Raw genomic sequence first — 70,000 nt, 5'->3', positions numbered from 1 at the left:
TGTCTGAGACATCTACAGACACATCATGACACAGCAGGTTACATAATGTGCTGCTGTCGGCTTTAAGAAGCTCTGCTGCCCTTTCTCAGACATAAAGACGATTATATCACATGTTATGTTGATATAAACTTCAGCTACATACAGAGACCGTCTTCTTACCTTCTTATATTAAGATCTTACCTTTATAAACACACGTGGTGGCTCTGATGGAGCTGAAGTTGCTGTGGCCGATCACCTGAACGACAAAAGTTACAAGTAAAATTAAAAATCACGTCCAAGCAGGAGAGAGGACGTCTGTTATTGCAGCGGTTACCGATGCGAGTTTTAAGCAACTATGCAAGAACTAGCAACTATTTTGCTGATCGCTTCACCAATTTCTGTCATTTTTTAAGTAAAATAAAGTCAAAATTCTGTTTCCAGCCTCTCAAATATAAAGAATATTTGAATCCTCTACGTCAGTTTGGGAAACTGCAGCTCTCGTTTTATTATTCAGATGAATTCAGGTTGTTGTTGGAAGTTAAAAAGAAAGGAAATGAAATGAAAGGATCAACGGACTGCTGCTGACAGGATTCTTGTCTTTCTTGCTGAAACCAGGTTTATAGGCCGTATGAATCATCTCACCCCCAGTAGATCGTCGTCTACAAACAGAAGTCCTTCGAAGCCGCTGGTGTGATCCAGGACGACGGGCTGAGGGCCCAGACGACCTTCAACGGGCTGATCTGGAGTCAGACGGAGAAGCATCACGACACTCAGAACATCTGTCACACATTAACAGGAAGCTACAACACGCTAACACGCTAACATGCTAACTGCACACAGAACATCAACATAGTTAACAGTTTTATACACACAGGAAAACGTCTGATATCAAACTGCAACCTCAGAGAGCTGCCAGTAGAATGTTTTTCCAAACGCTGACGTATTACTGGATGTTTTCCATTTCCTGTAACGCTTTATTAGGGACCGAGCCCAAAAGGCAGATGACTCCTGTAAAACAATAGTCATCTTCTAAGGGTGAGGACCCTATTGTTTTTCATGTGTTTGTTTGTTTCTTTCTTTATTATTTCGGGATTTAAACCCTTAATTTGACCCCGTAAACATGCTCAAAAATTCACCAAATGCGGCACGCACATCAGGTCTGGTGAAAAATTTGATAAAATGTAAAAATTAACCCCTAAAGTGCCAAAATGTGCTCTCTAGCGCCACCTATGTAACTAAAATGGCCGCCACGGCCCGTAGGAATGTCGTAGAGAGATCAAACCATAACACAATTATTCGTCTCATCAAGACCTACAAATCATACACTGACACCCCTGACCTAAATCCAACAGGAAGTCCGCAATCAGCCTTTCAAAATAAGACTTTGCCCCAATTTTGGCCCCCGAACAAACGCTGTCTCCTCCACCTTATAATGTAAACCAATGGGGAGGCAATCTATAGGCATGAACTTTGTGTCAAACAGAGGCTTCTGACGTCTAAACTATAAGTCTGACCACTTTCAAACCTGTATCAATGGAATCACAATGAAATTTCCTACTAAAATATGATTTTTAATGTAAGCTTTGGCCAAAGTCATGGGATTTATGAGGAGATTTCACAAGAAGCGTACTCTAAAATCCTCCTCTCCAACTGCTCCTGGTGATGTCACTCCCTCAGTGCTGTGAAACATTCCGCAATACACACTCATTATAAAATCACAGGAGGAGCAAGAAAAGACTTTAAAACTCACACTCTAATATCTCAAAAACAATAAAAGATAGAAAAAACATGTAAATTCAAGATTTGTAGGTCAAAGTCTCGTGACTCATTTAAAGTTCAAATGAAGTTCGTATCTAAAACTATGTGGAAGCAGTAAATGGCCAACGACAGGCCAGAGTGCGAGGTCCCGACCAACGCTGCTTGCAGCTTTAATTTTGTCTGTTTTCCAGACTCTAAATGAAGATTTCAGATGAAAACTTTCTGATACGATGAAGTAAAAATCAAATGTTTCTCTCCTTGTGAAGAAAGTCAGACTGTCTGTTGAGGACTCGTACGACTAGTTTATACTTTAAAGAAGATTATCGGACAGTTGATTAAAGCCGTAAATGCTCTTAAATCACTCGTATGTGAAACTTAAAGGTTCCCTCTGACATGATGCATGTTACTCACACTGGTGTCACACACTATTACATTATATTATATTAAACACACTCCAAAAACTGGAGGTACGACATATTTCTGACGTCTCAGTTTGATCACCTTTGCGAGCTGCACATGTTGCATCATTTTCTGTGTGTATAAAACTGTTCAATATGTTGATTAGTGCATTTAGGACACGGCTTGTACGTTCACCTCGACTCTCCTCAGCAGGTTCTCCCTCAGACAACAATCTTTCCAGGTGAGCACCGAGATCCTGGAAACCCAGAGGCTTCCTGCAAGAGGAGAAGGAGAAGAAGAAGAGAGAGGAAGAGAACAAAGAGAAAGGAGCCAACAAATGATCAATACTTATTTAAATGTTTCCACTGAGCAGATCTAAGATTCAACAACATTTATGTTTTTCTCTCAAAAACTCACAATGATCAGGTTTGTTCATGCAGATTGTCCACAGCTGCGACAATTAATCAATCAACAGGATAATAATCAGCAACTATTTTGATAATTGATTAATTGTTCAAGTCATTTTTCAAGTAAGAAAGCAGAACTCTCTGGTGAGGATTTAATGTTTTTTCTCTTGTATGTTATATAATAAACTGAACATTTTGGGGTTTTTGACTGTTGTGAAAAAGGACAATCTGCAGATTAATCAATGCTAAAAAATAAAGATCATTAGTTGCAGCCTTAATTCTTAAAAAAAGGAACAGAAAGAGTCCAGAATGTTGTTTCACTATAAAACAACTGAATTTCCCACAGAGACAGTACAACACTGATAAACCAGCAGCAAAGACATGTGTGACTGCAGACCCTCTCTGATCATCACCGCTCACTTTTATTGATCAGGAAGTCACATCTAACTGACGCATGTGAAGTCCTACTTTAAAGACGACGTGTAAAAGCATCATAACAACTTTCTGAACTCTCTGCTGATATCTGGGAGCTGCAGACGAGGAATTTTACTTTTATCTTTCAACATTTGACTTTTAGCAGTTTGATAAATGTGAGTGCTGTTTTTTTTTTCCCAACAACAGGAACTGAGCTGCTTTATTTTTACACACATATGAAACTCAACCTGCTGCTTGTTCCTGCTCATAATCCCTGATAGAGACACGTTCAGCTGGTGGAGAGAGAGCGAAGGGTTAACGTGTGTCTATGTATAGAGCTGTGGAGGTAACATGAATCTGCTGGACTGAAGGAAAGAGGCCAGAGGCTCGAGGGCAGTGTAACACTAGTCCACGTCTGCGCACACACACACACACACACACACACGAACAGTGACAGAGGTCTTCCTCACTGCGATCCTTCCTCCTGTTCATACTGGATGTTAAAAGATCCTCTTCAAGGATGATTTATTGGCCAAGTATAGAAGTAATATATGAAACACAGACACTGTTATGATGACACTGTTACTGGGTGGGGGGCGGGGGGGGGGGGCAGGGTGGGGGGGGGGGGGGGGGGGTGTTAAAGTGGCAGACAGCAGCAGGTCCGTAGGCTGAGGGGGGGGGAGTTCGGTTTAGGAGTTAATGAGTTTATGGAGCAGGGGAGGAAAGTGTTCTTGTGTCTGGCTGTGTTGGTTTTAATTGTCCAGTATCTCCTCCCAGTAGGGAGGAGGGGGAGGGAGGGGGGGGGCTGGAATATGTGGTGGCCAGGGTGTGAGGGGTCAGCCAGGATGCCCCTGGCCTGCTTCATGGCCTCTGGAGGTGTGGATGTCATGGAGGGAGGGAGGCGAAGATTCAAATGTGCTTTCAACATAAGTGATGGAGGCCAAAATCCACAGTGAGTCCACACAGTCATTTAAATATATATGTTATATATATTATTATTATATGAGGCTTCAGCAGTCTGAGGTCTGTTCACACCTGGTATCAACACACACCTGGCGCCTCGAGTGACCACTTGTGATCAGATCTCACTTTCCTGCTCTATACGCAAATAGACACTGACATCACTGGGTCTTTGTACCTTCCAGTGTTTCCCCAAGAGACAGAACACACCGTCGTCTGTAATTAACGCTCTGCCCTATTCCTTTAAAAGGAGATACGCTACCTGCAGTTTCCCAGGCAACGACACAGGCGTTAATCTACTGACGCTATTGATTTGCGAATGAACGGATATTTTTGACATTTAAAAAGTTATTTTTTTGGCCTGGCGGGGGTTCTGGTTGTACTATTAAAGGGGAAACACTTCCCTCCATCCAAAGTTGTCATCAATTTGTTTCATATCAGGATAAACAAATATACAATGCATCATGCCCCCTCATGAACATCAAATACCCGTCCTACTGATTTACTCTAGCGCCAGGTCTGAACACACACACATATATATATATATATATACACAAATATAGAGTTATATGCGGTGATCTTCCTGCAGCTGCGTTCCTCTATTGTGAGACGCTGTGTGCATTTACACATGAGGCACAGCAGCGTAACTTCATTGATTATTTAAATCTCCAACAAGCCGACAGGATCAATCAGGATCTAATGATAATTAATGATCTGAGTTCTTCTGCACATCTGATAGGTCAGACAAGTGAAAAACAAGTTATTTTCTGGTTTTGGTTTAATTTCTATTCAAACTGTGGATGTGAAGAAGAAGGAAAAACTGGAGAGTGGATTACGGTTTTGTTTTTTTTTAATTGGGTGTGGTTCACACCTGTACTTACAACGGTCCACTTGTGATCAGATCACCCAAGATGTATGTTAGTGGCAGGTGTAAACAGGGTCTGAGTTAGTCATATCAAGTGGATATCTGACACATTTACAGTCATTTTAGCATCAGATTCCCTCTTTGTGTTTCCTCGGACAGTGTTTCCCTGTTGAGCTGCAGTGGAAGTATACAATACCATACGATCAATACCATCAATACGATACCATACCATACAAAACGATCAATATGATACAATACGATACGTTGCTTAAGTTTTCTTAGAAATCCCTGACAGACATCATCCAGGTATCATCTTTGTTTTTTAATCCTTTTTATTTCACAATTTATTATCATTATTATACATTTTTACTATCTATTCTACTTTATTACATTTTCACAATTTTTATTTCTTGTATCTGAAACTGTTTTATTGTCTATATTTGTTGTCTGATCAGCTCGTCAGTCATCTGTGAAGCACTTTGAATTGAACTAACCTGTATTAAGAAAGAGGTGCTATACAAATAAAGTTTGATTGATTGAAATATGATATAAAATATGATGAAAACGATGAATTTTCTGTGACAGAGCTGGTGGATACCTGAGGGAGGCCAGCGCAGGTCCCTGCTTGGTGGAAGGAAACACATGATGCAGGTAGTCGCTCAGCAGCTTCTCATTCACGATACCTGACAGAGACAAACACAGGGATCAATTATAATGATCAGTTATCACTGCCCACACGTACAAACGTCTATCAACTCACCACATCAGATCAAAACAGGAAATGATCAGAAACGTGTTCATTTTTTGTGTTTGATTGTGTCTCCGGTTGTTTGTTGTTTGTGCAGTTTTATGTCATAAATAAAAAGTTTTGACTGTCTGACAATATAAAACTAATCAGATCATAATCAATCTGATTAATAGTGAATAATTAGCTATTATTTCATCAGGACATGAAGTTACTTTCTGACTTGTACTCTGGAACATCTCCCGCTATAATACACACCAACATCTGGAAAGTAAACAAGTACATTTACTAGAGTACTGCCCTCAGGACCAGTTTGGAGGTACTTCAGTATTCATATTTTATATTTCTCCTGCTCCACAGTTCATCCCACAACTATCTGCCAGCAGATACCAGATAGTTTAACCCACATCTTCTGTGCAGAGAGATGTTAACTTGGAATGTTTTGACCCGGTTGATGCTGAAACTCTCAGAAAATAGTAACAGAACTGCAGCCGTCCACACGCTCCCTTGACCTACTTCCTATTTCCCTTTTTAAAACTATTTTTAATCTTTATCTGAAGACATCCTTGTCATAGTAAATCACTCCCTACAGAGAAAGCCCTGCTGAAAGCAGAGAACAATATCAGAACAAATGTTGACAGCAACAAGCCTTCAGTTGTGATGCTGCCTGACCTGAGAGCTGCCTCTGATACTGTAACCATCAGATCGTTTAGATGGATTAACTGTTGGCCTGCCTGCCACATCTTTGTCTCTATAGACGACCACTCCTCCACACTATGAGGTTACCTGTGGGGGTACCACAAGGATCAATTTTAGGACCATTAGTCTTTAGTCTGTACATGGTGCCCCTGGGCCGAGTCATCAGGAGGAACAGCATCTCTCTCCGCAGCTATGCTGATGACACTCAGCTCTATGTGGCCCGCTGACTCACTTTCCACTGTGTTTTAGGTATAAAGGCCTATATGTCACAGATTTTTTACAGCTTAATTTTTGACTGTATTTTTTACAGTCTGTCAAAGAATTGACTTTAAGATAATGCTGTTGGTTTATAAAGCATCTGACAGCAGTAAAAACACCCTGAACACCGACTTCTCCACCCAGAATATACAAACATGGAAATATTAAAAACATTTGTGTGCAGCTGATTCACATTTTCTGTGTTTGATCCATATTTATTCAAAAAAAATCAAAAATACTGTTGCATTCCTCACAGTGAAATTATGATCTCCTGTTTTATGAGACATAAGACTGTAAATTTAAAGATACTACTAATTATACTAAAGAATTAACTCTATCTGCTCTCTGAAAGCTTCATTAAGGATTAATCACATGTTAATATGTGACTGATGAGTATAAATGAATGATTTGTGGTGATTTAGTATAGAGACTAATACAGGTAATTACACACCTGAGGGGACAAAAATGACATGTGGAGCTCCCCAAGGCTCCATTCTGGAGCCTCTTCTGTTCAACATCTACATGCTCCCACTGGCTCAGATTATGGAAAACAACAAAATATGTTACCACAGTTATATGCAGACGACACACAAATTTACATAACCGCATCACCAGAGGACTGTGGTTCAATACAAGCACTGAATAAGAGCACTGAACAAATCAATGATTGGATGTGTCAGAATATTCTTCAGTTAAACAAAGACAAAACTGAAGTCATTGTTTTTGGAGTCAAGGAAGAACGATTAAAAGTCAGCACTCAGCTTCAATCGATAATGTTAAAAACTACAAACCGAGCCAGAAATCTGAACTTCAACATCCACATTAAGACAATTACAAAGTTACAGCCTACTATCACCTGAAGAATATATCAAGAGTTAAAGGACTTCTGTCTCAGCAGGATTTGGAAAAACTTGTCCTGCATTTATCTTCAGTAGACTCGACTACTGTAACGCCGTCTTCACAGGTCTCCCTAAAACATCCATCAGACAGCTGCAGCTGATCCAGACGCTGCTGCTCGAGTTCTCACTAAGACCAAGGAAGTGGATCATATCAGTCCAGTGCTCAGATCTTTACACTGACTTCCTGTCTGTCAGAGAACTGATTTTAAAATACTACTGTTGGTTTATAAAGCACTGAATGGTTTCTGATCTGCTGCTATGTTATGAACCATCCAGACCTCTCAGGTGGTCTGGATCAGGTCTGGATCAGGTCTGCTTTCTGTCCCCAAAATAAAAACTAAACATGGAGAGGCAGTGTTCAGTTTTTATGCTTCACATATCAGGAACAAACTCCCAGAAAACTGTAGATCTGCTGCAACTCTCAGTTCTTTTAAATCACAGCTGAAGACTTTTCTGTTTGCCGCCTTTCATTAAACCACATTAAGGGTTAATATTTTATACTGCACCGTAACTTTTATTCTCTTGTTTTATCTGTCTTATTCCCTTTTTAGCTTCTTTTTATTTCTAAATTCAACACTTTTTAATTGCTTTTATATGTCTTTTTACTTGTGTTGGTTTTATATTCTGTTTTAATGCCTTTTATGCTCTATGTAAAGCACTTTGAATTGCCTTGTTGTTGAAATGTGCTGTAAACTTGCCTTTCCTTAACCGGGATAAAACAGGTTCAAACGTTCAGAGAGAGAAACTAAACATGCTGAGAATCAACTCAAACCAAGAGGAAAGACAAGGACTGATTCTGATTCTGAGCATTTTATGATCTGAAGAACATCTCCAAAGTGCAGGCTGGACTGTAACGCTCTCCTTTCTGGTCTACAGCAGGATCCTGACACCAGGAGGACAGCACACATTACACCTATTTTAAAGTCTTTACACTGGTTACCTGTTAGTTTCCATATTGATTTTAAAACTCTTTCTTTAGTTTATAAGGGACTTCATGGCCTTGCGCCAGACCACCTCTCAGATGGACCAGGAAGTGCTTGGAGCCGCTTCAGTGATCAACATTTTACTATTTCACTATAATGTATTTATTTTGTCAAGTATTTCACAATTTTATTTTTTATTGTTATTTGTATTATCCTTTATTATTTAATTGCTTTGGTGTGCATTGCTCTATAAATCCATTTATAACATGCTACATTTCGTCAGTCACTTTGAATCGCATTTTATTTGTTTGAAAGGTTCTGTATAAATAAAGTTTGTTTGATTGATTCAGATTAAAGATTTCACATGAATAAACATAATAAATGTATAAAATCCAACAGATAGTTGAGGCTTGTTGGAGGATATGTATTGCTCACTCATGATATTATCGGTTACTTGATATGGAAGAACAAGACAGATATTGATCCGGGATAAAGTCATCATTGGTTCTCGGTGTCACATTGTTCTGCAGCTCTGCGTTTGGAGACTTTTTAATAACGAAAAGATCAACATGTGTTTGTTGAGAGGGTCTGTTTGGTCGCAGCAGAAACCTGATGATATAAAATATACATCTGTGTATATTTAGGATGAAAGAAAGTGAGTAAAGTACTGAGACACACGAGATCAGCTGTAGATATGTAACACATTTGTTTTATTTTACATTACGTTAAATGAAGTTATTTTATGTTATGTTACTTTGCGTTACTTTACAGTACATTGTGTCAGTTACTTTACATACAGTGTCTTGTAATGTGGGATGAGCCAGATGTTTGGCTAAAAATTATATTAATAATAAAAGCATTTAATAAAAAAATGTAGCAGTAGTAAAAAAAAAAAAAAAAAAAAGATGGGAGCTGGAACTAAACACTAATTTCTGAAAATGAATGTGATAATAATACTTTATGTTTGTTATCGAGGTCATAGTGAGTGGTGTACTGGAGTGCGTTATATTGAAAAGTGTTCCTAATATACTGCCCTCCTCATGTATGTTAATGGAGCGGACAAAATATTAGGAACACTCATGTGTATTTTTATTTTTTTCTTAAATAATTGTTTGGTATTTTCTTCAGTTCTACCATGTTTGTTGTTGTCTTCTACATTTGATGTCTCTATTCCATGAAGGTTATATGATATATAAGTGAAGGTGGAGATGTTTATGTATTAATTGATGAGATGTTTGAATCGTATCGCATGAATAAAAAGTTCAAATTTAAAAATCTCATCAAACAAGCATGATAGTAAATAATTAAAATAGTGTTCATGAAACAGAAATAAAGAGTTCAACAAACCAACTCTGAAACAATAAAAGTTAAATAACTCAAATCTCAGATGAGAGTGCAGTATCTGCAGTATCTGTAGTATCTGTATCTGTAGTATCTGTATCTGTAGTATCTGTATCTGTAGTATCTCTAGTATCTGTAGTATCTGTATCTGTAGTATCTCTAGTATCTGTAGTATCTCTAGTATCTGTAGTATCTGTATCTGTAGTATCTCTAGTATCTGTAGTATCTCTAATATCTGTAGTATCTGTATCTGTAGTATCTAGTATCTGTAGTATCTCTAGTATCTGTAGTATCTGTATCTGTAGTATCTCTAGTATCTGTATCTGTAGTATCTGTATTTGTAGTATCTCTAGTATCTGTAGTATGTGTAGTATCTGTATCTGTAGTATGTGTAGTATGTGTAGTATGTGTAGTATCTGTATCTGTAGTATGTGTAGTATGTGTAGTATCTGTATCTGTAGTATGTGTAGTATGTGTAGTATCTGTATCTATAGTATGTGTAGTATGTGTAGTATGTGTAGTATCTGTATCTGTAGTATGTGTAGTATGTGTAGTATGTGTAGTATCTGTATCTGTAGTATGTGTAGTATGTGTAGTACGTGTAGTATGTGTAGTATCTGTATCTCTAGTATCTGTAGTATGTGTAGTATCTGTATCTGTAGTATGTGTAGTATGTGTAGTATGTGTATTTGTAGTATCTGTATCTGTAGTATGTGTAGTATGTGTAGTATGTGTAGTATCTGTATCTGTAGTATGTGTAGTATGTGTAGTATCTGTATCTGTAGTATGTGTAGTATGTGTAGTATGTGTAGTATGTGTAGTATCTGTATCTGTAGTATGTGTAGTATGTGTAGTATGTGTAGTATCTGTATCTGTAGTATGTGTAGTATGTGTAGTACGTGTAGTATGTGTAGTATCTGTATCTGTAGTATGTGTAGTATGTGTAGTATGTGTAGTATCTGTAGTAACTGTATGTGTAGTATGTGTAGTATGTGTAGTATGTGTAGTATCTGTATCTGTAGTATGTGTAGTATGTGTAGTATGTGTAGTATGTGTATCTGTAGTATGGTAGTATGTGTAGTATCTGTAGTATCTGTATGTGTAGTATGTGTAGTATGTGTAGTATCTGTAGTATCTGTATGTGTAGTATCTGTATCTGTAGTATGTGTAGTATGTGTAGTATGTGTAGTATGTGTAGTATCTGTAGTATCTGTAGTACATGTCTGTGTAGTATCTGTATCTGTAGTATGTGTAGTATGTGTAGTATCTGTATCTGTAGTATGTGTAGTATGTGTAGTATGTGTAGTATCTGTATCCGTAGTATGTGTAGTATGTGTAGTATGTGTAGTATGTGTAGTATGTGTAGTATGTGTATCTGTAGTATGTGTAGTATGTGTAGTATCTGTAGTATCTGTATCTGTAGTATCTGTAGTATGTGTAGTATGTGTAGTATGTGTAGTATCTGTAGTATCTGTAGTATCTGTAGTATCTGTAGTATGTGTACTACGTGTAGTATCTGTGGTATCTGTACCTGTAGATCTGGGTTTGTCGGTGTCTGATGACAGTCTGTAGTTGCGGCGGGTCAGAGCTGTGCCGCCTCCTTTAGAGCTCATGCTGCCTGACCGCAGTCACCTGCTAAAACCAGGACAGAAATATATTTAATCATTTATGGATTTCCACATCATCCCGGAGAACGATGACGAGTCAGATTTGTGAATGAAGGCTGAAGGCTTTTAAAACTGACTCCTCAGTGTTTCAGCTCCAATGAACAGTTTTGAGGTACTTGTACTTTACTTGAGTATTTCCATGTGATGCTACTTTCTACATTTCTACATTTATTTGACAGCTTTAGTTACTTTTCAGATGAAGATTTGACACAATGGATAATATAACAAGCTTTTAAAATACAACACATTGTTAAAGATGAAACCAGTGGTTTCCAACCTTTTTGGCTTTTGACGTCTTACAAAAAGCAGTGTGTAGTCGGGGTCACATTTCACATGTCTATGAGTTGTTAACAGCTCCACCAAATAGTGATTTTTCCCTCTAAACTTCTCACATGCTTTCATTTCAATAAATGTTCAAATGATCCAATATTTCAGCAAAAATCAAAGATTAGAGAAAAAGTCCAAAAACTGAAAACAGATTTGTGTATCAGAACTTTGTTTTTTCTTCTTTCCTCTCCCATTAATCATCTCACCACCCTTCAGATTTATCTGCTGACCCTTTGGAGGGGCCCCGACCCCTAGGTTGGGAACCACTGGACTAAACTAGCTAACTGTATATAAAGTAGTGTAAACTAGCTCCACCTCCAGCAGCTACAACAGTAACATGCTGCTCTAACACTGATGCTTCACTATTAATAATCTAATGATGTCATATATAATAATATATCAGTCAGAGGGACCAAACCACTACTTTTACTGCAATACTTTAACTACATCAAGCTCATAATACTTATGTACTTTTACTGCAATACTTTAACTACATCAAGCTCATAATACTTATGTACTTTCACTGCAATACTTTAACTACATCAAGCTCATAATACTTATGTACTTTTACTGCAATACTTTAACTGCATCAAGCTCATAATACTTATGTACTTTTACTGCAATACTTTAACTACATCAGGCTCATAATACTTATGTACTTTTACTGCAATACTTTAACTACATCAAGCTCATAATACTTATGTACTTTTACTGCAATACTTTAACTACATCAAGCTCATAATACTTATGTACTTTTACTGCAATACTTTAACTACATCAAGCTCATAATACTTATGTACTTTTACTGCAATACTTTAACTGCATCAAGCTCATGTACTCATGTATGTACTTTTACTGTAGGAGGATTTTTCATGCAGGACTTTTACTTGTAACGGAGTATTTTTACAGTGCTGTATTGGTACTTTTACTGAAGCAAAGTATGTGAGTACGTTACTGCTTTTATGTTGATATTAAGCAGTTTAAGTAACATTATGATGCTAACTCCCGTTAGCTCACCTGGACACTGAATCACAGCTAAGTTACCTGTCAGCTCACCTGGCCTCAGTGTGGGCTCAGGGTCAGACACATGACAGCACACATCGTTCACAGTTTACATATGACATGAATATCTACATACATGTCCTCCTAAACATGCTAACGGCTCCCTGACACAGACAGGCAGCAGCTAACAGCTAGCAGCTAACCGGAGCTAACCGGTGAGACTCACCGCTTGTGTCCGTCTGAAGGCGCCTCTCCTCCGGCTGCAGCCCGTCACTGTGTCCCTTACTCTCCCTGAGAAACACAAGATGTGTGATAAAAGCTGCTGTCGGGAGGTAAAACGCTGATTTCTACCAAAACAATCTGCTGTCAACGCCTCTCAGGCTACGGAGCGCCAGGTGGAACGAAAATAAAGTCAGCAAAACGCGATTTAAAAACGAGGCTTTTAAAGGACAAGTTCAACATTATTTTAAGTCTGTCAGAATTTCTGTATGTTAGATAGATATATTACAGTATATCAGTGCTGAAATAAACAGTCAGTTAATCCATTTTCATTTAATCAAAAAAAGACAAAAAAGACAAAAGATTCCAACCTTCCACATAGTTAAATCTGCTGCTTTCCTTTGTCTCATGTGACAGGCTAACTAAATAACATTTATATATACATACATGCACACATGTACAGTATATATACACATGCACACATATATAGTATATATACACATGCACACATATACAGTATATATACACACGTGAACACATATACAGTATATATACACACATGCACACATATACAGTATATATACACATGCACACATATATAGCATATATACACACATGCACACATATACAGTATATATACACATGCACACATATACAGTATATATACACATGCACACATATACAGTATATATACACATGCACACATATACAGTATATATACACATGCACACATATACAGTATATATACACACATGCACACATATACAGTATATATACACATGCACACATGTACAGTATATATACACATGCATACATATATAGCATATATACACACATGCACACATATACAGTATATATACACATGCACACATATACAGTATATATACACATGCACACATATACAGTATATATACACATGCACACATATACAGTATATATACACACATGCACACATATACAGTATATATACACACATGCACACATATACAGTATATATATACATGCACACATATACAGTATATATACACATGCACACATGTACAGTATATATACACATGCATACATATATAGTATATGTACACACATGCACACATATATAGTATATATACACATGCATACATATATAGTATATGTACACACATGCACAAATATATAGTATATATACACATGCACACATATATAGTATATGTACACACATGCACACATATATAGTATATATACACATGCATACATATATAGTATATGTACACACATGCACACATATATAGTATATATACACATGCACACATATTGGTATATGTACACACATGCACACATATATAGTATATATACACATGCACACATATTGGTATATGTACACACATGCACACATATATAGTATATATACACATGCACACATATTGGTATATGTACACACATGCACACATATATAGTATATATACACATGCACACATATTGGTATATGTACACACATGCACACATATATAGTATATATACACATGCACACATATTGGTATATGTACACACATGCACACATATATAGTATATATACACATGCATACATATATAGTATATGTACACACATGCACACATATATAGTATATATACACATGCACACATATTGGTATATGTACACACATGCACACATATATAGTATATATACACATGCACACATATATAGTATATCAATCAATCAATCTTTATTTATATAGCGCCATATCACAACAGAAGTCATCTCAAGGCACTTTTCACATAGAGCAGGTCAGACCGTACTCTTTAATTTACAGAGACCCAACAGTTCCCCCATGAGCAAGCACTTGGCGACAGCGGTAAGGAAAAACTCCCCTTTAACGGGTAGAAACCTCAAGCAGACCCCGGCTCTTGGTGGGCGGCCATCTGCTTTGACCGGTTGGGTTGAGAGAGAGAAAGAGAGAGGGAAAGGGGGAGGGGGGACAGAAGAAAAACAATGACAACAACAAACAACAACAAGCACAAGCAGCAACAGTCAGGGAAGGATGCCATCAGGACTGTGAAGGACCGCGAAGGTTCGGCCCGGGAGTCAGGTTTTTCTGTGAGATGAGAAAGCACAAAAAACTCCGGGGAAGAAGCAAAGTTAGTGACATGCATTGATGTTACATGAATGCATACAGATGGAGAGGAGGAGGAAGAGAGAGGAGCTCAGTGCATCATGGGAAGTCCCCCAGTAGTCTAGGCCTATAGCAGCATAACTAAGGGCTGATCCAAGGCGAGCCTGGTCGGCCCTAACTATAAGCTTTATCAAAAAGGAAAGTTTTAAGCCTACTCTTAAACATAGAGAGGGTGTCTGCACCCCGGACTGAATCCGGTAGATGGTTCCATAGAAGAGGAGCCTGATAGCTGAAGGCTAGTATATATACACATGCACACATGTACAGTATATGTACACATGCACACATATATAGTATATATACACATGCATACATATATAGTATATGTACACACATGCACACATATATAGTATATATACACATGCACACATATACAGTATATATACACATGTACACATATACAGTATATATACACATGCACACATATACAGTATATATACACATGCACACATATACAGTATATGTACACACATGTACAGTATATATACACATATATACACATATATAGTATATATACACATGCACACATATATAGTATATATACACATGCACACATATATAGTATATATACACATGCACACATATACAGTATATATACACATGCACACATATACAGTATATATACACATGCACACATATACAGTATATGTACACACATGTACAGTATATATACACATGCACACATATACAGTATATATACACATGCACACATATATAGTATATATACACATGCACACATATATAGTATATGTACACACATGTACAGTATATATACACATGCACACATATATAGTATATGTACACACATGCACACATATACAGTATATATACACACATGTACAGTATATATACACATGCACACATATACAGTATATATACACACATGCACACATATACAGTATATATACACATGCACACATATACAGTATATATACACACATGCACACATATACAGTATATATACACATGCACACATATACAGTATATGTACACACATGCACACATATACAGTATATATACACATGCACACATATACAGTATATGTACACACATGCACACATATATAGTATATATACACATGCACACATATATAGTATATGTACACACATGCACACATATATAGTATATGTACACACATGTACAGTATATATACACATGCACACATATATAGTATATATACACATGCACACATATATAGTATATATACACATGCATACATATATAGTATATATACACATGCACACATATATAGTATATATACACATGCACACATATATAGTATATATACACATGCACACATATATAGTATATATACACATGCACACATATATAGTATATGTACACACATGTACAGTATATATACACATGCACACATATATAGTATATATACACATGCACACATATATAGTATATATACACATGCATACATATATAGTATATATACACATGCACACATATACAGTATATATACACATGCACACATATACAGTATATGTACACACATGCACACATATATAGTATATATACACATGCACACATATATAGTATATGTACACACATGTACAGTATATATACACATGCACACATATATAGTATATGTACACACATGCACACATATACAGTATATATACACACATGTACAGTATATATACACATGCACACATATATAGTATATATACACACGTACAGTATATATACACACATATACAGTATATATACACATGCACACATATACAGTATATATACACACATGTACAGTATATATACACATGCACACATATATAGTATATATACACATGCACACATATATAGTATATGTACACACATGTACACATGTACAGTATATATACACACATGTACAGTATATATACACATGCACACATATATAGTATATATACACATGCACACATATACAGTATATATACACATGCACACATATACAGTATATGTACACACATGCACACATATATAGTATATATACACATGCACACATATATAGTATATGAACACACATGTACAGTATATATACACATGCACACATATATAGTATATGTACACACATGCACACATATACAGTATATATACACACATGTACAGTATATATACACATGCACACATATATAGTATATATACACATGCACACATATACAGTATATATACACACATGCACACATGTACAGTATATATACACACATGCACACATATACAGTATATATACACACATGCACACATGTACAGTATATATACACACATGCACACATATACAGTATATATACACACATGCACACATATACAGTATATATACACACATGCACACATATACAGTATATACACATGCACACATATACAGTATATATACAGACATGCACACATGTACAGTATATGTACACATGCACACATATACAGTATATATACACATGCACACATATACAGTATATGTACACACATGCACACATATACAGTATATGTACACATGCACACATGTATTTTACCTGTTTTTCATTCAAGGTTTGTTCTTTTACTGGTGTTCTATCTGCTTTACACAAGTTCATTTCTTGTACTCTGTACTTGTACTTTTATCTGTAGGTGCTCTAATGTTCTTCATTCTTATGTCATACAAGTAGAGGAGCAAGAAGTAAAATGTTTCCCTCTGAAAGGTGGTGGAGCAGAAGTATAAAGTGGCATCAAATGGAAATACTCAAGTAAAGTACAAGTATAAATTAATGAATAATGAAAATAATCGTTGGTTGCAGTCCTAGTTCACACATCATGGCTGCTGAAGTTGCACCACTGCACTTATTTTGCAAAAATATTTGTACATTTCACTTAAGACATAATACCAGCCTATAATATCATCTCTCTAATCTAGTAAATCTCATATTTTATGTTTTATTTGTTTCAGTCAAATTGGTCTGTATCTGTTTTCTGACCTCTCAGTCTGTCCTGCTGCTGTAACGTGTGAATTTCCCTCCCGAGGATCAATCAATCTTATATTAGAAGTTAAATGTTTCCCAGTCAGAAGTTTATGACTCCATCTTGTGGTCATTCTGTTTCATTACAGATGATCATACAGTAAGTGTATGTGTGTACAGATTCAAGAATCTTTATTGTCTGTCACATAGTAACAGAAATTCCTCTGTGACAAAGACAAACATAGACAAATGTAACAACAACAAAGTGGAAACAGTAAAACATCACATCAGTACTGTTAATAGACAGTTCAGGGGTGAATATATCTGCATGTGTCTGGTGTGAGTTATTTAGGGAATAAAGGACATTTTAAAGGTGTTTCTCTGCATGTGGAACATTATAGTGAGTGTATTTACATGCATCCTGGTTCCTTGTCTCATCCTAGATCAGGTGTGCTGTGTAATGATGGCGGCTGTCCTTGTTACTGACTGGGTGTAAAGCTCAGATAATGCTGTTAATCCAGTTATTTTACTGGTCTTTTACTGTGATGCAGTGGTTATTGTACCAAGATGACATATTGAAGGTGAGTATTGATTCAAACCAGGGTTAGAATGTCTTTGTTAAGACTTAAACACTTTAAACACTGAGCCAGCCTGCTGAGAGACGGAGAGGAAGATGTTTAAAGTATTTAAAAGTGACCGTCCAGCCTGAGAGTTTCCTCCAGCTGTTTGGTTCGGGTAGATCTCTTCAAAAGCCTGGACCTGGTTGTCAGTGTCAGTTAGGTCATATCATCTGCATGTTTAAACATTTCCTCACACTGGAGATAATAAGTCAATCCAACTTTATTTATACTTCCCTTTTCAAAAAACAGGTTACAGAGTGTTTCACAGTTACCAAACAGAAGATAAAAAGTATTTGAATAAACATTTTAATCAAAGGTGCACCTTTTTCCAAGTTTAATCTGATGAGGGGCCATCAGAGTCTCAGACTCTGACAACCGCTGCTCCGTACACTCTACTATTTGGGGGGGGGGGGGGGGGGGGGGGGATTAAATCCCAACAACTCAGCAGCACAGAGAACAAATACATAATAGAGTAAATCAATAAATAAAATCAGATGATAGATGAGAGATGGGTAAAATATCAATAATAATATAATAATATTATATATATATTTATTACAAATATATTTAAAATATTCAAAAATATATTTAAAAATGATAAAAACTACATAATAAAATGTTAAACAGGGTTATCTTTAAAATAGAACTTTCTGTGAACTTTCATACGCGGCCTGTGATTGGCTGAAGATATTTTTCTGCTCGCTGATTGGCCAGTCGCCGACCCGCCTGTGGAAGGTTCCATTCCTCGGAAGAGGGGGGGTTTCCTCTTCAGATAGTTACAATTTTAACAAAAAAGAAGCATTAATCCTTTTCTTTTAGCCCAAATCAACTAATGTTTATTGTGTTATTGAACCATCGTATAACTAACAGTGATACTGGTGACAGTGAGAGGAAATCTGGAATAAAATATAAACGTCTCCCCCGGGATCAGTTAGCTCTGTCCGGGTTGAGCGTGAACCCGCCGGGTCAATAATCAGTACCTTATATCTGATCATCTGATCAGGGATTGATCCGCGTGTCAGGTGTGGGCTCCGCTGATTTTCTCCGTCTTTTGTCCCATCAGCCTGCCGGTGGAAATGCTGCGTGTGCGGGCGGCGGGGGGCCGGGCATGGAGGGGGTATGTACCCGACACCAGACGCCTTCACCTCCGCCTCACTTCTGGAAGGTGTCGGTTAGCTAATGCTAGCTAAGACTGCTAACTCTCTGTGGTGGGATCAATACTTTGATCAGAGTCAGGCTGTAATGAGGTGAAACAGCGTCATCTGACTGTTCTGCTGTTAATTAGCCTCGCAGGTTATATAATGAGAGCCGCTGGGTGAGGAAGAGGAGCTGAAGGAGCTTCATGTTAGCAGGTTGATTAAAGTCATTCTCACTCAGTCAGAGATCAAGACGCGTGCTGCTCTGTCACTCTGGTTCACTGGTTTACTGGTTCACTGGTTTACTGGTTTATCACTGCTGGTTTTGGGTTGTTGCTGCTGTTCTGTCAGTTTATGGCACTTTATCAATAACACCTGCACAATCTAATCAATCCAATACAGCAGCTCTGCTACTGAGATACTACTACTACTACGAGGCTTATGCAGTTTAAACGATTAATCGATTAGTTGCCAACTATTTTAATAATTGATTAACTGGTTGGAGTTTTTTTTTTAAGAAACAAATATCCAAATTCTCTGATTGCAGCTTCTTAAATGTGAATATTTTCTGGTTTCTTTAATCCTTTATGACAGTAAACTGAATGTTTTTGAGGACATTTGATGACGTCATCTCTGGGAAACACTGATCCACATTTTTCACGTTTTTTTTTAATGGACCAAACGACTAATAGTTCAGTCAAAAATAAAAATAATCACGAGTTGCCAGATTATTTTAATAGTGTAGTAATACATCTAACTAATGGATTGTTGCAGCTGTATGTCTGTGATGTTTAATCTCTGCAGAGGAGCGTCGGCGTGGATCAGGAGAAGCAGGAAGCGTTTGGATCGAGGTCGCAGTTTGTCTTCATGTCCAGTTTGAACTCTTATCTGAAGTTCAGCTGCAGATGTAGAAGATGAGATCTGATCCACCTGCAAAATGTCACAAAACAACTGAACAGTGACTATAAATGACGTCGGGGGGGGGGGGCGTTCTCGTACCGCTGCTGGCACATACAGATGAATTTCTTTATTAGGAACACATGTGCAGTCTGATGTGATCCAACACAACAGCTCTGCCATAGATTCTACTGTATGAAGCTTCGTCATCAAGGTGATAATTCTACTTCCTGTTTGTTAATGAGGTCGTACTGGGAGCTGCTGGTGGACTGGACTACATTATATTGGAAAGTGTTGATATTTAGTCTACCTCATTAACATACATGGGGGGGTTTGCTGTACAGGTATTTTTACTGAAGTAAAAGATCAAGTTAAACATTCAGGTTTGTGGAGGATGCACGTCAGGATAGAGGAGGCCCTACAGCTGTAAAAACTCCTCTAACTTCCAGATGTGTATTATCTTGAACTGTCGGTGTCCAGGATACAACAGCAGCTGGATCAGAGCCACATGTGCAGACGCTGAAGGCGGTCGGGGAGGTTCGAGCGTGTGTTAGGAGGTATTTCAGTTTGAGAATGCCGATCATGCGTCCAGCTGGCTCGTCCCCTCCTCCCTCCCTCCCTCCCTCCCTCGTCAGCACTGTGACCTTCAGTTTAGAAAGTTTAGCCTTCAGTAGTTAATCATATATGAGACAGAGAGGGCAGCAGAGGTGCAGCAACTTTAGTTCATCAGAAAAATGGGTCAAACAGGCGAGTTGATGGTCAGTAGAGACGAATCTGTGCTGCAGGTGGAAGAAAAAGAAGCTTCACTGTTAAACCTGCACAGTAACACTGTAACACACTATTCTGCTCATGTCCAGCTCTATATTTATATTCTGGGGCTCTACTGGAATATCTTTACATGATTCCCAGTTAAAACCTCCTTATTGATCTTCTACTGGTCCTTTATGCAGCCCCTCAGTTCAGCCTCTGTCTCTAACAGGCCGTTTAGTCTCTTTAAGGTCCAGATGAGACGGCGTTTCGAGAGTATCTAACTTCCGCATCGTGACGTGTTTTCGAGGACAGACGGGACGTCAGGTTGCAGCTCTGATAGCTGGACGTCTGGATATTATTGATTGAAATGTTCAAGCCTACAGAGCAAGAACACGTCATATTTTACTTTACAGGAAGAAAACATGATTTCTGATATAAGAATACAAAGAAATAGATTTTTTTTTTTTTGGTATATATTGTTATCAATGAGCCAACTCTGCTCTGATTGGCCAGCTCCCGGAAGCCTGTCATCAGTCATTTCCTGCTTTACTGCTTCATATTAAAAGCTTTCAAATGGCTAAAAGCAGGAGACTTTTATTGTGAAGAATTCACAGGGAATGAAATGTGTTCATCGTCATATTAGCGTAGCTTCATTAGCTTAGCGGCACTGAAAACCAGTCAAAACAACAACATCTGGAGATGTTCAGAGCTGTTTGTTGAGCCGATCAGTTAGAAATAATACAGAGAGGAAGAAACAACCACAGTGATGATGATGATGATGATGTTTGATGAAGAGCTGCAGATGACCAGCAGACCTCCCAACAGGTAAACGAGCGGACCACCATGTAAACGGAGCGTTCAGGGATTATTAATGATACACACGTTTAACTCAGTATTTGACACGTCGGCCATGTTTAATACGAACATCCGACGTCGTGACGTTAAACACACGACTGAGGAAGAAAAAACAATATGTAGGTTTCTGTTTAATATGTGAATCACTTTTATGAGAAACTGGAGCAGCAGAAGATCCTGTAAAAGCTGCGACATGTTGGAAACGCAGGAGTGTAAATGTGACTGGAATAAAGTTTATCTAATCTAGAAACCAGTTTGAACTGGCAGCTTCTGTTCTGTGCTCTTTATCAGCTGGAGTGAAATCAACCCGCCTCTGCAACATGAAGTTCATCTAACTCCAGTTATTCTCCATTAAAAACCAGCGTCCTGCTGATGATGATGTCGTGTTTTTCATTGAATTATTTATTTAAACAGTAAACATGTAAAGTTGCAGCAGAGACACAAACATCATAGTTAAATGTTAGATTCACATAAAGCAGCGACGAGTTCAGCTGCAGAAACTGGAGTCAAGTCTCTGATTCTGTCTGCACAGATGATTTTATTTTATTTTTATTTTTTTTACAATTTCATATATTTCAAATTTTCTTGATTTTTACGATTTGCTGCTTTTCTTTGTCACATGTCACAGTAAATTAAACATCTTTAGGTTTTGGACAAAATAAGCAAATTAAAGATAGAAATTAATAAAACTGCAACTAATGATGATTTTTTGACTAATCTGTTGATTATTTTCTTGATTCATCAATTGGTTTGATTCTTAAAATGGTGAAAAATGCAGATCAGTGTCGTTTACAACTCAAAGATCTGCAGTTAACTCTCATAGAAACTAAAGAAACCAGAAAATATTCACATTTAAGAAACTAGAACTGAATAACGGACCGACTGTTGCAGCTGTTTCCTTGTGAACGTTGGTTTGCAGACAGAAAGTAAAGCTCTGTCATGTGTTTTGCTTATTAGCTGCTGTGGTGCACGTGGCTGTAGGAGGTCGACATCCTCCCACCAGCAACAGCTTTTCATGGCTGCTCAGAGGCACCAGCTCTGGTCTTAAGTTGCATGAAATACATTAAAAACAAAGACATGTGTGTGTTTGTGTTTTCAGGTTCAAAACGTTCCCTTGTGCAGCGGTGGAGGTGAAAAACGAGCCGATCCTGGGATTCAAGGAGGGAAGTCCAGAGAGAAAAGAGCTCGTGAAGGTTCGAAGCTGCATTTCTTTCCCACAGAATTAAAAAAATTATAACTGTTTAATCTTTAATCTCAGCGTCTGCAGAACACGAGTTTTATAATTCAAGGTTTTCTTCTGTCAGGCTTTAGAGAGCGTGAAGGGGAAGACGGAGGAGATTCCCTGCGTGGTCGGAGATGAACATGTGTGGACCAAAGACATCAGATATCAGTTATCAGTGAGTCAACATGTTCTGTAATCTGAGTAAACTGTTGCTCCACAGCTGGAATCATTCTTCAAACACGTATTACATAAGTTTACTCTGTGAGAGCACAGTGATGATGATGATGAAGATGATGATGATGATGAATATAAACACCGTAATAACTAATGTTTAACTTTCTGTGTTTCTTTTCAAAGCCGTTCAATCATTCGCACAAAGTGGCAAAGTTCTGTTACGCTGACAAGGTGAGTCGCAGTGAAACAAGATGAACTACAGTTACAAGTAATTTTATAAAAAATTCTAAATAATCTATAAAAAAGAGACAACATTAAATGATGAAGACATGAAGTTGATACTGCACATTTAAATATGTGAAAAGGTGCTTGGTCACTGTGGTGCAATAAACGGCGCCATAGAAACAAACTATTCTTACGTACTGTTTCCTGTATCAACCTGTTGTTTGACTGATGCAGGAGCTGATCAATAAAGCGATCGTGGCATCTGTGGCGGCGCGGAGGGAGTGGGACCTGAAGCCCGTCCAGGACCGAGCCCAGATTCTCTTCAAGGCGGCCGACATCATCAGTGGACCCAAGAGAGCAGAGATCCTCGCCAAGACCATGATCGGACAGGTACAGGAGACCGCTAACTAGCATTTGAATACCATAAGCTAACTGGCATTTGAATAACACGTTAAGCTAACTAGCATTTAAATAACACGTTAAGCTAACTGGCATTTGAATACCATGATAAGCTAACTGGAATTTGAATACCATGATAAGCTAACTAGCATTTGAATACCATGATAAGCTAACTGGCATTTGAATAACACGTTAAGCTAACTAGCATTTAAATAACACGTTAAGCTAACTGGCATTTGAATACCATGATAAGCTAACTGGCATTTGAATACCATGATAAGCTAACTGGCATTTGAATACCATGATAAGCTAACTGGCATTTGAATACCATGTTAAGCTAACTAGCATTTGAATACTATGTTAAGCTTACTAGCATTTGAATACCATGATAAGCTAACTGGCATTTGAATAACACACTAAGCTAACTGGCATTTGAATAACTCGTTAAGCTAACTAGCATTTGAATACCATGATAAGCTAACTGGCATTTGAATAACATGTTAAGCTAACTAGCATTTGAATAACACGTTAAGCTAACTGGCATTTGAATAACACACTAAGCTAACTGGCATTTGAATAACACACTAAGCTAACTAGCATTTGAATAACACGTTAAGCTAACTGGCATTTGAATAACACACTAAGCTAACTGGCATTTGAATAACACGTTAAGCTAACTGACATTTGAATAACATGATAAGCTAACTGACATTTGAATAACACGTTAAGCTAACTGGCATTTGAATAACACGTTAAGCTAACTGGCATTTGAATAACACGTTAAGCTAACTGGCATTTGAATAACACGTTAAGCTAACTGGCATTTGAATAACACGTTAAGCTAACTGACATTTGGAACGTTCACCCTCAGCTTCCTCTCCTTAGAAAACAAAGCTAACTAGTACTTCAATAACATGCTAAGCTATCTAGCATTCTTTATCAATTATTCTTAAATTATTTATATCCATGTTCCAGGGTAAGACGGTGGTGCAGGCGGAGATCGATGCCGCCGCAGAGCTGATCGACTTCTTCAGATTTAACGCCAAACATGCGGTGGAGCTGGAGAAACAGCAGCCGCTAGACGCCGAGGGAAGCACCAACACCATGCTGTACCGAGGACTGGAGGTAACTACATGTCATTACTGTAGTTAGTTATCCGTCGTATTGTTGTGCGCTTAGTTATTTTGTTGTTTACTTTTTTCTCTCAGGGTTTCGTAGCAGCTGTGGCGCCTTTTAACTTCACTGCTATTGGTGGAAACCTGGCAGGTACCCCAGCTTTGATGGTGAGTGTAGTGTTGAGTATTTCATGGCAGAAATCAGCGAGTGATTTGGATGCTTTGATTCAGCTAACGAGGCTCCTCGTTTCCATGGAAGCGTTCTGACTGTGAGGAGCTGCTGCTGTGTTTCAGGGTAACGTGGTTCTGTGGAAGCCCAGCGACACCGCCATGTCAGCGAGCTACGCCGTCTACAAAGTCCTGAGGGAGAGCGGCCTGCCGCCAAACATCGTCCAGTTTCTACCTGCTGACGGGCCGGTGTTCGGAGACGCCGTCACCTCCTCCGAGCACCTCGCAGGCATCAACTTCACCGGCAGCGTCCCGTAAGAACAGTTTAACTGGGACTGAAACGCTCAAACACAGTTTCCTGTAGTTTGTGTGTTTGTGAGTCTGTAACGAGGTTCATCCACCTGTTAAAGTCAAGGCTTAAACATCTTGTGTGCATTTATTTTATAATTAATCTTTTAAACATTTGAGATTCAGATTTTTGCTTGAAAATTACTTTACTGACGCTTTAAAGTAGTTCCAGAATAATTTTCTTTCAATTGATTAATCAATCAATTAAAGGTCGCAGCTCCTCGGCGTCCATCACTTCTTTACATCATTATTATTGTTATTGTTATTCTCCTTATTACTATTCTCCATCTTAACAATTTGCTTTCTGATTCTAAAATGGGACACAATGTCTCATAAATGTGAGTTTTTTATTTATTGTTTTTTTTATCCTTTTTGAAGAGTTTCTAAAATACCAGAACTGCATCTTTAAGTCATTTGAAAACATCAGTTTGGGATTTTTTAACGTTTCCTTCCTCAGCTTTAATGTGGCTGTAGATGAATTGTTCCAATCTAATAATAATAATAATTATTATTATTATATTCTGCTCAGTGTTTTATATCAGACAAATATGTCATTGTTAATTTTTTGTACTTCCTGCTCTGTTGATGTTGTCCAGTTAATGACTGTTGATGTGTTTTTGTAGGACCTTTAAGCGTCTCTGGAAACAGGTGGCTCAGAATCTGGACGTCTACAAGACCTTCCCTCGGCTGGCCGGAGGTGAACACAACCAACACAACCACACTGACATCTCAGCTGCACTGAATGTTTGTCTGTCAGAGACGTTAAATGTTCAGCAGCTTTTAAATGTGACTGTTTTGTATCAAATTGTTGCAGAAAAAGGTACCAGAGCAAAAAACTCTCTCTTGAAAATAAAAAGGGAGTCAGAGGTCCAAGCAGCAAAGTGTTCTTTAATGCCAGCAAAAAAGGGGAGCAATCAGCACTTTACAAAGAACCAAATCGCTCCAAAGGTTTTTTCTTTGGGGCATTGTTTTTATGCCCTTGGGTCGGCTTAGGTCACACCTTATCATCCACCCTCCCTAATTTTTGACCAATTATTATGTTACTTTTATCTCCGTCACTCGTTGTTGGTCAAAACTCTTCAAAACAGGTTTTGAGCTGTTTGAGGATATGTACTGGCATATTCAATTCTACCTGATTATATCCAATTTTTATATAAGTATTGGGAATCATTTTACACCATTATTGCCAAGTTGTCTTCTGGCCTTTTATTTTTTTATAAGTTATTCTAGTCATTTTACACCCTTATTTCTTGATCTCCTCCAGAGAGTATTTTTGAAAGGTGAAGACTTTAGCAGACCCAAGCAAAGTGACATGTAATACAAACACACTCAAATTTCTCCAGTGTATGATTATGATTCTTCTACCGTGCCTCTATACGTACAGTGTGATTAAATATGGTTCATGAGATTATAACTACACCAATACAAATTGTATCACACTAGCCCTTATTGCTTATAAACTTATAAAATCAATCTGCATAGCTGAATATTGTCTTTAAGCACAACAATGACTTTTAATGAAAATACACCACAACTGATGCTGTATACACCACTCATTTAGCCTGTCTCACTTCTAATTGTACATTTCAACCAAATAAATTCCTCTCAGGAAACACTAAAGCATATAAATTGAAATATGAAGAACATTCGCCGTGTTTTCTGTCACGCTTTTCACACTTTCAGAGTGCGGCGGGAAGAATTTCCACTTTGTCCACAAGTCTGCAGACATCGACAGCGTGGCGACGGGAACGATTCGCTCGGCGTTTGAGTACGGAGGCCAGAAATGCTCCGCCTGCTCCAGGATGTACGTACCAGACAGCACGTGGCCGCAGATACGACAGAGACTGCTGGACATCCACAAACACATCGCCGTGGGAGACGTGAGTACATCCACAACACAGCAGAGCTCCTGCCCGCACTTTGTACTTCGTTATTATTACAATAATAATAATAGTAGTAATAATAATAATAATAATGATAATAATGATAATAATAATAATAATAATAATAATAATAATAATAATAATAATAATAATAATAATAATTTAGTTTATTTGTATATCACTTCTCAAACACATACAATAAACATTAAAACATGACATGTATTAGAATGAGGCTGTAGGTTTATGTTTCATCTAGAAAACTACAAATCATCAAATGTGTTGTTATTCTTTCTATAATAATGCAGATGTATAAAAAATGCTGAGTAATCAGCCATAATTTCCTGGTAACACTTTTATAATTTGTACCAAATTGCACCAAAATGAAGCGTTAAATACCTGCAAATTTATTAAAGTGTTACTGTGTTATCATTTTTATTCATAGTTACTTTGTGGTTGCTGCTAAAATACAGTTTATCCAATAATCATATGAATAAACGTCTCGTAGTTCAGTTCAGGAGATTAATTTCACATTACTAATCACATTGATTAGTTCTGTTATCAATTAATCTGATAATTGTTTCCTCGATTTAGAATTTTAATAGTTTTGTCTAAAAAAATGACAGAAAAAAATAAAAAAGTCCATCACAGTTTCTGAAAGCTGAAGTTATCATATTATATGAAGTTAAAATATTCACAAGTGTTGATTAATCGACTAAAACCACAAAATGTTGAGTTTATTCTCACGTATGACAAACAATAACATCAAATATTCACATATGAGAAGCTGGAACCAGAAACATTTTGGCAACAATTAATTGATTATCATAATAGCTGCTGATTTTATTGTTCTGATGATTGTTTCAGCTCTAAACCCGCTGACTCACCGTCACACCACAAACAAACAAACGGCAGAGTTTGACTGAACCAAACAGTTTGGAGCTAAAAGTATTCTGACATATTTAATAAGTTTCTCTTCTTTCTCATCAGCCGGTTGACGACTTCAGCACCTTCTTCTCAGCTGTGATAGATGACAAGGTACAGTTAAGTTACATTATTTTATATTTTTAACGTATTAATGTAGATGAATGCTTTATATTTGTGAGCGCATCCAACATCACAGACTTACAGACACTTTTGATTGCGTCTGTAGTCGTTCAGTCGTATAAAGAAGTGGCTGGATCACGCCAAGTCCTCCCCCAACCTGAAAGTCATCGCCGGTGGAAACTGCGACGATAAGAAGGGATACTTCGTGGAGCCGACCATCATCGAGACCAAAGACCCGCAGGAAGCCATCATGAAGGAGGTAAAACTGACGGATCGAACAGAACATCTGCTCTCGCTGTTCTGGATGATGATGTCTGAAATGATTCACACGTTTATATCTGTAGCTTCAGACTCAGCAGCGCTTTTATATGGAAATGTCTTTGTATGCTGATGTGTGGTTGTGTTTTTGCTGTTTTCTACAGTAGCGTGTTGTTATAATAATATGTAATATGTTATAACGATACTTTTCATGTTGTTCTGAGATTTTCTCATTATTTCTAGATACCAAATTATTCAGTTTTAAAAATAATCTTTTCATGTAATAACAACACATCACTTCATCCTGTTGTATCACAAAACTTTCTCGTTATTTCACAAAATGAACGTATTAAAACAAACGTTTTTCGTTATGAAAAGTTAAGTTGTTAAAAGAAGAAAAAGATCCAGTCAGTGCCTAAAAAGATGATATTCCAGCCTATGTCTGCTAGAAAAGGTGACAATTACTGCTTTCTAGTAAAAATGTAATAATTTGGTGTCTGGTAATAAAGAGAAATATTTCAGTATAACGTTAAATGTATCTTGTTAAAAGCGTGAAAAATTTCTTGTTATAACAAATAACAGAGCACTTTTTTTTCACTTCACAGTGGCAACACGCTGCCGCAGTTCTTAAAATGTGTGATTGTGTTTTTGTAGTTTTTAATGTGTGGTTGTGTTTTTGTAGCTTTTTAATGTGTGATTGTGTTTTTGTAGCTTTTAAATGTGTGATTGTGTTTTTGTAGCTTTTTAATGTGTGATTGTGTTTTTGTAGCTTTTTAATGTGTGATTGTGTTTTTGTAGCTTTTAAATGTGTGATTGTGTTTTTGTAGCTTTTTAATGTGTGATTGTGTTTTTGTAGCTTTTTAATGTGTGATTGTGTTTTTGTAGCTTTTAAATGTGTGATTGTGTTTTTGTAGTTTTTTAATGTGTGATTGTGTTTTTGTAGTTTTTTAATGTGTGATTGTGTTATTGTAGTTTTTAAATGTGTGGTTGTGTTATTGTAGTTTTTAAATGTGTGGTTGTGTTATTGTAGTTTTTAAATGTGTGGTTCTGTTTTTGTAGTTTTTAATGTGTGGTTGTGTTTTTGTAGTTTTTAAATGTGTGGTTGTGTTTTTGTAGTTTTTAATGTGTGGTTGTGTTTTTGTAGTTTTTAAATGTGTGAACGTGTTTTTGTAGTTTTTAAATGTGTGAACGTGTTTTTGTAGTTTTTAAATGTGTGAACGTGTTTTTGTAGTTTTTAAATGTGTGAACATGTTTTGTAGTTTTTAAATGTGTGAACGTGTTTTTGTAGTTTTTAAATGTGTGAACGTGTTTTTGTAGTTTTTAAATGTGTGAACGTGTTTTTGTAGTTTTTAAATGTGTGGTTGTGTTTTTGTAGTTTTTAATGTGTGGTTGTGTTTTTGTAGTTTTTAAATGTGTGAACGTGTTTTTGTAGTTTTTAAATGTGTGAACGTGTTTTTGTAGTTTTTAAATGTGTGAACGTGTTTTTGTAGTTTTTAAATGTGTGAACGTGTTTTTGTAGTTTTTAATGTGTGAACGTGTTTTTGTAGTTTTTAAATGTGTGAACGTGTTTTTGTAGTTTTTAAATGTGTGAACGTGTTTTTGTAGTTTTTAAAAGTGTGAACGTGTTTTTGTAGTTTTTAAATGTGTGAACGTGTTTTGCTGCTCTCTCCCTGCTCTGGAAAACGTTTTGTGCTTGAGAAACTGTAGAAATAAAGCAGATTATAATATATAGAACAGGTTTACACTGGTAACGCCGTGTTAATCCTCACTGGAGGTTCTGGTTAATGAGGCGTTATGTCGACTCGATCTCAGGATAAATTTGTGGATTATCTACATAAACGAGTTGAGTTGCTGTTTGGTTTACTGAGCCGACTCAAACCCTGTTTCACACCCTGATTCACAAACTGAAAACGTGTGTGTGTGTGTGTGTGTGTGTGTGTGTGTTGGGGGGGGGCGGGGTCTAACAGTATATGTTTGCACCCAGAGAGGGAAAACACTTCAGATTCAGCTCTAATGTGCATTTTTACTAACATGATGTTTGTGTTGCAGGAAATCTTTGGTCCCGTCCTGACAGTTTATGTTTATCCTGAGAACAACTACAAGGAGGTGCTTCATCTGATCGACAACACGTCTCCGTACGCGCTGACCGGAGCCGTGTTCGCTCAGGACCAGTAAGACGTTTTATCTACACTTTCACATGTTACAGGAACAATAAGACGCTTCTGTTTTGATCCCACACAAGATCTGTCAGAAAAAAATATATATTTAAAGCTGATAGTGATGAATAAACATCTGTCTGTCTGACCTCCATCAGCTCGTGTCACAAGTTAATAAAGTAGATAAAAGTTTTTCACTCTTTCTCCTAAAATCAGGACCAAAAACGCATCATTTTAATTATTTTTGACCAGTTATGACAGTTTCTACTCTGAGATGCTCCATAATTACAGGCTATAAAACCAGTATAAATAACCAGGTATTTCCCAGCGGCATGTTTCCAGTCGTCATGACTGACTGTGTGTATGTGTTTTGTTGCAGGAACGTTATCGATGAAGCGGCTAAAGTGTTGAGAAACGCTGCAGGGAACTATTACGTGAACGATAAATCCACCGGCTCCATCGTTGCTCAGCAGCCGTTCGGAGGCGCCAGAGCTTCAGGTGAGACTTGATTCTCCTTCTGATCGGCAGACGTCTTCACTTCAAGATCCTTATTCAGTAGTTTTGTGTAGATGATCAGGTGGGATATTGATAACAGCAGATCTTCTTCTTGATCCAGGCACTAATGACAAACCTGGAGGTCCTCACTACGTGCTGAGATGGACGTCGCCGCAGGTTGTGAAGCAGACCTACGTCCCGCTCAGAGAGTGGAAGTACCCCTACATGGGCTGAGAGGGTCCAATCAGACCCCCTCCCCGCCCCCCCCCCCCATAACCCTAACACACATCTGTCCAATGAAACAAAGAGAGATCGTCTCCTTGTTTGAATAAAGATAGCCCCCCCCCCGCCCCCCCTCCGTCCCTTGCAAACGAGCTTGCACTGAACCAGGACATGAATGTATTTCAGGAAGTCAGCAGAAAGAGTGGAGTGAACGTCTTCCATCCAAACGGAGCTCGTAGCAGATCGTCATCAGTTATTTCATTTCATCTGCAGCGTCATCACATCGTCAGTCTGTCTGTTCAAGTAGGAAACGTTTTTAAAAAAAACCCCGAAACAAACCGGAGCTGAAACGTTGAGTCGAGAATAATCATTTCAGTCTCAAATGTCTCAGACTTCTTCTCTTTTATATCAGCGTTAACTGAATATTTTGGGGTTTTGGACGACTGGTCGGACAAAATGAGACATTTAAAGACCTTCATCTCTTTCCTGATGTTTTATTAATGAAATAATTCGTACAGTAATCCAGAGAATACCCGATCGAGTCATTGATAATGAAAGTAAGAGTCAGTTGGAGCCCCAAATCAAATAAAAGTTATTTTAGGTCAATATTTGTTGTTGCACAGAAAAATAATTTTGATAATTGATACATGATTTTTTTGTCTGTTTTCTGTCGTCTTAAACTCTTAAAATCTTTGTGTTTTCAGACAAAATGAGACATTTAAAGCTCTGTGGGGAAATAAGTGTTTCCTGACATTTTATTAATGTAATGATTAATAATGTTAATCGAGAGAATAACCGATAGATTCATCAATAATGAAAGTCAGTCAGTTGGAGCCCCAAATAAAAGTATTTTAGGTCAATATCAGAAGATAAAAAGTGTTCTTCTAAGATTATGTTACGTCTCTAATCATAGATTTGGTTTTATTTGTCCAAAGTTCATTAATGTTTAACACTCGTTAGTTTAACCATGAATGTTTTTAGAGGTTTTGTTTCCTCTTTGGTCCTGATTTGTTTTTGTTTTTGTGTGTCGCAGATAAAACAGTGATGTTAACATGTCAGAACAGCTGCATGTGTCTTCAGACGGAAACAAGCCAGAGTCAGAAGCTTCTTGAATCTCATTCTTAGTTTGAATATAATAATAATAATAATAATAATAAAACTCAGTTATTTGCGGACTGGTTGCAGATGACTTTGTTCAGTAAGAAGCTCGACCTGCAGTCCATCAGTACAACCTGCTGTTGATGTGGTTTTGTATTTCTGCTGCTTTTGTCTTTTATCACTTTGTGCAGGTTGTATTTTCAGAGTCTTTTTATATTTGAATTCTTTACTGTCCTCAAACCAATGCAGCTGATTTACTATTTTCAGAACGTGCCTGCCGTAGTAACACTGTAAATTCAGATGATGAATATTAAATTATTATCAAACTGCGCGCTGGTTTTCCTTCTTTTTGTTTTTTATTCTCACATATTTGCATCACAGCGTCACTGTCATCACAGTACGAAGCTCTGTGGGATGTTTGTTCTGCTGCAACTTTAAGTCTTGAAAGTCACTCAGCTTAACGACACATGACACAGTAAAACATGTTCTTATTCTCAGAAGTACATGTTACATATGGAGGAGCATAAAGCATTTTATTAATTAATCAGAATCAGAAACAGGTTTATTGTCGGGTATGTTTGCAGAATTTGCATCGGTGCTGTGGTGCATAACAGTCAGAATATATAAGGTGAGAAAAAAACACAAGAACCATAACAGACAGGTAATAGAAATATATAACAAATTTACAAAAAAATTGAAAAATGTTATTTCTTATTCTGCCATTGACTCTTGTTTGGTGGATTGGATGATTGAAGTTTGAAGAAACGAGACATATTTTTCTTGGGTGCAACCCACATACTCAGCTCTGCTGCTCATCCCACAGATGATGTTCCTCACAAATGTGTCACCATTTAAAAAAGGGAAATAAACAGACCCTTGCTCTTCGCAGATGACGCCAAACTTTTTGTCTCAAATACAGATTTAACAACTCTCATTAGAAACTAAATCATGATCTTCTCAATTACTTAATATGGTTTAAAACAAGTTGTCATTAAATGTCAAAAAGTCTAATATCATGTTATTTCCAGGAAATAAGAAATATGACAGAAAACAAATTAAACTTCATATTGATAATGAAATAATCAAAGTTTCATCAACATGTTTTTCAGGTATTCTGATTAATGATAAACTCTCTTGGAGAGAGCAGGTTGGTTTTGTCTGCAATAAGATCACTAAATCTCTTGGGATTCTGAGAAAAATAAGAGGATTTGTACACAATACATGTTTCTTAACATTCTATTATGTTTAATTTATCCATATTTAACATACATAATATTGTATGGGCAAGTACTTTCCCAACTTATCTGGACAGTTTATTAGATTAGCAACTTTTTCCAAAGCTGTTGTGCCAAGTGCACTTCTTTTTTTAAAATTGCAGTTGTTCACTATTTTTGACATTAACATTATTCCTGTACATTTGTCTTTAAAGTGAGATATAAGAATGCAGATTTACCTCACAGTTTTAGATATTATTTTGTTACTAATTCCCAATATCATAATGATCCAACTAGACAGGCCAAGAATCTTCATCTTCCTTTGTATAAAACATCAAAAGGTCAGTTTTCTAACAAACATTGTGGAGTTATCTTGTGGAATGAAAATATACATTTAATGGATTCCTTTGTGTCATTGTCTATGTACAAAATGCCCTGCAGTCAAAAACATTTGATTTGAAACGATAAGGATCACTCCTAGTTACTATTGTTCATACTGTTAATACTGCAATACTCCTGCTCTGCATTTTTAGGGACAGAGCCCAAAAGGCAGAGAACTACTGTAAAACAGCAGTCCTCACCTAAGGGCGAGGACCCTGTTGTTTTTCGTGTGTTTGTTTGTTTCTTTCTTTCTTTCTTTATTATTACGCCACTTAAACCCTAAATTTGACCCTCTAAACATGCTCAAAAACTCACCAAATTTGGCACACACATCAGGTCTGGTGAAAAATTTGATAAAATGTAAAAATTAACCCCCAAAGTGCCAAAAAATGCTCTCTAGCGCCACCTATGTAACTAAAATGGCCGCCACAGCCCGTAGGAATGTCATAGAGAGATCAAACCAAAACTCAATTATTTGTCTCATCAAGACCTATAAACCTAGACCTACACTAACACCCCTGACCTAAATCCAACAGGAAGTCCTCAATTAGCCTTTCAAAATAAGACTTTGCCCCAATTTTGGCCTCCAAACAAACGCTATCTCCTCCAAGGGCGTTAATGGTATCGGCTTCAAACTTTAATACATGACTTATGACACTGTGCTGAAAAAAGCTTGTTAAAAACTTTGTAATAACTCGAACGGTTTGGATTTTATAAGCCCTAGTCATCAGGAAACACCAACAGGTCAACCTGTCCTGAAACACTCTCTCACGTCAGAAAGCCCTTCTCAGTATTAGCGCTTCTTCAGGGCCATTGTGAAGGAAGAAACACACGTGAACACATGTTTATAATTTGCTCTCGTCATTGGCTTCATTGAAACCACCTTTGCAACTTGATCAGCCGTTTCTAATCATCTCAACAACTGCAATAATAAACGTATTCATCAAATCTCTGACAGCAATATGAACAGTACGCCTAACAGTAATAATGACTATCACATGAATGATTATAAAAATAATAATGGCTACAATTAAAATAATAACAGTAGGCCTACTTGACTGAATGGTAATGCATCTGTGGTATTTTAATGCAGGCTAATAAAATGAGGCAAAATACATAGAGAAGCACATGGAATAACTGTAAAACACATTTATTTCTGATCAGAGTGAAGCTGACTGATCAGATAAGGCACCAGGATTAATCAGGCCTGGCTGTTAGCCTGGTCTTGAGCAGGATAGCTGCACAGAATAAATCTCCACCGTAACTTGTGTGCCCCTGCTTTCGTGAAACAGAGTCACGGCTAAATTCAACCAGGATTACTGGAAAATCCCGGTTTAATCTGCTATCTAGTCCACAGAGTACAGTGGAGGGAAGCCAACTGACACAAGCATGTAAACACCTTTCTGTCTAATAGCAAAATAATGAAACTATATCAATAAACCAGTCATTTCTTTTTCACTCTCACAGGTTCAGTGTGATGACTGGGAGACGGCTTCATGCCCAGTAAAAGGCCAGGAGAGGAAACTGGGAGTGCCCCATGTGCAACCCTAACCCAGTGTAATAATGTTTGGTATTGATTTGGAGTCACTGGGTCACATGACATGGAAGCTATTGAAGAAACTGCAATTATTATTATTATTATTAGACATTAGCAATTAGAACAGGTGCAGTCAAAAGTTTTAATCATAATGTTCACTAATATGGGCTCGAAGGTATTAGAGACGATGGCTTTGTGTCATTGAAACAGTAATTTATTGATGGTCGCTGAGTGAAACTCCTGCAGTGAGCTGACCGTCTTCTCTGCTAACGCTGGAGCTGAGGAAGAGGAAGCTGCTGCATCAGAGCCGATGTCTGTCCAACATTCAACTTTAACAACTTTAAACTAACCTCACCACGGTGTTTATCAGCAGATGCACTGACGGCTTACAGGACATCATCTGGATAAATGCATTTACTGCAAGCAGTGACCCAAACACTGCTGGAGGCCACATGGAGGCAGTCAGAGATCAGCTAAAGGGAAAACTAGCAGACACTGTAATGAGTTTAAAGCAAAGTGCTGTTTAAAAACAATATAATCTTCTTCATCAGGATCAATGATGATAAACTATCTGAAGTATAAGATGCACCTCTGCTGAATACTGCATCCACTCTGTAACTTTATCTCTAGAGATGTATGAATCAAAAGGTTTGATCAGCGCAGTGTGAATTTCATACATTTAATAATGAGCTAAGCTTCAATAATAGGAGATGCATTAACAGCAACAATCAGTCCTGCAGAATAATGCATGAACCAACACTCAGTAATGACACTTCAAGTCAAAGTTTGATAGGAATCAAATGGTTTTATCAGCACAAACTTTATCTGATCAACTCTGACGGAGTGAATTTGACACCCTACATTAATTTCTCCTCATTTAAAAACCTCATTTTAGTGTAACAATCTGAAATCTGCTTAAAAACACAACGATAAAGAGCATCAAAGAGTTCTTTGTCTTAGAAATATTGAGAGATGAATCAAGGAAACCTTTTAAATTTCAGACCAATCGTATCAAGGAAAAGTTTCTACTGAGTCTAATAAAACATTGAAGACTCTAAACACAAAGTATAGACTTCAGATCATTTATCATCACTGATCAACTTGACAGAGAGGATTATATATTATATATTATAATAATATCATTTTTAAACCCTCACCACAGTGGTTCTATATAGATTATGAAGCATATTAGGTTATTTTTCTCCGCTGTTACAGTAACATTTATAAAATAATTATGAAACTTGAACTTGACCACTGCATTTGCAGGAATATTTTAATCCTTTTTTTAAAAATGTAATTCATCAAGTAGTGTGATATTTTCACTCTCAGTGATGTGATGTCATGTTCATGTGTGATCATATACAACAAAACTAAAGGTTCAATGTCAATCTAACATGTCAGAATTAAATCCCAGCGTTTATATTTTATATTAATTATGAATCATCATACATGACTACAGTCATCATCATCATCATCCTCACACTCACTGAGATCCAGTCTGATGGCTGATATTGAAAAGCTTCAGGCCCCTAACAAGTGTTGATGATCCCTCTGCACCAGTCAACAACATTTAACTGGACACTGGTGCAGCTGCACTGGTACACCTCACAACCATGTCAATCATCACACCCACAATCACACACAAACAAACAAACAAACAAACAAACAGACTGGTTGATGCAGTTATGGAGATCTATAATCTCTTTATTGTCAGACAGTGTCACAGTACTGACTGACCTTTGGTCAGTTACAGACAAGTTTAGATGCCAGTTACAGTGTGAATCCACTGCCTGTAGGCACAGACGTCCATGTAGAAAGACAACCCTGAGGGTTTACGGGAACCAGCAACAGTCACTCCAACCAAAACGTCATTGATCTTGGCATCCTTAACTTCTTTCTGCACCAGACTGCCGCCAGAGTCCCCCTGATTGGACGAGAGATGGAGGGTGAGACAGTGAGAGAGGGTGAGACAGTGATGGAGGGTGAGACAGTGAGAGAGGGTGAGACAGTGATGGAGGGTGAGACAGACATGGAGGGTGAGACAGTGAGAGAGGGTGAGACAGTGATGGAGGGTGAGACAGACATGGAGGGTGAGACAGTGAGAGAGGGTGAGACAGTGATGGAGGGTGAGACAGTGAGAGAGGGTGAGACAGTGATGGAGGGTGAGACAGTGATGGAGGGTGAGACAGTGATGGAGGGTGAGACAGTGAGAGAGGGTGAGACAGTGATGGAGGGTGAGACAGTGATGGAGGGTGAGACAGTGAGAGAGGGTGAGACAGACATGGAGGGTGAGACAGTGAGAGAGGGTGAGACAGTGATGGAGGGTGAGACAGTGAGAGAGGGTGAGACAGTGATGGAGGGTGAGACAGTGATGGAGGGTGAGACAGACATGGAGGGTGAGACAGTGAGAGAGGGTGAGACAGTGATGGAGGGTGAGACAGTGAGAGAGGGTGAGACAGTGATGGGGTGTGAGACAGAGATGGAGGGTGAGACAGTGAGAGAGGGTGAGACAGTGAGAGAGGGTGAGACAGACATGGAGGGTGAGACAGTGATGGAGGGTGAGACAGACATGGAGGGTGAGACAGTGAGAGAGGGTGAGACAGTGAGAGAGGGTGAGACAGTGATGGAGGGTGAGACAGTGAGAGAGGGTGAGACAGTGATGGAGGGTGAGACAGTGAGAGAGGGTGAGACAGTGATGGAGGTTGAGACAGAGACGGAGGGTGAGACAGAGGTGGAGGGTGAGACAGTGAGAGAGGGTGAGACAGTGATGGAGGGTGAGACAGTGATGGAGGGTGAGACAGAGATGGAGGGTGAGACAGTGACAGAGGGTGAGACAGTGATGGGGTGTGAGACAGTGATGGAGGGTGAGACAGTGAGAGAGGGTGAGACAGTGATGGAGGGTGAGACAGTGAGAGAGGGTGAGACAGTGATGGAGGGTGAGACAGTGATGGAGGGTGAGACAGACATGGAGGGTGAGACAGTGATGGAGGGTGAGACAGTGAGAGAGGGTGAGACAGAGGTGGAGGGTGAGACAGTGATGGAGGGTGAGACAGTGAGAGAGGGTGAGACAGTGAGAGAGGGTGAGACAGAGATGGAGGGAGAGACAGTGACAGAGGGTGAGACAGTGATGGGGTGTGAGACAGTGATGGAGGGTGAGACAGTGAGAGAGGGTGAGACAGTGATGGAGGGTGAGACAGTGATGGAGGGTGAGACAGAGATGGAGGGTGAGACAGAGATGGAGGGTGAGACAGTGATGGAGGGTGAGACAGTGAGAGAGGGTGAGACAGAGATGGGGTGTGAGACAGTGAGAGAGGGTGAGACAGTGAGAGAGGGTGAGACAGAGATGGAGGGTGAGACATTGACAGAGGGTGAGACAGTGATGGGGTGTGAGACAGTGATGGAGGGTGAGACAGTGAGAGAGGGTGAGACAGTGATGGAGGGTGAGACAGTGATGGAGGGTGAGACAGACATGGAGGGTGAGACAGTGAGACTTACCTCGCAGGATTCACAGGGTTTGGTCTTGCAGGTTTGACAGTTTTCGGGGATATCAGAACACAGCATATGTTCTTCTATGTATTTATGTCCTTTGTCGTCAAGGGTACGGATAGTGAGGTTACGACCAGTGCAGTCTTTACGCAGGAGAACGGTTCCACACTGCAGTTCAACCGCTCTCTTCTGGTCTGTGGACACAAAGAGCCAAATATAACTTTCTGTATTACATTATAATATAAAATATTCAGATTTACTGAGGTCTGGATCCGACTCACTTTTTACATTCTGAGCGTCAGTAGCTGTGTAGGACCATCCCATAATAGTGTAGGGTTGGCCATTAGCAGTAGGTGATTTACATGTAACACCAGCAGCAGTAACAGTACCAGGGAGTGAGATGTAAATGTGAGATCCCTTATTGAAATAAGTGGGCAGTTTAAAAAGCATGATGTCATGATCGTGACCATTAGCTTTATAGACATGCCTTTCATTCTGTGAGGTGATTTCTAGCAGTACTTTCGTTCCAGGTAAATGTTTGCCCAAAAGCACATCAAACTCCCTGAGAAGAGAAAGAAGAAATGCAGAATATTAAACCAAACACACAGATTCTCAAGCAGAATCCACTTTTACACATTTTGTGGAATCTTTTCAGTGTTCAGTGGCTGTTTATTGATTAATATTGATCAATGTGTGTCTGCAGACCCCTGTGTTACCCTCCATGTGTATAACATCTGTCAGAGGTCGACTCTTTAACTCCTTAATGTTCCTTCAAGCTGAGAGACATTTTCTAATGATGAAACAACTTTTCAATAATGGAATAATATCCTGATTGTATCAATAATCCACAGAGATCCACACTGTTGGATCAATACACACACACACACACATCACATATTGATCTAACTGACACTGCAGCTGTATGTTGGTCTGTTTTTAACTATTTATTGTCACTGTTTCTCATTCATACACATATATTACAGAGACAATAACAATAATCAGTCATTACAACATAAACAGGCTGCCTGTATATGGACCAGCCTTACTGGAAATATTATTGATAATTAGTTTAAACCATGTTGTGTTGCATTGATCAGAGCTGAAAGAATGAAGCTGTGCTGTCTGTCTGTAATTCCTCTTTTACTTCTTTTTATAAATGTTCACATTTATATCTGTCAACACAAATACAAATAATCATCTTTATTGGTTGCAAGTTAGTCTGAAAAAGTTCTCTTACGGTTTATTACAGTGTCCAGCAGTGAGGACCCAGTCTGGACTGATCAGATTCCCTCCACAGAACCTGCCCTCAAAATGACCGTTCCTCTCAGTCAGGACCACGTAGTGCTGACCTTCGCTTTCAAGGCAATCCCTTCCACCATATATTCTTTTCTGGATGTCCACAGCACCAGCAACTACAGAGAAAACAAACACAGATATGTGTGTGTGTGTGTGTGTGTGTGTGTGTGTGTGTGTGTATAATGTGTGTGTGTGTGTGTGTGGTGTTAATGTTAATATCTTCATATCTTCAGGCTAAACTGTTTGAACTGTAACTGTCTCAGTGTACATGAACACATACAGTATGTCGGCTGTCTGCATATGAAGCTTTGTTGAGTTCTAGTTGATAATTAGTTTAAAACATGTTGCATTGATCAGTGCTGACAGAGTGAAGCTGTCAGTAGGTGAAGAGTGTAAAAGGCCGAGTGGTTCAACTTTACCTGCTGACGCCAAGACGAGCAGAGGGATCAAACTCTTCATCGTGGTCTTCCTTGTCGGTCCACTTCTCTGGCGTCTGAGTCACAATGTTGCTCGTTTTTAAATGTTCTTTATTATCTGTCCTCTCTCATCCTGCGTGGACCAATCAGGCTCCATCATGTACTCTGGACACATTCATACAGATCAGCAGGTGTGCAGGACGGCAGCGACGTTTCACAATAGAATTAATTCATTTGTGTTTAATCTCATGCAAATTTCCCCTTAAAACAACAGTCAGGTCTCAGTGTTTGCTGTGTGTCGGCTTCCTTCTTTATTTGAAGGCTTCCTACATATGGACTTCATAAGACATGCACACATGTTGCACATTTATAAAGCAGTTATTGTGCTTTCAGTATAACTGAGGTCAGTATTCACAAGCTGACATCAGATGTTTCATGTAGCGTGTGACAGTGAAATAAGACAGGAAGTGCTCCTCCATTCTCATTATGAGCACAGACTGTGTTTGATATAAATTATGAATCATCATACATGACTACAGTCATCATCATCATCATCCTCACACTCACTGAGATCCAGTCTGATGGCTGATGTTGAAAAGCTTTAGGCCCATAATAAGTGTTGATGATCCCTCTGCATCAGTCAACAACATTTAACTGGACACTGGTGCAGCTGCACTGGTACACCTCACAACCATGTGTGAGACCAGTGGAGACGTTAAAGGACACTGACTGGCAGCTTCAGAGGCTTTTACAGCACATTTACCTTCTTTCATGTAATCAGATGTTTGTTTCAACCAGCACAGTCTGGATGAAAGGGGTGTAACAAGTGCGTGTGTGTGTGTTCAGGTGTGTGTTCAGGTGTGTGTGTGTATTTTAAAATGGGAGAGCAAACTTGGAAAGCGGTGGGGGAGGGGGGGGGGGGGGGGGGGTTATTGTGGTTCCTCCCCCAGAAAAAATTATAATTTGAAATAAATGAACTTCTTGGACTAAGACTAGTCTGGATTAGTTAGATTGAGGGTGAAAACCAGGAATCATCAGAACAGTTTATAACTGGCTGGATCAGGACAGGAAATGATTATCAGATTGACATTCTCTTTACAAAAACATTATGTAGCTTAAAATGGTAGCAGGTTGCAGGCTACTAGAACATCTTCAAGGTCAAACAAGGACAAACAATTTATATAAATGAAATAGTCTTACAACACACCATAATATGATTTGGATAATTTAACCTGGTTAAACAATAATAAACCTGATGGTTGCTGTTCTCAATACTCACAAGACATCTTCAAACTCTGACAACTGTAACAAAGAACAAATAATATGGACTCACAACAACTATCTAACTCCAGTCCCACCAGTTTATTTTACACACAGGTTCTAGTGGAGTGATTAGCACCACTAGCTGACAGTTTCAATGTTATACGGGAATGAATAATCATAACTTCAAAAGCAGATCATTTTAACTTACATTATCTCAAGTCAAGGACTATTTAAATGCACAACTCAGAAGGTGATTTTTGCTCCTCAAGACTTAAAATGGCCATTTTAGTGGAGGACTACACCTTACTGTGACCCCCCTTAGAGTAAACTTGCACTTCTCCTTCAGCCTGAATAAGAAAATGAGAAAATAATCATAATAATAATAAAAGCACATCGCAGAGCAGCTGGATGAAAGCAGAGATTATTACACGGAGCGATGCGTCCTCGTATTTAAAAATAATTCCATCCAAAGTTTGACTGAAACTTAAACTAAAGCAAAGTAGTCGGTAAAGGTTTAAATCGGTGACTTTCCAACGCTGAACATGTGGCTGTTTGTTAATTCAGACACTTTAACACTGTGAGAAAAGCTCCTCTCTGTCTGTCTGTCTGTCACTGTGCTGTCAGTCTGCTCCAACAGGTTGGACTGAACCAAGTCAAAGGGTCCAAATATGTGTTTTTTTATTACTTCTTTTTGTCAGTTGCTGAAAATAGTAAAATGATCATTGATATAAGCTGCTTAAATATAATCACCTGACAGCAGTGACTGTATGATAAGTTTATTTTTTGAAAGACAAAACCATAACTTTGCTCCCCCTTATTGAATAATGTGAATGGATTTGCTCCACTTGCTCCATTGTTCAGGTGCCTATGTGAGTGTGTTTGTATGGGTGTGTGGTGTGTGTGTGTACTATGTGTGAGTGTGTGTGGAAATATTTCTTATATCTAAGAGCTTGTGAAGGTGTTTACATAAGGTTTGCATGGTAGAGATCTGACAAGTTGCAAATGTTACTCAGTGAGTGCAGCATTGTTCCCCTGAGAGAGAGACTTTGTCATAACTGAGTTAATCATTTGTTAAAAAAGAAATCAAGTTGTACATTTTGAATGACAGTGAAGTGTGATCCGTCTCTTCCCTGAAATCAGACAATAAAAACACAAACAGAGAAACATGATTTCACGCTGGTGTAACAGTCACACTAGACTATGACAAAGACAAACAGCATAAATGAAATGGACTGAGAGAGAGAAACCAACTGAATGATAAAAACAGCCTCTCTCTTTCTCTGTCTGTCTGTCACTCAGGGGAACAATGCTGCACTCACTGAGTAACATTTGCAACTTGTCAGATCTCTACCATGCAGACCTTATGCAAACACCTTCACAAGCTCTTAGATATAAGAAATATTTCCACACATACATACACTCTGTGCACACTCACACACACACAGCTGCTGCAGTTCTATCTTTCTACATAGACTTTAATAATGGCCAAAATAATAGAATGTTTCACATTTTATTATAAATTTCATTTATATTTAGTTCAGACAGTAGAAGGTTGAGAAGCATGTGCTCAGCTCTGTAAATAAATAATAATCTTTCTTTCTCACAGGTGTGGTGGGTCTGTCACATCTTGCCTGGACTTTGGGTGTTTTTTGGTCTTATGTTGTGTTCTGTGGGGTCTCCTGGTTTTGCACGTCTGTTTAGTCCCTCGGTTCATAAGGGTTTTCTTGTATGATTTGGGTGGTGGGTTTTAGAGGACTGCATCATTAGTTTGTTGGGTTGTGTGCTTGGGTTTGTGTTTGTGGTTGGTTTTGGATGGGTTAGTGTAGATGGCATTGAGTTTGTTTCCCGGGTTTTTGTTCTGTTTCCCTTGTGTGTTCATGTACTCCTCCACACCTGCCCTGCATTTGGACTCGTTAGCCCTGCCCCGCTCCCTGTGTGTCCTCAGCCAATCAGCTCCCTGTATGTTCATTCCCCTCTCGAGTTTTCCACCCATCTCCCCACCTGCACCTCATCTCCTTGTTAGTTCAGTTTCTTTAAGTTCTGGTTTTCTGTTCAGTCCTGGTTGGATCGTTTTGTGTTGTTTCTTCTGCTAGTTCTGTTCAGCTCTGTTTGCCTGTCCGTGACCATCCACAATTAAAGGAGTTTTTCATCATATCTGCATTCCGGCCTCTGCGTTTGGGTCCACTCCTGCTTCCCCGAGTCTGACAGAACGATCCAACCAGGACTGAACAGAAAACCAGAACTTAAAGAAACTGAACTAACAAGGAGATGAGGTGCAGGTGGGGAGATGGGTGGAGAACTCGAGAGGGGAATGAACATACAGGGAGCTGATTGGCTGAGGACACACAGGGAGCAGGGCAGGGCTAACGAGTCCAAATGCAGGGCAGGTGTGGAGGAGCACATGAACACACAAGGGAAACAGAACAAAAACCCAGAAAACAAACTCAATGCCATCTACACTAACCCATCCAAAACCAACCACAAACACAAACCCAAGCACACAACCCAACAAACTAATGATGCAGTCCTCTAAAACCCACCACCCAAATAATACAAGAAAACCCTTATGAACCGAGGGACTAAACAGACGTGCAAAACCAGGAGACCCCACAGAACACAACATAAGACCAAAAAACACCCAAAGTCCAGGCAAGATGTGACAGGGTCTGGTTGTCAGCCACATACACTCCTCACACAGGACGGCTTTTTATTGATTATATTGATAATTACACCAGTTAAACCCCTGCTGTGTGTGTGTGTGAGTGTGTATGGAAATATTTCTTACATCTAAGAGCTTGTGAAGGTGTTTGCATAAGGTCTGCATGGTAGAGATCTGACAACTTGCAAATGTTACTCAGCGAGTGCAGCATTGTTCCCCTGAGTGATAGACATACACGCGTCAATGGTATTGGCTTCAAACTTTAATACATGACTTATGAAACTGTGCTGAAAAAAAGTTGTTAAAAACTTTGTAATAACTCGAATGGTTTGGATTTTATAAGCCCTGAAAGTTGCAGTGCCACATCACATCACATGTACCCCTTACAATGTAAAAGAATGGGGGAGGCATGGACTTTATGTCAAACAGAGGCTTCTGACATCTAAATTATAAGTCTGACCACTTTCAAACCTGTATCAATGGATTCGCCATGAAATTTCCTGCTTAAGTACAGTTGCAAGCAGCGTTGAACGGGCCCTCACACCTCCGTGCACGTTGGGCTGCGGTGCAGTTGAAGGGCTTCTGTCACGAGCATGTAGATGTTTTCAGACCCAGGCTGTTTTCAGACAGGGCAAGAAGGAGATAAACATCACTTCCTTTGTCCACTATTTTGCCTGCTGCTGGGGCTGTTTTGCTGAAATTTCATGGGGGGCGCTATTCAGCCAGTTTGTATCACTGATGGAATATTGTCATGTAGACGTGTTCAGGCCGGGACTCTTATCAAACATGTAAAGTTTGGTGCAGACTGGAGCATTTACAATAAAGTTATAGCAACTTCCTCTGTCATGGTGAAACATCAAATCTCAACGGTGTGAGGATGAGAATTTTCTGCAGGGTGAGACATGTCTGTCTCGCTCACACCTGTCTGTCTTGCTCACACCTGTGTCATCAAAATGATGCAAGTTTTGGGCCCATTCACTTGAATTTCAATTAGTAAATTGAAAACTCTTGATGAGTTTGTGTGTAAAACAAATTCATTTCCTAATTTTCATCAAGTCTATTTTTAGAAAAGCAAAGACTTTTAACCCACATGACCTGGTCAAAGTTTGATTGACATGTGTACTGTCAGGTGTGTAGAGACAATAAGTAACTGCAGCTGGACACAGAAAAATACTCATATATTTGAATGGAGAGTGTGAGTGAACCGCTAGGTGCTGGGCTCTAATAAAGGAAAAACTGCAGTACAGAGCTACAAATTTTAGTTTTGATTTTATTTTTCTACAGCACTTTATCACTTAACTGTCATCCTCACTCCATTTTTTCCCTTCCCCTCATAGGTCATCCCCACTACTGAATTATAAATATAAGACCTATAATTATTGTAAAATAAATGATAATAACACCAAACTTCATACAAAGTTTGTATATAATGTACTGTATGTATACAGACCTTTCTGCTGTATCCTACAAAAATGAGCTGCATTCAACTCCCACACCAGTGGCGACTGGTGACTAAAAAAATTGGGGAGGAGGAAAACCAACATGGAATCTTACAACAAACTACATCAAACTATATCATTGTCCCCCACCTGATGAAACAGGAGGGGTGGGGGGCAATTTTATATGCCAATTTTAGAATTTTAGAATACTCTTCTTGTGAAATCCCCTCATAAATCCCATTACTTTGGCCAAATCTTACATTAAAAATCACATTTTTTAGTAGGAAATTTTGTTGCGAATACATTGATACAGGTTTGAAAGTGGTCAGACTTATAGTTTAGATGTCAGAAGCCTCTGTTTGACACAAAGTTCATGCCTCCCCATTGCTTTACATTGTAAGGGTGATGTGGCACTGCAACTTTCGGGGCTTATAAAATCCAAACCATTCAAGTTATTACAAAGTTTTTAACAACTTTTTTCAGCACAGTTTCATAAGTCATGTATCCAAGTTTGAAATCGATACCATTAACGCTCTCGAAGGAGATGGCGTTTGTTCAGGGGCCAAAATTGAGGCAAAGCCTTATATTGACAGGCTAATTGAGGACTTCCTGTTGGATTTAGGTCAGGAGTGTCAGTGTATGACTTGTAGGTCTTGATGAGACAAATAATTGAATTTTGGTACGATCTCTCTACGACATTCCTACGGGCCGTGGTGGCCATTTTAATTACATAGGTGGTGCTAGAGAGCACATTTTGGCACTTTGGGGGATAATTTTTACATTTTATCAATTTTTTCACCAGATCTGATGTGCATGCCAAATTTGGTGAGTTTTCGAGCATGCTTACGGGGTCAAATTTAGGGTTGAAGTGGTGTTTTAATAAAGAAAGAATATTAAGAAAGAAACAAACACACGAAATACAATAGGTTCTTCGCCCTTTGGGCTCAGGCCCTAATTAAAACTTGCCTGAAGAAAACAAGAATGCTTTCAGTCCTATTTAGAACATGGAGTGGTAGTGTACTTGTGCCCTCTTGTGGCCAAAATGAGTATCACAACAACAAAAATCCTGACAATTTATTTTCTTCACCTGCCAAAACTTATAAAAATGATCCTGGCAAACTTTTGTTTACACTTGTTTCACAGATGAAAAAAAAAATTCTGGAACTTATAAAGATTATCCTTGTAAAACTTGTTTTTTCACCTGTTCTTAAGTCATAAACACAGGAGGAAAAAGAATTTAGATCAGACTTAGAAATTGTATCTCCAGAAACATTTCTTCTCAGTTGCCTTTCAGGGCTTCCATATTTCACAGAACTTTTCAGTTATCTTTTAGGTGTTGAAATTCAAAATTCGTAGTCCTTAAAACAGTCCTCCACAAACTTAGCATGATCATGATGGGTTTTTAAAAAAAGGATCAAATTAACGCAGCAAAAAGAGATAAATCTTTTTTATTCTACAAATTCTTCCTCCTTTCAAAACCTGGCACCCACATCACCCACAATGCAACTTGTAAGTCTTTAAACAACCCCTGTGTACCTCAGGGAGAACTGCAATAGAATGAGCTGCAGGTTCAAGAGTTTGTGATTTTACAATCATAAATGTCTAAAAGATGGTGAAAACTTGAGGTGAGCTGGTGAGAGAAACCCCATAGCCTGCCTAACCGGTCGGGAGACGGAGTGAGCCCTCACTGTTGCTGCTGCTCTGCTAAACATGCTAACAGACACACACAGATGGAGCACTAACTGTTGCTGCTGCTCAAAGTTAAAAAAAATAAACTCTGAGCTCTCCTCATGCCAGTAAACAGCGGTGTGACTTGTGGGCATTATTTGTCCTGAAGCTCTGGCTCTATTCCTGGCTCTCTCCCTCAGAGCTCCCGGCACTCAGCAGCTGATCTGTCCTTCTGCTCCGTCTGGTGCATTTATAAACATCTCACACACTCAGACTCAGCCCTACCACATCGCTCATAGTATATCTGGGCAATTTTCATGCTCTAACACACAACAATCAAGTATGTCAGGAAGACACTGTCAGCAAATTGCGTGTGTGTGTGGCTAAGTGTCCTTGGGCAAGATACTGAACCTCAAATTGTTATCGGTGGCGGTGCCATTGGTCTGTGATTAGACCCCTCCTAATAAGCAGGTTGGCACCTTGCATGGCAGCCTCTGCCATCAGTCTATGAATGGGGGAATGAATGTGTGTGTACGGGTTAATGTGGCATGTAGTGTAAAAGTGCATTTACAACGAGTTAGAGATCATGTTGGTACTAAATAACATGAGAATGTTCCTCTAAAAGGAGGAGACACTCCCTCCTACAGCAGAGACAAAGACACTGAGGAACCAGACCACACTGCAAACCCAGGATACAGAGGCTGAGTGAATATGGTGCTGAAGGTGTGGAGGTGGATCAGTGTGTCAGAGGAGACTCTGTAGAAGGACAGAATGCCATCAGGACAGTCCACATACACTGCTACTCTTTTGTAGACAGAGGAGGAGGAGATGACTGTTGCTCTGTTATTGTGACAGACAGAGTAACCACCATCAGAGCAGTCCAGACTCCAGGACTGATTATTCCCTCCAAACCAGCAGTCAGCTCTGCCTCCTTTCCTGCTGATTCCAGTGTAAGTCACTGATACAGAAACTCTTCCTCTCCACTCAACCTCCCAGTAACAGTGACCAGTTAAATCATTTCTATACAGCAGCTGTGGCCAGATGTCAAATCTGTCTGGATGATCAGGATATGACTGCTTCTCCTCACGTGTCACCATCCTGTTGTCGTCAGACAGTTTGAGTTTTGTGTTTATTGTGTTTGGATCCAGTGTGAGTTCACAGAAATCTGATGGAAAGAACGAGACACAATATATGTCACAGTTTGAAGTTTGCTTTGTTTTCATGAATCAAATGTACTGACTGTTTATCAATATGGACATCATGATAGCTCTCCAAAAGTGAAGCCAAAACATCTCGGGAAACTATTGGTAGCGCGGCTCCGTTAAGGAGCATGTTTGTGTAGCGAGTGGGAAAGAGCGAGGGGCAGAGAAGTGACGGTGGATGCTAGTGGGGCAGAGGAAAAGGTTAGTAGGAAGTTGTCAGTCTGGCAGTAAATGTACAGTACAGACTGCTGTGTGTCACTTAATGAATGCTAAAAAGTCACAGTTCAGTTGAGATCTGTGATCAGCTCTGACAGAGAAAATGTTTCCAGCTCTTCTTCTTCTATCACACATTGTCTTTCCATACCTGAGAGTGTCCAGTCTCCAGCGTGGATCCTCTAGTACAGCAGACAGCATCTTCTCTCCTGAGACTCCTGGATGATTGTAGCTCAGCTCCAGCTCTCTCAGATGGGAGGGGTTGGAGCTCAGAGCTGAGGCCAGAGAAGCAAAGCCTTCGTCTGTGATCAGACATCCTGACAGGCTGCAAACACACAAAACAACACACATGTCAGACAGTCAGAGTACTGCTGAGTTCAGTCAGATACAAGAACAAACTGTCTCCAAACTAACTAACTAACTAAAATAGTTCTACTATGAATTGAATCAGGAAGTTCAAGAAAGTTTAACATTTGGCCAGATGGGAAAAGTCACCAGCTGAGGGATGATTCAGCAGCATGTTTTTACCCTGTCACTGTGATCTAAATGTTAAAAAAATATTCAAATGAATTTATGAAATGTGAAGCTTTTGCCAAAAAGGGATAAAGACGTACTTTTATCAGAGTGCTATGTGTGCTTTTCAGCTTTGGTATACGGAAGTTAAACTACACAAAATCAAGGAGCTGCCTGCTATAAAATGTGACATCAAGGTAGTTCATCAAATTATCCACCAGACAGAGGACACAGTTCTGCTCTTTAACCTGTAACTGGTGCTCAAGGAACCCCCTGTGAACACTTGGCTATCAAGGTACAATGGTTTTTACACAAATTTAGAAGAAATCTGTTAAACATCTGTGGTATTAAATAATTCAACAACAGAAGCAAAAGTAAAATATAAGTAAAGTAAATAAATTTTAAAAATCTGCATATAAACTAGTTCTCTACTGCTGAAGTTGAGTAAAACTTAATCCTGACCCAAGTGTTCCCAGTGTACAGTGTGGACTCTTTAGTCCAGCAGACAGCAGCTCCACTCCTGAATCCTGCAGGTTGTTGTTACTCAGTTTCAGCTCGCTCAGATTAGAGGACTGGGAGGTGAGAACTGAGGACAAAGCCGCACAGCTTCTCTCTGAGAGGTTACAGTCAGTCAGTCTGAAGACACAATAACGAAGAAGACAAATAATCTTTGTGTTAAAATGTTGAGTCTGTTCTTTTGGTTATGCAGGATATATATTCTATTCTCAGCACTGCTTACATATATGAAACTGAATCAGAGACAGATAAACTGGAAAATTCAAACATTTTCAGTCCTGTGAAAAATAAAACCCTGGTGGAAAACTTTTCATATCAGAAGTTCAGAAATCCTGACATTAGAGTGGCTATTTAGTTTAAATAAATATCTCAAAGACAAACTGTAAGAATATCTTACCTGAGAGTTTCCAGTGTACAGTGTGGACTCTCCAGTGCAGCTGACAGTAGCTTCACTCCTGAATCCTGCAGGTTGTTGTTACTCAATTTCAGCTCTCTCAGATTAGAGGACTGGGAACTAAACACTGAGAACAGAGCTGCACAGCTTCTCTCTGAGAGATTACACAAACTCAGCCTGGAGCGGAAATAAAAACAAGAAAAAAATTGATTATTTTTCTGTCATGTTAAAAAGATAGCACAATATTGAAATAATGATGAATAAATCTGAGTATCTGAGTACTTACAGAGCTTTGTTGGAGGCTTTGACCACCGGCAGCAACCTGAGAAGACCCTCCTCTGAAGCAGAGTATTTCTTTAGGTCAAACACATCCAGATCTTTTTCTGATGACAGTAAGATGAAGATCAGAGCTGACCGCTGAGCAGGAGACAATTTATCTGAGGAGAATCTTCCTAATCTCAGGTACTGTTGGATCTCCTCCTCTAGAGAACAATCTTGCAGTTCATTCAGACAGTGGAACAAATTGATGCTTCTCTCAGCAGACAGATTCTTACGGATCTTCTTCTTGATGTACTGAACTGTTTTTGTGAATGGTGTGTGAGTTACTTCCTGTCTGATTGGTCTGCAGTGAAAGACCCAGGAGGAAGTGGAGGAACAAGTCCAAGTGTCCATTTGGACTCTGTAAGGTCTCATCTACTGCACTCCGGTGGAGATGTTTTAGTTGAGGTTTGTCTTTAAAGACTTCCCCTGACAGCAGACTGACTCCAGAACTGATGAATGTCAGATGGACATGAAGAGCAGCAAGAAACTCCTGAACACTCTGATGGATAAAGCAGAACACCTTGTCCTGGTACAGCCCTCTCTCCAGCTCTTAGAGATGCACCGATAAATTGGCCACCAATCAAAACCAACCGATCAGTCTTATATAATCCGATTTTTTGCCAGTCAAATTTAAACACATGCTGCATGATGGTTCATGTTGTGCACACAGCAGCACAGACCGTAATGTGACAGCCACACACACACACAACATGCACGTTTTAAGAGTTAAATAAGAAAGGTTTTCTTTCTTATTAAAGAAAGAAAATCGGAATCAGCCAAAAACAGTTGACAACTAAACTCGTTATGTTACTGTAAAAGCTTCATGAGTAAAAGCCAAGAAGAGCAATTTATCAATGTAATCCATGCAAAAGATGGACAGACTCCAAATGCCCAAAAATATTGCCGTAAAGAGTGTGATTTGAGTTACAATGAAATAATCACATAATATGAAATGATAGACATTTTTCTTTCGTCACACAATATATATTGTCATATCGCACAGTCCTACTGAGACGTGCGGGGGATGGACATCAAAACGCTTCTAAAACACTTTCTATACAGAGATGGCTGTGCACAGCCTGCCCCCACTACCACTACCCCATCCACCATCTGAAAGAACAGAACAACTCACCTCTTCTTTTTTCTCAACTCCTCCAAACTTGGGGTTGGCAATTTTCTTTTGAAAAATAATGGGGGCTCCATGGACTGATCACTCTTTGAGGACACACAGCTGGGTTCAGGTTCAGGTTCAGGTCCAGCAGAGTCTGGTTTGTGCTGCCTCCTTGTTCTTCAACACAACACACAGAGAACTTTAAGTGTGAATAATGATGGCGGAGAACAGTGATGGACAGTTAGAGATCCTCATCTCACCTCTGAGCTTTGGTCTGGCTGTCATGTTCCCCACACAGAGAGCTTTTAGAGGGAGGGACTCCCTCCTCTCTGTCCTCACACTGATCCATGCTGCTGAAGTCACACCCACATCAGTCACACACACTTTCTACCTTCATCTGAAGAAGAAACACAAATCATCCTTTACATCATTTCTCCTGTCAAATCCTAAATATCAGCTGCTCCTCCTGTGATTGGCTGTTATTTTCTGTTATGTATCAATGTGAATGCAGCCAGACAGCAGTGTGACGCAGAGAGAGCTGCCATCAGCTGCTGCACTTCTACCATCAGTCCACTAGATGGCGTCATGAAGCTGCAGCAAAGTGAAGAGCAGCACACATGCATACATTCACTGACTTGCATTGACTGAATTTAAGAGGAAGCTTCATTAATTAATTCATTAGCAGATAAGTCACAGTAAATGCCATCCAACATTATATGAAAAGTGTATGTACACCACCACCACCAATTATGACCTCAATGATAACAATAAAGTGGAATTACTGAAGTACTAAAAATGTAGAAGCTTCGTAAAAGTAGAATTTCTGGCAGAGCTGTTGTATTGGATTGCATTAGATTGTACAGGTGTTCCTAATAAAGTGCTCAGTACTTGTGGGTAGTTTAATTTATAACAGTGAGTGTTATTCTATAAGTGCAGTTTTATAATATAGATGGGCCTGTGCATTTGATTGATGTATCTGTTTTTATTGTTGTTGTTGTTGCTGTGATGTTATACTGAAGACACTGATGTCTGAGGCAATTTTCCCACTTAATCCCGCCCACCATCCACACTAATCCAGCGTTTTCGAACCCCTAAAACGGAGACTTGAAAACACTGCTGACTTCATTTCGGTATGACAACTCCGGGACTGTTAGTCTTTTAGTCTGGACAGGCGGCAAGTGAGACTTTTGAAAACAATGACATAACAGGCCCGGTTCTACAAGGGTGCAAAAGCATGCATTGCACCCTCAGTTGAAATTTGAATAATTAATGCCAAGTGCAGTGTGGTAGGTCTTAGACGCACAGACTGTGTGGGCATCTCTATGGAAACCTACTATTTTGGTTCATGTGTGTGCAGCACCATAACATACAAAAGGACTGGATGAAGGTAGATCAGTGGATGTGGTGATTATTAAATACTCTCTCACATCACTGCTCTCATAGCACATCACACACACATCACCACAAATCTGCAGCCACACACATATGGGGTAGTTTTTTCATCAGTTAGATACTATAATAGCAATAGAAATTTAAAAAAAAGAAATTGATTTGATGAAACCATTTATGATTATATCAGACCGATGCTATTTCAGCAATATTTACAACACTGCAACATGTTTCAAGGATGAAAGAGAGTTGGAAAAGAGGCCAATGAGCCCTGCTAGCCTGACATTTCCTTCATGAAATGCTGAATACTCTGTGTAGAGTGTGTGTGGTTATTCTGTAGCAGCCTGGTGTCGTTTTCAGGTGATTTAATGAAGGTAAACACAGTGAACGACTGTGTGTAACTGCGCTCTGGTGCGGCACTTCTCAGAGGATGCGGATTAATCAACATATCAGTCCTTCTGCCTTCAGATGCTGCAGAGTCACAATCACAATATCACAGAGTAGTACAACACAGGATCTACTTGAGTCTAGACTTATTAATAATCTGCACTGGTAAAATTTGGGGAGATTATTAATTGTTATTAATTGTTGTACTTGAGGATGGTTGGTAGTGTAAGTGGGACGGATTTGAATGGTATTCAACTGTATTTCTGACAAAAAATATTAATCAAATTTACCCCCTCAAGAGGCATAATCAAAAATACTTTTGTTAATGTAGTTAGCAAGTAAACATTCAACAATTTAAGTGTGGAAACAGTGAAAAAATATTTTAGAACCAAATGTAAATAACAGTAACACCAGTAACAATGCAGGAACTCACATAATATTTAACTTAGGTTTTTAAGTCTCTGTATTTCTATGACTAATATTGTTTAAAATTTGAATTAAAGCCTTGAATCTTTCTGTAATTAAACATCAAAATGAAGAGGTAATACCAGGAGATAAACCTTTATTATAACAAATTCCTGCATGGCCAACCAGATATACACAGGATAACTAGAGAAAGTCTAAGTCCTATCTTACATCTCAGATGCCACCCTTGAAGGCTGATAACGACTGTATGGGCATCAAGCCAATATTTATCACACCACAGTTGACTCCCACGGGCACCACATCCCTTTAGGGCACCGCACGCAGGAAAATGCACTGCACATACTCATCAAACTTCAGTGCAACGCAACCAGTATTATAAGGGCGTACACAGGCTGCATACAAACAGTCCCTTAAACAATCCCATTCCCCTGCTGTGGGCCATTGAGATCATCTTGTCCTGGGCATACGTAAGATTCACAGTGGGCCCACTGCTAGGCTTGGCTGTCAGCACCAAGTGCCGCTACCCAGATACTGAGTGCCTCCCCATCCTCATCAGGCACAGGTGTAGCCACTTATTCTAATTAGGGTCCACAGCAGCTCCCCTCCCTGACCACAGTCACCTTGTTACAGCACACCCAGATAACATTTTTAATATTACCACAATAACTGCCATATAAAGTTATCTGCTGGAAATTCTCAAACACCAGTCTTAACTAGTCCTGCTTTCTGGACCCAAATTCGGTTACAGGAATGATTAATGTAATCTCACACTCACACGCACGCCTCTCTCTGGTTGTTTCTGTTCACATTTAGTTTCAATTTCTCTGACAGTCGTGGCAAAGATAGATTTCCACATCCATGCACATTTATTTCCAAAAAAAAGAGCCTGAGTCAGAGTGGGAAAAGTGTCAACAACGTTTTATTCAGTGTCGTCCACTAATTCAGGATTAATATCAGACTTACATTTCCTTAATGATGATAAAGTGGAATCTGACTGTGTATCAGGCTGCAGCTACATTACATTTTAAATATATTTGTTCAGCTTTAATCTGACAGACAAAACACAGGAAGCAGCAACTGAAGATGAAAAATATAGTTAAAGATTTAAACCATATATATATCAAAGACACAGAGACGTGACTGTCACAGTCTGATCAGTAATAATGTGTTTGGTGATTTGCACTTGAAAAGATGTAAAGGATAAAATACAGTAGATAAATGTTCAGACGTCTATTTGTATCTTGGGTCAACAGCATTCAGTGATGCTGCTCACTCAGAAATATTAACATATAATCTCCAACATTATAGGAATGATGTTCCATCAGTGGACCAATCACATGAGTAAAAGAGATCATTATTCATTGATCCTACATGTCTGAAGCTTCATACCAATTACACAGTAATGTGCAATGAGATTACACATTATGTGCAATAAACATTTCAACGCAGGAGTTGCTCTAACAAACTGACAGCTGTCTTGTGCACAGAGTCACAGTGTTATAACAGAAGGACATCCAGAGGTTTTATTCTGAGCTTGTCCTCAAACTAATCCATTTTGATTTCATGTTTAAACTTTTTTGAGGACCATTAAATAATTTTCTTGCATTATAATTTGATGGCTTCCACTCTTTTTCTGTCATGTAGTGTGAAAAAAGGTATTTATTATTTTTTTTAAAAAGAAATGAATAGTCACAATAACATGAATGAGAAATAATCTTTTTCATTTTGAGTATTTGATTGGTTAATTATGTATATTTTTGACATTTTACAACCGTCCCTGTACACTGGGACAGTTGTAACAGTGGAGTGACTGTATTTAAATCAATTTTGCAACCTGTACATATTTCATAAAACCACTTAAATACATTGTTTCACTAGTTGACACATTGCAGTTTATAATATAGCAAATGGACTGTTCCAGTTCCAATGGTTTTTGATTTATTGGGAAAATCGCAAAAAATGTTACAACTGTCCCTGCTCTCCGCTAATATTTGAATATGAGATCAAAGGAAGAAGAACTTGTGGAATAAAGAGGATTAAAGAGGTTATCTCTTTTTCTGCTGCATTAATTTGATCCTTTTTAAAACTGCCCATCATGAGCCAAACAGTGCTAAGTCTGGAGTTTTAAGGATTTTATGAATTTTGAATATCAACACCTAAAAGATAACTGAAAATGTCTGTGAAAAGACAATGAACATCAGTAAAATTGGCTCTGTGTGTCTTAGTGTATTAGTATTTAGTATTTTGAAGGTTTATTTTCAGATAACTGAGAAGTTCTAACAAAGGAGACTTCCAGTCTCTGTGTCTAAATGGTTTGAGGTGGTAGATGACTCTTTAGATGTTTCAATGCTGAGAGACACAATTAATTTTAAAAGCCAATTTCCAGAGAAAAAGCTGAAGCTGGTCTCTCTGTCCCAGTGGTTCAAGATGACTGTCCATGTCAACAAGTTTAGAAAAATCAATATCACGACTGATCTTTGCATTTATAGCAGTTGAATTACATGTAATGTAATCTGTATTCATTGACTGACAGCATGCAGTATCTTTTCATCACCAGAGAGTGCCAAAGCTTTATCAACGAAGAATAATACTCCACAGTATCATTACAGTATAACTGTAATGATTATTAATCAATAATTATTCCTGGAAAGGATCATCAGCTCATTGAAAAGTGTTTCCAGTTATGATATCAAAGACAAACCAGCTGTAAGTGAGTCACATGTGATAATATTAAAGCTAAACATGTGTTGAGGCTCCTCGTCTCCTCCTCTTTCCCCCTCTGCTTCTCTTCTGTTTTCCTTTTTTTCAACTCTGAGCACTTCACAGTTGTGACCAAATATTCAACATTTCCTGAAAAGCAACAGAAGTGAATTTTTAAACAATTAACAGATTAAATCCATTTCATGAACTTTAACCTGAAATTTAATATTGAACAAAATATTTGAACATTTTGACAGAATCATTAAATCACCTTTTTAAATACATGGTGGTACATTTTATTCATCCCGTTGGAACAATTTGTGTTCATGGCTGTGCTCTAAAAATATAAATAAATATATTTCAGCTGTATAATATAGTATGACGGTTTTTGGAATATTTATGCAAAAAGATGAATATCTTGTGAAGAATATAATTTTGCTAATAAATTATTTTTTACATAGATAAGTTCCTGTGTTTGAAGCATTTAAAAAGTTGATGATGAACCTTCTCTATAATCTTATTAGTCTACAGTTTATCATAAAATATGCTTACACTTTGCAAGATTTCATTTGAAATAGTATTTTTATTTTTATTTATTTAATTAAATTCTGTTGTTGTAATGAGTTTTTAATCATAGCAGTCATGTGACTTAGTTTTATTGTAGGTAATAATTGTTCTCTGATGCTGGGTTGAAGTTTTGGATTAAGTTTTTAGTTTGTCCTTGTATTTTAGTATTAACTATAATGGGAAACAGCTGGACTTCATTGGAGTAAATGTTGATTTGTTGCTTTACACCTCCTGATATCGACTTCTTTCCCCCTGATAGATCACTGAGAAGTCTTTCTTTCCTCTGCTGAGTTTGTGCTGTCAACATTATTCCCTTAATGTTAAAATAATTAACACTGAATCTGTGAAATATGTGGTGTGATGCACCAGGACACATAGTGTACCTGTAATGCATTTACCTGAACACAACCTGAGCTGTAAAATCAGTCATTTCTGAGACACTTCACTGTGAGGAGATCATCATGACGGAGACTCTTAATCAGGCCACAAAATGTGACAGGTGACACACAGCAGCTCTCTCTCTCTTACTGGTTATTATGCTCTGACTTCGTATAGCAGACTGTAAATAGAGGAACTGATTCCTGAGCGCCTCCATCAAATCTACATTTTATTCTTTGCAGTCTGAATTCACATATTCAACATAAACAAAGGTTGATGTTTGTTGTCAGTGATCAGGAGGTTTATTTGTACTGAGGTTTTTACAGCATGTTAGAGTCGGAGCAGGAAGGCGGCTGTAGATCACATATGTGTTATTAAAAACAGCTGATTAAAGCAGCTGATCTTTGAGCTTTGAGCTGCAGGTTCCAACTGGTTTATGGTTTTATTGGTGTCCGGATTTAGTTTTTCAGTGTGACAGCAGCCTGCCGACACAGAGGACTGATGAAGCTCTCAGATGAATAAAGCTCTTTTTCTAAACAGACCTAGTCCAGACAGCAGAGATCTGCAGAGAGACCACGTTCATGGGAAGAAGTTGAGTAAGTGGAACTTTGTTTGGTTTGAATTTTCTTCTCTGATGTTTCCTCTTCATCACAAACAAGCTGCTCTTTGTTGGTGTGTTGACTTGTAGAACAGAGGAAGACTCTCATCATTTCATCACTGATTTCTTGTCTTTGTTTGATTTGAATTCTCTTCATTACAATCTCTAATGTTTTTTCCATGATCTAAGTCCAATCAACATCACACAAAGTTCATCCAATAGCAAATACTCAACTCAATACTTTTCTCTCAGACTGAAGAATAATAATGAACCTGTCTCTCTGTCTTTATCAGGTGCTGCAGGTTACCAACATGGAAAGGTATTACACTCAACACTTCAAATTACAGTTGATACTGTTTCACCCTCACTGTTCAGTCTGACTCTGTGTTTCAGTTAAACATTGAATAATAACAAAACTATAAAAGTAGATTCCTGATACAGAAACCTGACTTCAGTTTGGACTTTGATACTCGAGTTGTTTTATGAAGGATTAACTCATAATTCATGTTTATTGAGGCATTTGTTGGTCAAAGTGCTTTGATAGAGTGGTAATCTTTTTTTAATCATTTTATAACTCAGTGAAATCAAGGACTATGGTTACTATGATGCACACAGTATAGGCAGTGTTTTACATTAACCAGTGAGCTGCCCCTAGTGGTCAGTGAGATGTACAGCTGGCCTCAGTGTTCCTTTTGGTCTACAATAATCCTGTAGGATGGAGCACAGTTCATGTTAATGTGTGACAGAGTTTCTTCATCAGTCAGGCAGAGTGAGGAGAGCAGAAATCCATCAGCGTGAAGAGGATCAAACTTTATTCAACTTTACTGTGCTGATCCGTTTCTTGTTGATAGTTCCTAGTTTCTCCAACAGTTACTGAGGCTGAAGAGTAAACAGTGAATTTTCTCCCTGCTGGTCTTCCTCTCTGTCTACCAGGATCCATCCGAGACCAGACTCCTCTGAACCTGAGTATGAACCTAAACCTGAGCCTGAACCTGAATCTGAACCTGGATCTGAACCCAGCTGTGTGTCTATGAAGAGTGACTGGTCAAAGGGTCGCTTTGATGATTTTAAAGGACAACAACCCTCTGCTGCAATTAAGTAAGCTGTAAATGAATGTAAAAGGACAGCCGCCCAGTATAACTGCACTTCTACTACTGCTACTCTATTTAACAACTCTATGAAGAAAACTGGTCAAACTAATCCACCATTTTCTGTCTGAAACATGAAATGATTGTATCACCTTTTATATGCACAAGCTACGGTATGTGTATGTATGAACATGGACAAATAATGACTGATAGATGTGATTCTGCTGATTGTTTCTTGTTGTGATAGCTTGTTGGTTGAAAAGTTTCCAGCAGCAGATTCCAGACTTCTCTGTACCCAGCTGTGTGTCCCTGAGGACCAATCCATCTATTGCATTACATATACATTTCGTCATTTGGCAGATGCTTTTATCCAAAGTGACTTACAAGGGAGGAAAGACAATCAAACATTAGAGGACAGTGACTCAGAAAGAGCCATGGTACAAATTCTGAAGTAGCTGACCAGATACAAGTGAAATGAGAAAGAGTGTTAGATAAAAGTTTTTTTGTTTGTTTTTTTACATAATTAAAGTAAGAAATGACTGGGAATAGATGGGTACATTAAGAAATACCATAAACAACAAGAAAGTAATACAACAATCAACAAAAAGTGCTAAAAGGGTGAAGGGGCTCAAGTGTTGAGGTGTTTACAGAAGAGCTGAGTTTCAGTCGTTAGTCGAACGCACTTTATGGAGACGAGTAACTCATCCACCATCAAGGAAGCACAAACCAGAAGAGTCTGGATCCTGATTTCGTACCAGGCCCCGATGGTACTACCAGACGTAATAGTGGGTGATGGTGGTGTACTGGAGTGCTATATATGTATAAGTGTTTCTAACATTTTTTCCATGCCATTAACATGAGGAGAGCTGAATATTAGGAACACTTTTCAATATACTGCACTCCAGTACACCACCACCACCCACTATGACCTCAGTAACAAACATAAAGTAGAATTATCAATGTCAACAAAAACTGAAAATGTAGAAGCTTTGCAAAAGTAGAATTTATGACAGAGCTGTTGTATTTGATTGCATTAGATTGTTCCTAATAAAGTGGCCTCTGAGCATATTTGCAGTGAAACATTGACTCATAATAAAACTATAAAAGTAGAATCTTCAGATGAGAGTCTGGTATAAATGTAGTATTTCACTCTGATACCGGACTTTGATACTCAAGTTGTTTTATGAAGGATTATAATTCATGTTTATTGAGGCATCTGTTGACCAGAGTGTTTTGAATTATTTTTTAATCATTTTATAACTCAGTGAAATCAATGACTACGGTAACCATGGATACACACAATATTGGCAGTGTTTTACATTAATGGTTTGGTAACCAATGAGCTCTCCCTAGTGGTCAGTTAGATGTACAGCTGGCTTCAGTGCTCCTGTTGGTCTACAATGATCCTGTAGGATGGAGCACAGTTCATGTTAATGAACTGTTACTGAAGCTGAATAGTTAACAGTGAATTTTCTCTCTGCTGGTCTTCTTCCAGAATCCATCAGAGACCAGACTCCTCTGGACCTGAGCGTCAACCTGAATCTGAACGTGAACCTGGACGTGAACCTGGATCTGAACCCAGCTGTGTGTCTATGAAGAGTGACTGGTCAAAGGGTCGCTTCGATGATTTTAAAGGACAACAACCTTCTGCTGCAATCAGGTAAGCTGTAAATGAATGTAAAAGGACAGCTGCCCAGTATAACCGCACTTCTACTACTGATATTCAACAACTCTATGAAGAAAACTGGTCAAACTAATCCACCATTTTCTGTCTGAAACGAAAAATTATTGTGTCACCTGTTAAATGTTAAGTGCACAAAAATACGTAAATGGTAACATGTATGGACAGATATGATTGCAGTGACAGTATTCTATTAATACGGTAATACGTAACTGGTGGAATAGTTGTGAAGTGTAAGGAATTTCCCAAAAGTATTTTCCCCGCTGAAAGTTTTCCTTTAAATGTGCAATGTGTAAGATTTGGCCAGAATTTTTGTTTCAAACATTCAAAAATTAACTAAATGTATCAACAAAATGTGAAGGGGGGACTGTGCTTTCGGCTCTCTGGTGCTATGGTGCCCCCTTTTTTGTTTGAACTATGTGGCCAATTCTTACACGTTGCACCTTTAGTGATGGATGGACTGAGTTAATATTGTGCTTTTATCCAAAGTGTTTTACATTTTGCTTCTGATTCACGCATCCAAACACACAATCACACACTAATGACAGCGAGCTATAATGCAAGGTGCTTCATGACCATTTGGAGCAATTTGGGGTTCAGTGTCTTGCTTAAAGACACTTCAACATGTGGACAGGAGGGGATTGAACCGCCAACCCTGCAATTAGTGGACAACCTGCCACAATGATCTCCTCAGTGTTCATCAATACAGAAACACATCAGTCTCCAAGATAATGTAACTACCGTATTTTCTCTAATAGTTGCCGGGGTCTTTATTTACCTCAACTGCAGAGGGCACCAGGCCTTATATTAGAGAGAGGCCTTTATTTCTAATCCCCTCCATTTGATAAGTATATTTGCTCATATTTTAATATGTTAAATTGTTAAATTTTTGTTACTGCATTATGCATTATGCTATTAATCAAATAAAAAGCCTTAATTTCCCGACTTTTATCGTGAAACATTACACAAACATTTCAATATAACTTGTGTGAAGTATGACTGGTCAAGTACTGGGGGGGAAATATGGCCAGTGTCACATAAAAACTAAACAAATCTGAGGTAACGTTACGCTGGATATAAACATTAATAGCCAGTTAACAGCACAGTCAAATATCAAATATCAAATATCAATCAGCTGTCTCTCCAGCTCCAAGCTAACTTTCTTCCTCCCACCTCCAGCTAGCCGTGCTCTCCTCTTGTCAGTTAACAGCAGCTCACGCTACTGTTTTTTCCAGTATCTGATTCTTTTCGGGTCAGTGTCAAAAGGTCTTGCAGCTTTCGCTCTTTAATTTTCCTCTGCATATTGTAAAACTCTCTTTGAATTTGATGTCAAACTTCCGTCTGGTGGGTGCCATGTTCACTCTCTACAGTGTTGTAGAATTGGTGTTATGGAAAATCTAGTCACTGACACTTGTACAGGTCCTATATGGTACTTCAAATATAGCTACCGCCATCTTGTGGCACTTGCACATTCCTACAAACCACAGTCACATTATAACAGGCACCAAGAGGAGCGGGGCGGACATTTTCTTTCATTTGATAACGTTAAAAGGAAAAGTTAGGCTTTGCTGTCGGTTTCCCAACTCATTTTAAAAAAAGACGAGAGAAAAAGAGGGAGAGGGGGCTAGAGAGTGAATGAAGAGATGGAGCTGGTAAGAAAGCAGTGAATCAGATCAATAAAAAAATATCTAATTGTTTCACAGCGGTTACTTTCTAGAGCACAAATAAACACACCACACCCCTGCACACCACCGTACAACCCTGCAGCGGTGCGCAACACCTGATTTGGTCTGAATACGGTCTCAATCCATCCTTGTTTTTTCCCTCCCTGGCCTGTATTTGGGGCCGGTCTTTATTTGTTCGTGTCGACCACACCCCCGGCCACACCCCCGGTTTTTAATTGACCAGCCACTATTAGAGAAAATACAGTATACTATATGTTTATGTTCTGACCATCAGTTTGAATTATTTCAACTTTGTTCCTCCGTTTGGTAAATGGCTCTCAATACTACAATACCCATGAGCCTCAGTTTTCATTGCCATGAAGAATGTTATATGGGCTTTAAACTTGTTAGATAGCTGGTTAGTCAGATTGGGATGGCTGTGAAATTTGTAGGCCTACACAGCACCATGGCAGGCTGACCTTGTCCAGGTGTGGCAGTTCTCCTTCCCAGGTTCTCCAGGCCTCCAAATGTCACTTCGCAATAGTGGATCATCACAGTCTCTGTTTCGTCCACAGCAGCTGCACTAGAACTTTGTAATGAAAAGAATGAGGAAACCTGATGGATCAATCATATTGGCTTGCCAACAGTTGGTTAATGTCCCTCACTGTAGGTAGTAAAGACTCCATTGTACATAACTGTGTCTGACTGGAGAATCCATCTCAGCCCCAGGGCCAGTTCTTGAGGGTCTGTCTGGTAAGGTTGAGTATAGCTCATTACTTTCTGGTCCAATCCCTCTTAGAAGGTGACTAATCACATTGGGGTCATTACTCACCTACTGCTTCAGATCAGATCCTCTTTCTTTCAGGAGCTTGTTTAATCATTACAGCACTCTTTCAACTCTTAGCATCCTTGGGAGAAGCAAAACTCTGTAGATAGTTGTCCATGTAAAAGTGCTTCTTCATTGTTTCTCGCAGATCTTCCCCTGGTTGACTGTGGTCAAATGTGTAGAGTGGTGAGCTGGTTGTTCCAAAATGAAGAACTTGTCATTCATACATAATTGGCTGGACATCTTGCTGCATGTTGCTCCATAGGAACCATTAAAGAGGTTTGTCCTCTGGCAGCAATTCGTTCTGATGGAACACATCTTTGACATCTCTGCTGCTAACTGTAGTATGCACCCTAAAGTGCAGCAGTACATCAAGCAGGATGCTCACAGTGAGGGTCCAGGCAGCAGAAACTGCCTAAACTTCTAAGTTTAGCCATGATAGGAGGGGGAGCAGTTGAATACAACTCTCTGCCCAAAATCAGTCACCCTGTTATGAAGAATAAACCAAGACTCTTTGTATTGTTTTTATACATCTTGGGTTTGCTTTGTAGCATGACTGCTCCAGTGCAGCTCCGTCAGTATTGTAGGGCTCTGCCTCTGCTGGATTACAAAAACATAATCTCTCTTAGATTTGGCCATCATGGCTTCTGTTGGAGCATTTGGTATGGGTGTGTTCCTTGCTCAAAGGAAAGGTGGTGTATACCATTACATGCCGGCCATATTGACCTGTACTGTTTTGCGTATCTGGGAGGTTAATGGCCTCCTAATCCCTTCTTGACCTGGGGATCATGTAATTTCTCTACTTCCCTTTAGATGCTCACACACTTTACACGGGAACCCAAATATATTCCAAACTGATCCAGAACATGAAAGTGAACTAATTTAAACTGTTCGATATTTTATCAGGTTTCTTCAAAATGCCATCTTTAGCTTTTGCCTGCCTTTAGCAGGAGCACCCAACAGAATGTGAAGCTCTGTGATTGGATGTTCATTAGTGGAATTTACCTTGGGAGATGTAGTTAACTTTAACTTAACTACATAAAATGAACTTACATTAAATTACATTACATTCATAAACTTAACTCTGTAACATTAACTTTTCTCCCTCTGATTTTATATTCAGTTTTTCATCTTTTATACTGATGTTTCAATCAGGAGAGTTTGGTAATGACACAAGCCTTGAAGTGTTCCAACTATCAGTCACCTTGCGATATTTATGAGAACATAAACCAGACTTTTACTGGAAGAATCCTAAACTGGCTGCAAGAACTCTTCCCACTCCAGAGTAGGGATGCTTTAAGATAGCCAGTGTTCCTATAAATATCCATTAGTCCATACTACCCTGAACTCAGCTGTTCTTTCCTGAAGAATGAGTGGTCAATGGGTACTTCGACCTGATTATTAAACCAGATGGACTTGTTCTGACACTTCTTCATGAGATATGTTAGTCAGTCATCTCTTCTGACAGAGTGTCTTATCACAGCTTACATTAGTGTTTACAACTGGTTTTCACTGAAATAAATAATGAGAGAAAGCAAACACTGTAACAAGCCCAAAACTGTGTACAGTCTATAGTGCAAAAATAATCTTATGTTCCTCATGATTCCTCCACAGAGTGGACCAGGAGAGCTCAGAGGTTCCCAGTGGTCAGTCTGCCCAGCAACATCACACAAACCTGGACTCCGTATTTATGGTCTGTACATGTACAACAACTACTTTTACACCTATTCTGTTCACAATCATCTCCATGCTGCACTTTGTAGACCAGTGGATTGTCAGTCTGTCCAACATGGATCTGATGTTTGCTTCATGATTTTAGTTTGATTGTGTCATTCATATAGTATTCTGTTCCAGCGGCTGGAGGAGAACATTGTCAGTTTTGTGAAGAACGAGCTGAAGAAGATGCAGAGGGATCTGAGTTCAGATTACCCAGAATGCTTAGAGAGTCAGAGGGAGGATGAGGAGGTGTTGAATGATGGGGAGGAAGAGCAGAGGAGGAGCAACAGAGAGGCATTTCTGAAGATCACACTGCACTTCCTGAGGAGAATGAAGCAGAAGCGGCTGGCTGATCGTCTGCAGAGCAGTAAGAGGATTTCTATAAAGATTTAACATGCTGGATAAATGAGACATTTACTGATGTCTCAAGAGATGGTGGAAAAGATATTCATATGTGCATTCCTTAGGTGAATTAAACTGCCAGATTTTCTTTATGAATAAATAAATGATCTTATTTCTTGTGTATTCATTCAGGAAGTCCTGCAGTTTGTCAGTCTAAACTCAAGTCTAACCTGAAGAAGAGGTTCCAGTGCATGTTTGAGGGGATTGCTAAAGCAGGAAACCCAACCCTTCTGAATCAGATCTACACAGAGCTCTACATCACAGAGGGAGGGACTGCAGAGGTCAATAATGAACATGAGTTCAGACAGATTGAAACAGCATCCAGGAAACCAGACAGACCAGAAAGAACAATCAGACATGAAGACATCTTTAAAGCCTCACCTGGAAGAGATGAACCAATCAGAACAGTGATGACAAAGGGAGTGGCTGGCATTGGGAAAACGGTCTTAACACAGAAGTTCACTCTGGACTGGGCTGAAGACAAAGCCAACCACGACATACACTTCACATTTCCATTCACTTTCAGGGAGCTGAATGTGCTGAAAGAGAAAAAGTACAGCTTGGTGGAACTTGTTCATCACTTCTTTACTGAAACCAAAGAAGCAGGAATCTGCAGGTTTGAAGAGCTCCAGGTTGTGTTCATCTTTGACGGTTTGGATGAGTGTCGACTTCCTCTTGACTTCCACAACAATGAGATCCTGACTGATGTTACAGAGTCCACCTCAGTGGATGTGCTGCTGACAAACCTCATCAGGGGGAAACTGCTTCCCTCTGCACGCCTCTGGATAACCACACGACCTGCAGCAGCCAATCAGATCCCTCCTGAGTGTGTTGACATGGTGACAGAGGTCAGAGGGTTCACTGACCCACAGAAGAAGGAGTACTTCAGGAAGAGATTCAGAGATGAGAAGCAGGCCAGCACAATCATCTCCCACATCAAGACATCACAAAGCCTCCACATCATGTGCCACATGCCAGTCTTCTGCTGGATCACTGCTACAGTTCTGGAGAATGTGTTGAAAAGCAGAGATGAAGGAGAGTTGCCCAAAACCCTGACTAAGATGTACATCCACTTCCTGGTGGTTCAGTCCAAACTGAAGAACATCAAGTATGATGGAGGAGCTGAGACTGATCCACACTGGACTCCAGAGAGCAGGACGATGATTGAGTCTCTGGGAAAACTGGCTTTTGAGCAGCTGCAGAAAGGCAACCTGATCTTCTATGAATCAGACCTTACAGAGTGTGGCATCGATATCAGAGCAGCCTCAGTGTACTCAGGAGTGTTCACACAGGTCTTTAAAGAGGAGAGAGGGCTGTACCAGGACAAGGTGTTCTGCTTCATCCATCTGAGTGTTCAGGAGTTTCTGGCTGCTCTTCATGTTCATCTGACATTCATCAACTCTGGAGTCAATCTGCTGGCAGAAGAACAAACAACATCTCAGAAGTCTGAAACTAAACAAGAATCTGCAATGGCACATCTCCACCAGAGTGCTGTGGACGAGGCCCTGAAGAGTCCAAATGGACACCTGGACTTGTTCCTCCGCTTCCTCCTGGGTCTTTCACTGCAGACCAATCAGACTCTCCTACGAGGTCTGCTGACACAGAAAGGAAGTAGCTCACAGACCAATCAGGAAACAGTCAAGTGCATCAAGAAGAAGCTCAGTGAGAATCTGTCTGCAGAGAGAAGCATCAATCTGTTCCACTGTCTAAATGAACTGCATGATCATTCTCTAGTGGAGGAGATCCAACAGTCCCTGAGTTCAGGAAGTCTCTCCACAGATAAACTGTCTCCTGCTCAGTGGTCAGCTTTGGTCTTCATCTTACTGTCATCAGAAAAAGATCTGGACGTGTTTGACCTGAAGAAATACTCTGCTTCAGAGGAGGCTCTTCTGAGGTTGCTGCCAGTGGTCAAAGCCTCCAACAAAGCTCTGTAAGTACACAGATAGTTGGATTTATTTATCATTATTTAAATACTCTGCTGTCTTTTCAACAGGACAGAAAAATAAACTAGAATGTGCATTTCCTGGAGAAAATGCATGTGAAAGCTAAGCTACTGCTCCAGCAGCAAGTTTTAAAAATCTTTTAGCGTCACTTACAAGTGAAATTTTTATCAAATGCTACAGAACTATTCAGCATCCCCATCCATACAACTTTGCTGAATTTGGTAACCATAAGATATTACATTAAAGATACATGATAGTTAATTTGTAGTATGGTGGTGTTTTACTAATGGCCACAAGGTGGGGTTATTGGTGCTATGCTTCAAAATTTTATGTACATTCTCATGGAGAACTTGTGCACCAAGTTTCATTTTATTAAAGACAACAGAATTGTAGGTGGAATCAAAACTGCGATCTAATGTTTGTAAGACAGTTATGCTATACTGAGCCAACATGTCACATAGTAAGCAAGATCAGATTTTCATATTTAAACTTTTAATTGCAAAGAAAATGAGGGTCATAGCTCTGACATTCTTATAATAATAATAAAGGGGAGCTGAAGTTGCACAGCAAGATGGTACACAATAAACAAAGAAAGCAAAAACATTTCTTGAAAATTGTGTATATGTGTTTGTGCATGCCAGTATGTTATGTTTTTGTATGTATTGTTTGCTTGTGTTTGTGAGAACATTTTCAGTCATACAAATGATGTCACAATGTTGGATGTTCATATTAAATGTGTCTAAAGTGTCAATTAATGAGGTAAGTACGGTGACTGACAAGGTCAAACACGCTGCAGGTTAATAAAACACATGCAAATAGACAAAACAAAATCCAATTAAGAAAACCTCCTCATCAATTTGACAACACATGCAACAACATTTAGAAAAGGTGCTGCAAATAGCACAACAGAACACATTAACAAAATGCTAGAAATACCACAACACAACAAAAGTGTTTCCAGAGGACGCTTCAGAGTGATGAACACATCAATAACTCATAAGCAAAACAGTGTTAAAATAGAAACAAGGCCTCTAAGGTAGACAATGAGCTACAACCTTAATTTCACCAAAACAATCTGTCCTCTGAGCTGGACAAATAACATTATTTTCTATGTACAGCCAACTGTGAGGCGAGTGCACAGGGACTGTCTACAAAGTGCAACACCGAAAAGACATACTTTAAACAATATTCAATAACTTCACTCTTATACAGTGTAGTGTTCCTAAAATCACTTCACACATTAATGGTCTGCTGTTGGTTATACTACAACACATAGTTTGGGGAAAAGGGTTAGGAGTTATTGAATATTGTTAATATTGAATATAGTTAATATAATATGGCCTCTGCTGACTAACTCTGTCCTCACCATATCAGACAGGGCTGGCAGGATCTATAGGTGCTGCCTTGATGGACTCACATACTTCAGGATATGTTCCAATTGATAGTGTCTGCAGGAGTCATTATCACTGATATTGGTCAGTGAAATTTCAGCACAATGCCTTACATTGTAGGTTGGAGCAGTTATCCAGATAGATAGCTTCTGACTACCATTCAGTCTCATATCCTTCAATCTGTAATGTTATCTGAGTCCATTAGCTATCAAAGCATCATTGTCTAGCA

The 70,000-nt window shown here is 38.9% G+C and overlaps 4 protein-coding genes across 7 annotated transcripts in view; 2 read left to right on the top strand and 2 right to left on the bottom strand.

Annotated features, from left to right (window-relative positions):
- LOC137180858 (E3 ubiquitin-protein ligase RNF123) overlaps window positions 1-13,057 on the bottom strand; it is a 152,243-nt gene extending 139,186 nt beyond the window's left edge. For 2 of the 3 annotated variants that reach the window (XR_010928065.1, XM_067586125.1), the window contains exons 1-6: window positions 12,870-13,057; window positions 11,179-11,282; window positions 5,381-5,465; window positions 2,332-2,411; window positions 622-719; window positions 181-235 (exon numbers count right to left, since the gene is read on the bottom strand). Coding sequence is in view for 2 of the 3 variants with exons in the window: in XM_067586125.1 (XP_067442226.1) it covers window positions 181-235; window positions 622-719; window positions 2,332-2,411; window positions 5,381-5,465; window positions 11,179-11,260 (400 nt within the window). In the remaining variant the exon portion in view is untranslated. The remainder of the gene's footprint in view (window positions 1-180; window positions 236-621; window positions 720-2,331; window positions 2,412-5,380; window positions 5,466-11,178; window positions 11,283-12,869) is intronic. The other variant, XM_067586126.1, reaches the window with a different exon arrangement.
- Window positions 13,058-19,485: 6,428 nt separating this feature from the next.
- On the top strand, window positions 19,486-33,317 carry aldh4a1 (aldehyde dehydrogenase 4 family, member A1). Of its 2 annotated transcripts, none has more exons than XM_067586118.1 (15): window positions 19,486-19,658; window positions 23,279-23,372; window positions 23,484-23,576; window positions 23,759-23,806; window positions 24,035-24,190; window positions 25,175-25,324; window positions 25,408-25,482; window positions 25,609-25,796; window positions 26,454-26,527; window positions 27,514-27,710; window positions 28,701-28,748; window positions 28,864-29,016; window positions 31,065-31,186; window positions 31,551-31,669; window positions 31,788-33,317. In XM_067586118.1, the coding sequence occupies exons 1-15, from the start codon at window positions 19,618-19,620 to the stop codon at window positions 31,898-31,900; spliced, it is 1,671 nt and encodes a 556-aa protein (XP_067442219.1). In that variant the 5' UTR covers window positions 19,486-19,617; the 3' UTR covers window positions 31,901-33,317. The 2 variants fall into 2 exon arrangements, with proteins under 2 accessions (XP_067442219.1, XP_067442218.1); XM_067586117.1 differs by lacking the exon at window positions 19,486-19,658 and adding an exon at window positions 22,079-22,149.
- A 3,196-nt stretch (window positions 33,318-36,513) lies between these two features.
- Window positions 36,514-42,193, bottom strand: LOC137182201 (trypsin-10-like). Its single transcript, XM_067588539.1, has 5 exons — window positions 41,320-42,193; window positions 40,842-41,016; window positions 39,886-40,166; window positions 39,614-39,798; window positions 36,514-38,042 (listed from the first exon to the last, which is right to left on the bottom strand). Exons 1-5 carry the CDS (start codon window positions 41,357-41,359, stop codon window positions 37,878-37,880), a joined length of 846 nt encoding a protein of 281 aa, XP_067444640.1. The 5' UTR covers window positions 41,360-42,193; the 3' UTR covers window positions 36,514-37,877.
- A 19,355-nt stretch (window positions 42,194-61,548) lies between these two features.
- LOC137180779 (NLR family CARD domain-containing protein 3-like) overlaps window positions 61,549-70,000 on the top strand; it is a 12,917-nt gene continuing 4,465 nt past the window's right edge. Inside the window, exons 1-5 of the mRNA XM_067586028.1 lie at window positions 61,549-61,556; window positions 61,644-61,808; window positions 65,934-66,012; window positions 66,174-66,402; window positions 66,570-68,367. Coding sequence (XP_067442129.1) covers window positions 61,549-61,556; window positions 61,644-61,808; window positions 65,934-66,012; window positions 66,174-66,402; window positions 66,570-68,367 — 2,279 coding nt within the window. The remainder of the gene's footprint in view (window positions 61,557-61,643; window positions 61,809-65,933; window positions 66,013-66,173; window positions 66,403-66,569; window positions 68,368-70,000) is intronic.

Source organism: Thunnus thynnus, chromosome 4, assembly GCF_963924715.1.
Source record: "Thunnus thynnus chromosome 4, fThuThy2.1, whole genome shotgun sequence".
NCBI lineage: Eukaryota > Metazoa > Chordata > Actinopteri > Scombriformes > Scombridae > Thunnus > Thunnus thynnus.
This window is presented reverse-complemented; position numbering and strand designations above follow the sequence as displayed.

Excerpts from the sequence above, each read along its gene's own strand:
- aldh4a1 (XM_067586117.1), top strand. The coding sequence starts at position 22,091 with ATGATGATGATGATGATGTTTGATGAAGAGCTGCAGATGACCAGCAGA. Across the intron at positions 23,577-23,758 it reads ACATCAGATATCAGTTATCA|CCGTTCAATCATTCGCACAA; the intron begins GTGAGTCAACAT and ends TTCTTTTCAAAG. Across the intron at positions 27,711-28,700 it reads AACACATCGCCGTGGGAGAC|CCGGTTGACGACTTCAGCAC; the intron begins GTGAGTACATCC and ends CTTTCTCATCAG.
- LOC137182201 (XM_067588539.1), bottom strand. The coding sequence starts at position 41,359 with ATGAAGAGTTTGATCCCTCTGCTCGTCTTGGCGTCAGCAG. Across the intron at positions 39,799-39,885 it reads TGACGCTCAGAATGTAAAAA|ACCAGAAGAGAGCGGTTGAA; the intron begins GTGAGTCGGATC and ends TTGTGTCCACAG. Across the intron at positions 38,043-39,613 it reads AACCCTGTGAATCCTGCGAG|GGGGACTCTGGCGGCAGTCT; the intron begins GTAAGTCTCACT and ends TCGTCCAATCAG.